The following is a 72,089-nucleotide window of genomic DNA, read 5'->3' as shown; positions in this document are numbered from 1 at the left end:
CTGTCTTGTGGTGTACCGCAGGGCTCGGTTCTGGGGCCTCTGTTATTTTCCCTTTATCTGTTACCTTTGGGACCGATCATAAAAAGCTATAATGTGTCCTATCACTTATATGCAGACGACATCCAACCCCATCTGTCATTCAAACCCAGCGAGGCATTCACATTAACTCGGCTCCTGGACTGTGTCAATGCCATCAGAGACTGGACGGCAGAAAACTGCTTGCAACTCAACGACTCTAAGACGGAGGTCCTAGTTATTGCTCCAGAGGAGTTTGTCCCCATGATCAGGCAGATTATTAGTCCTCTCTCCTCTGCTTCCCATTGCAACCTGCACAATCTTGGGATTTTCTTTGATCGATCCATGTCAAGCAGCTGTCCAGGTCATGTTTCTTCCATCTAAGAAATATCAGTAAACTGAGATCTGTAGTATCAACACCTGAATTAGAAATGATCATACACACATTTATCTCTTCACGCATTGACGACTGCAACTCACTTTTCACATCACTCAGTGTATCTGCTCTTAACCGTCTGCAGGTCATCCAAAATGCTGCCGCCAGATTACTCACCAGGACAAATCGACGGTCTCACATCACCCCCGTACTCCGATCTCTCCACTGGCTTCCTGTAGCATCTAGGATACACTTTAACATTCTCACCATCACTTACAGAGCACTTCACGGTCAGGCTCCGACTTATGTAGCTGATCTACTTCGCCCCTATTCACCCGCCCGCACTCTCAGGTCAAACGCTCTAGGTCTTCTGTCAGTCCCACGCACACGATTTAAGGCCCCTGGTGACCGAGCCTTTGAGGCAGTGGCCCCGAGGCTCTGGAATGCTCTGCCTGCAACTCTGCGCCTCGCAGATACTGTGGATACTTTTAAAAGCCAGCTAAAAACCCACCTTTTTAGGCTGGCGTTTGAGTAAAAACCCATGTCCTAGACCTGCTCTTAAAATATGTTTTACATTTTTATTTAATTTTTTATTATTTTTTATTTTATTTTTTAATTTTCTCTGTGTAGATAATTTATTGACCCTTGGTCAAATAAAATTGGTCAAATAAAATTCAAAATTCATTCATTCATGTGTGTGTGTGTGCGTGTGTGACAGCTGTCTTTTCCTATCCACCTATCTGACATGCTAAACACACACACACACACGCACACACAGCAGAGATAACAGGTGAGATTAGGCCATACCCTCAAAGCACACACACAAAAATAGTCTCCAACCACCCCACTTGTCTTTTCACATAGGTGTAAATATTTCATAGTTGTGTGAGTGTGTGTGTGTATGTGTGTGTGTGAGTGTGTGTGTGTGCACCTGCACGCTGGAGAGGATGTCAATGAACGCAATGAGCTCTCTTGTGCTTTCCTTTTGTTCTTTTGTCCCTGAATTCTTTTAATCGGAAGGTAATTTGCCACTTTGGCTCTTCATTTTTTATTTTATTTTTTATAATCTACGAGCGAGAATTGAAAAGCCAAATTATAATTAGTTTGTCACTAAAAATAAGTGCAAAGGAGGGGTTTTGTGCAGCAAAAATGGCAAGATGTCAGAATATTTCTTCCGAGGAGTTGTTGATATTGCAAAACACCTTTTTTTTGGATCACACATTCCCGAGGAAACAGATGAGGGATTTGGGTTTCGCGTGCTGTCACCAGGGTGTGTTTTTCCTTTGAGTTGAGGGAATGCAAAGTAGACCGTGTCTCTCCAACCGTCACACGGTTCTTATCACGACTTATTGTTCTGAACGTTTTCTAACTTTAGTCGACGATCGCGTCGATGTCCAAAGTCAAGTCCCTCTCCGGGTTCTGTGAACTCCTAATTGTTGGTTTTATTCACGGTACGTTTGAACTCGTTCGCTGTCAAAACAAATAATCCAACAAGTGAAGTGACGACGGCGGTTTCTTTCACGTTAATTGATGCATTTAGATCAGGTTTCTGTCTGCCGTTAATGAAAGAACAAAGAAAGGTATTTAAATTCTATCTATTTATCTTCAGCTTTCTGGTCTGTGCTGATGTTTCTTGTATGGAGCAGTTAGCAACATTGTCCTGTACCTTTACATATTAAAGGTATACAGTCACATTTTCAATTTACTCCAAACTACGACTCCCCTTCGGTTTTTAGGATGTTCTGACTGAAACCTGAACCAAATAACTCGTTTATGTTTTCTGGCTGTTGATGAACCCTTTGAACGATCACATTGATCTGCGTTCACACGAGAGCGTCCTTTTAATCAACCGCTGACGTCGCTCCTCTCTGGTAATGAGCTGACGTGGGACAGATTTACTGCCGCGACTAACGATTATTTTTACTGTTGATTCATTTATCGATTATTTTATGGATTAATCGATTGGTCGTTTGGTCTGTAAAATGCCTTAAAAATGGTAAAACATTTTCCCAAAGCCCAAGATGACGATGACGTCCTCAAATATCTTGTTTTATCCACAACTCAAAGATATTCACTTTACAGTCAGAGACGAGTGAAGAAACCAAGAAATACTCACATTAAAGAAGCTGGAATCTGAGAATTATGACCTTTGCTTCCGAAACAATTTGGCGATAAATCTGTTGATTATTTTCTCGATTGGTCGATTGGTCGTTTGGTCTGTAAAATGCTAGAAAATTGTGAAAATTCGGAGTTTCCCAAAGCCTAAGATGACGTCCACAAATGTCTCGTTGACTTTACTGTCACAGAGGAAATATTCACATTTGAGAAGCTGGAATCAGAGATTTCTTCATTAAAAAGTTACTCAAACGGATTAATCGACGATCAAAACAGCCGGCGATTCATTTCAACAGTTAACAACTAATTGACTAATCGTCACAGCTCTGGACTGATTCTTTTTAGTGGCACGATTTGCGTTACTTTCACCAGAAAATAAATGAATAAAATAAATATTTCGTCTTCCCAAACAGACTTTCTGACTTAGTGCTAAATCTTCAATGGTTTCCGGTCGACACTGACATCCTTAATGCGCTATAATCAACCTTGGGGGGAGGAACACACACTCCAAGTGTCTCTATTGAAGACAGTTAGCGACCTCGGCTCTCCTCTCTGCAGAAAGATCGCCATCTTCTTTAACAAATTCGTATCAGCTGTTAAGAACTCAAAGGTCTTTGTTGAAGTCTTTTTTCTTGCAGAGCGCTGAAAGCCTCCTCTAAGCACGCGGTTGTAAGTTGTTATTTTCCCAGCGAACGTCTTTCATACACACAGTGTGAACATTTGATGAGAAATTGAGCGGCTTTGAGCAAATACATCTTTAGAAACAGTCAACTAGCCTCGGGGCTGCGGTCGGTGAGAGAGTTCCATATCAAAGCTCAGGTGAGAGGGGAGACAAGAGTGGAAGGAAAAAGAGGAGAGAGAATGGGGGAGAAGGAGGGAGGAAGAGGAGGAGGAGGAGGGTGATGAAACAGACTTCCACTCCAAAAGAGTTCTAGCCCTTGTTATTCCGCTGCTTTCCTTTTTTTCTTCTTCGTGCGCCACAGTTTAGTCTGTGTGTGTCAGCGCTGTCTGTCTCAATCTAAACTGTCGGTTAAGAAAACACACAGAGGGAAGGTTGGAGAGACTCAAATACAAACCAACACCGTTCTCTGCTAGAACACCACACCAACGCTTCTCCACAACCTCAGCCTCTCACCGCGCGGGAACGGAAACATCTCTTTGTCTTAACATGTGACCCGTGAGCCTCGGCCAACGTTTGGATCCCTGTTTGACGTGAACACAGAGGAGGAGTCAGGATGACAATCACTGGATTATATCTTCACTTTAGGAATGTCCGGTATTAGTAGCCTACGCACATTTGAGGGAAAGTTGACTGACGTTAAGGGCACTTTATTGAATATTTGGAGTTCTGATTTCTGCTGGTGAAAGACAAACCCTGACCAATAGAAGCGTCGATGTAGTTAATGACGTTGGGTCTGGAGTCACGCTGTTCAAACTTACAGGTTGCGCCCGAATTCCACACTAACGTGCAATTTAGTTCTACAACAGCATGTGAGATTTTTTAGTTTTTCCGTTCAGTCATAGTACGCTAATAATATACTGTTTCCAGTGACAAAAATTAAAAACAAATGTAACAAATATAAAGAGTTGGTTCAGTTAAAATCAGGAGTTTAGGAGGTTTAAACGGAGGTTAAATATGATTTGTAATAAACTGCGGTTATATTTAATTTGAAGTGGTCACAATGCCCTTTTACTCCTGAGTATACATTTAATTTCTTTCTTCTGTCTTATTCATACCATTTACTTTTGTTTTTCATTCACTGTTATTTGAATGTAAATGTCAAAATGTCAACACAATATTTACTTCACTTAAAAGGTAAAAAATGTAAAATGTGGTCATAAAAAAACCCATTTCCAGTTAAAACTCTTACAGAATGCAAACGCCGGAGTCTATGCCGACAGAAATACCCCACAATGCAATGCGGTACCGTTCATAACAGAATGACGGACGGCTCTCCGTATCGTCAACAACGATTCGACGTAAGTATAAGATTCCACTTTGCTCGCCGTGATTCAGTTCAGACTTTATGATTCTCACAAATCCACCGCTTGGTCACACGTCTCCAACCGGCGAGGAGGTAATCACAGTTCAGTGCGTCCGGAAAAGACACAAACTTTATTCACACACACAAGTGCATCGGAGCTTTGAGTGTGAAGTGTGTGAAGTGTTCTTCGCAGTTGGTGAAATGTTCTCATCTATCCTCTGAATGAAGAATTATTACTGAAACGTAATTTTCCCTGGAAATATTTCTCTTCTTCAGCTATAAGTATCAGACCTGACCCCATGGAATTGATGGTGACTCTCTAATTAATGGATGGAGTTTGTCGCTTTGAAACGTGTGTGCGTGTGTGTGTGTCTCTGACGAACATTATCCTTCTTTGTAGAGTTCTGTAATCCAGCCGTGGACTCTGGCTAGAGTGCTAAAGTGCTGCTAACAAGGCCTGTTTAACATTCTCTCCCCGGCTCAACATACAATTATTCCACTTCGCTGCCATTAACATGTACAGTATTGGGGCTTTTAATTGGCCTGATATGACTAATGCCAGATCAACTTGGATTTGCTAATTCGTTTTTTTTGCTTTAAAAGTGCCATCAGGACATGCAATATTCATTGCTGTGAGGTGGAGTGAGGCCGGTGGGCGGTATTAGTGGGATATTAGTGGAGAGGCAGGCTGTTGCGACGTGCCGGTAGAAGAGATTGAACCTACGTTGGCCTGTTGTGGTCGCTTATTCATACTTTGGGTGAGGCGTTCGTTTTTTTCTCGTCATGATTTTAGACACCCACACACATTCATCGCACACACACACACACACACACACACACACCACCTCCATTCTCAGCCTCACAAGGCCACCTCTTCTTCTTCTTTTTCTTCTTCTTTTTCCCCAGCCCCCACTTCCTCCTCCTCCTCTTCTCTCTCCTGCTCTCACCGCCCCCTCCGCCCTCCTCCCCCTTCCCATTATTTCTTCTGTTGTTTTTTGTTCCTTGCCTCCTCATCTCACATCCTTTTTTTTTTACTCCTCACCTTTTCCCATTCCTCGTCCCCTCCCCTCCCGCCTGCTCCATCCCATCTGCACCTCCCTCGCTTTCTCCTCCTCCTCCTCCTCCTCTCCCTGCGTTTCCTCCCTCATCCACTTTCTCCTCCTTCCTTTTTCCCGCCCCCTCGTTAATCTCCCACCTCTCCTCCTCCGCTGTAAGTGGGCCAGGTGCCTCCTGTGGCCTCCCCTACTCCATTTCTCATTTTTACCCTTCCTCTACTCCCTTTCTCATTTTTACCCTCTCCCTGTTCTCTTTCTCATTTTTATCCTCCCCCCCTGACCCTCGCATATTTATACATCCCCTTAATGGGGCAAAGTCAAAGACTTTCATTTAAATAAATGTCTGTCAAGTCACGAAGGAGGCGACGCGACGGTGACCCCGCCTGTGGCCCGCTGATGAAAGCTTCACAGTATTCTTCACAGTATTCTGTATTTAAGCCTCACTGGCTAAAGATGGATTTTCTTCAGTACCTCTTCGCAGGATATCATATGAACTGTTGTACGAGGATACGCTGTCACATGACATGCGGTGCACGTTATAGGGCGCCAAAAACCCGCGGTGTTTAAACGCCTCCTCACAGACACAAACAGTGTGATGGAGCTCCGTCTGAATGATGAAATCGTGACGCTCGTGTATCGACAAAGTGTTGAGTGTTTCCACTCAAGTAGAAATTCTAAATCAACCAGGTGTGAAACTTTAATGTGAATCACACTTTAATGCAACAGAGAGCGACGACAGACAAGTTAGAGCAACTTCTTGCTTCAGGGTTGGAATGTGACGTCTCAAAGGGGAAGTTGGATTATTTTGATTCATGAAGGCTTTTCCGGCACTAAAGCAACACTCCTCCGCGGTGTATTTACTACGTGAACTTTATCAAATCGGTGACGAAAGCGGAGCTCCGTCACTGTTGCCGGACACTTCATGAGCTCTCCGGCGGCGGTTTACTTCCCTTTATGAAGGAGAGCGCTGAAGCCCATCCAAATGTGAACAGAAGAACAGAAGTGGGTAGGTTCACATCCCCTTTTTAGTGGCCAGGGGCAAACTCCCCCAACGGCCCTCTTCCAATGTTGCATTCACACACACACACACACACACACACACACACACACACACACACACACACACACACACACACACACACACACACACACACACACACACACACACACACACACACACACACACACACGGGGCTGTTATTGTTGCTGTGTTTTTGTCCTCTTCTTGCTCTTTGAATGCGATGTGTTTTCCCCCTCATCTCTTCCTCTGTTCACCCGGCTGTCATTGTGTCTGCCTTTCTCTCTGCTTGGCTCGCTCGCTCTCTTTCTCACCCCCGCACCCCTCCCTCCCTCCCTCCCTGCCTCCCTCCCTCCCTCCTGTCTCTTTATCCCTCCCCCCCAAACCACCCTGCCGGTGTTTTTGGTGTGTGCGCTGGTGTGTCACGAAAGGGGGGTGGCGGCTGATTGGAGGTGGTTGGGTGGTTTGGATGGACACCTGATACTGCCGCTGCCTCACAATGTGGGAATGTGTGACTTCTTCAAAAAAAATAATGTTTCCAAGGCGGGTGTTGTCCTCGGTGAGCGAGCTCATGGGGGTTTACACAGTGGGACCTATTGTCTCTCTCTCTCTCCTTCTTTGTGTCTCTTACTGTACGTCTGGCTGTGGCACTTCTTCTCGACGTGAATTTGACATTCTTTACGTCAGGGCGGGGAAAAAAAGAAAAGAGAAGAAGAAGCAATCGTCCCAAAAGCCCGCGAGCCATCGCAGCTGTTCATGTGAGTCAACAGGTGACAGTCAAACGTCAAACCGCATCGGGGTAAACACGCTCCGAGTGAAAAGACAAGACCGATAGGGAGGACGACAGAAGAGGAGGGGACAGGAGACGAGTGAGGAATCCAGGTGAAGCATGTTTGTCTGGTCGCTCTTCGTCAATCACAGCGGACGTGGTGGGCCCTCGAGCCAGAGGCCAGGAAAAAGAAGTCGCTTGTTTTAAGCAATTACACTTCAAACTTCACTTGAAATCTGCTGTTTGTTGTTGTGTTTTGTGGTTTTTTTTACTCTCAGTGGCTTTGCTTCCTCCCTTGAACAGCCAATCACGGCACAGCACCCGAAAACAAGGAAGACAGAGAACTTCAGTGATTTTTGCGTCTGTGCTGATCACCGTTAGAGTTTACTGGGGTTGAAGCCGTCGAGAGGATTCGCTGACCCTCCGTATCGACGCCGCGCATTGATGAACGTCCGTTGGCGGCGGATTGAACTCTCGAGTCCGGCTGGACGAAATGAAGTGTCCCTCCGTGTCCACTTCTCCAGAGGTCCACTAAGCAACGCTGCAGTAGATGAGAAGCCCACCGAGGCCCATCGATCTCCAGCCTGTTCTGTCTTCTCGTGCCGCCTCAACACCACTTTTCTTCCATTGCTTTATTTGTCCCCCACATCTCTTCACTTCTCCTCCTTGCATCCCCCTCCCTCCCTCCCTCCCTCCCTCCCTCCCTCCCTCCCTCCCTCCCTCTTTCTTACCCTTCATTGTCTCTTTTCTGACTCCAAAAAACACGAGTCTCTATATTTAGATGCTCCTCTCCTCTCCCCTTGATTTATCTCCCTTTATCTCACCTCCTCTTTTTCCTACTGTTGAAGGACGGATTCGCAAAAGCGCCCCGAGATTCCCCGTGTTGTGTGGTTGCTGCTTTTGTTTTGATCAGCTTGATGAGTGACAACGCCGCCTGGGGCTATTATACACAAATGTCTTTTTTTCATGAACACTTCTCTATCTACATGTAAATGGTGCTCGGTCGTACAGCGCGTGGAACGGTGTTATAAGTGAACCTTGCACATCGAGTTATTACAGTTAAATGACGTGTTTTTCCTTGTTTGTGCGCGCTCTGGAGTGTTTGTGAATTAGATTAGCTGGCAGTGAAGTCTCTCTTAATATTTGCTTTGGGGGGTGGGGGGGTGTAGGGTGTGCCTGTTGTCCTTGCGAGTACACACTTAAGCCGCGGCTTTTTTCCCCTCTTTGCATGAGCTCGTTGAAAGCCGCGGCCCAGTGCGGATTTGAGAGAGAAGCCTCTGTTTGCCGTCTGACAGAGCGACAGTCACGCCGAGTTACTCGCACACACACACACACACACACACACACACTTTCTCTGGACACCCGCCTCGGCACCAGATAGCAACTGGCCACCAGCAGCAGTGAGTCACCATCATTCAGTCATTCACTTGCACATTCAGAAACCACACATTTTAACAAACAACAATTAGCTTTTTAGTCCGCAGACATTTCAGACACGGATCCCTGCAGGTTTTATTGTGTGCCACATGTTCACTTTTTTTACATTTTCTTCGTCACGGCAACCCCTTTGTTTCACCCCCCCCCCCCACACACACACACCCACACACCCCCACGCACACACTGTTCACTCTTTCGATGGGTGTGTTTTGGTCTGAGGCCTGTGTAGCCGGTGGCTGCAGTGACTGTTGGCAGGCTGTCTGAGAGCTTCATGCACAGTCGTGTCTAGCTGAGTCGTGACAGGTTGCTTTTGATTCTTTTGTCGTTGCTCGTCCAGGTTTTGTGTTAAACGGTGCAGTGTGAAGGGTTTGACGGCGTCTAGCGGCCTAATCGTAGACTGAATATAAGAAGTGGACGTGGTCATCGCGACGTCACTCATTGGTTTGTGGACTGACGTTTTGAAACCTCGAGTTCTGCGATTTCGCCGTCGCCATCTTGGATCACGGCAGCCACCATGTGGTCTATTTTTGCAACCGACGAACAGAAGTGACCACATTTGGACCGTGGAGGAGCGACGTAGAGACAACGTATGCGTCTCGGGTAGAGACCCGTATAAAGGGCTCGCTCTGTGTCGATATCAACGGCTCATTCTCAAGCAACAAGCGCGATGGCCGCCCCCTCTTAGACGTCGAGTCGTCTTTATCGACCAAGATTTCTTCCGTCCATTAGTTGTTTATTTATGTTATCGACCAAGTATTTCTTTAGTCGAGGCCAACCCGAACGAAAAACACAATTCCAAACACTATTTTTAGGTGATTATACACAAAAGAAAACATACTTTTATCATAATTGCGCTGAAAAATAACAGATGCCAAAAGTATGTGGACAGCCCCGTCTAAATTCAGCCGTCTGTGGTTTGTATTCGTGAGGTAGCTTAATCTTCAGCCTACTTTGACATTTCAGACAATACCAAGGCTTCCAATTTTGCAGCAACTACTTTCAGAAGGGCCCATTCCTGTTTCAACACGACGAAGACATGTTTTTATTCTTCTTCTTACCGACACCGGCCCCCACACTCAGGCCTCCATCCAACACCTTCGGGATGAACTGGAACACCGACTGCGAGCCGACGTCCCTGCAGCCGAGTTCGAACATTTTGTGGACAATCCTTCCCAGAAGGGTCAGAAGGGCTGATGCAGCAGCGTATTAATGACGCTCGTGGTTTTGAGGCGAGACGTTCAACAACGTCCTGGTGTCCACAAAGCTTTTCTTTAGAAAAACTCGTTTTTCTTTGCAGCCCGCGTGTTTGTGTGATCGCTCATGTTTATTACCTAATAGGACTCTGCATCAAATACAATCTTCTGTATCTAATATTCAGCCTATGGATTTTAGAATTTTAGCCCAAAATGTGTTTTCCAGCGTTGAGTAAAAGTGGACATTTGTACCAAAAATGTAATTGTGCTATGATGCATCCGTGACCAGAAAAAAACCACCCAACACACAAAATTCCCAGAAGTCATGCAGTAATCTCGCTATTAGACAATGTCACACCTTAGAAACTCCACCTCCCAAGAATTCCCTCGTGATATCAGCAGATGAGTCTCCAGACTGCTACAGTGTTGAAACCTGGAGATTGTCACATGCGATCCACCGCCACCACCATCACCACCACCGCCAATCTCCTCCCACCTGCAAAGCCAAATACAGACACTTCCTGTCGGTGATTTCACTTCCCCCCCCCCCCCCCCCCCACACACACACAGATACGTTTCTACAAAGAAGAGGACCCCTTTCCTGTCTTCACATGTTTTATTTACACCGTAGTAATTTATGGGACAGTACAGTCGTGCAATCTTTGCTCAGCTGGTTTGATGAATGATAGAAGGTGTGAAGATAAAAAAGTAAAACTCTGTAACTAATAATCCTCTTGGGGCATAATAACATTATCAATCAACACACACACACACACACACACACACACACACACACACTCAGCACATATTCCTTTTGCACGTATACCTGTACATTACTTGTGATTGCACAGCAGCTGTTTTCACACTGAACTTGAGTCTGGAGTGGATGAGCTGGAGACAGTTTGACATTTGAATGACACCTCCTAACTCATCGGTGCTCCGCCCCTGTTTGCATAGGAGGCCCATCCTGCTACCCTCCATGTTAACGGCAACACAAATCAAACAAAAGACTCACTGTCTGGCTATCTGTTCCCGTGACCCCCCCCTCCCCCATCCTTTCTCCCTCCCTTTTCTCCCATCCTTTCCTCCTCTTGTTCCACTCCTTTATTTCCGCCTGTCACTCTCGTCCCTCCCTCCCTCCTGTATCGCACCTCTTTCTCCTGCCGCTTCCTTTTTTTTCTTCCAGTCCTCCTCGTCTGCTCCCCCCCCCCCCCCCCCCTCTTTTCATCTTGGGTTCTCCGACAGTGGTAATGAGATGTTTCATTATTTGCATTTCACAGCTTTTAATAGAGAGAGAATTTAGGCTAAGCCCCGGGTCGTCAGTCAGGGAGTTACCACGGGAGACATAGCGGGCTTAGGGGCCTAGAGAGAACGATAGCCCAGAAACCACACACACATACAGGCCCGCATGCACAAAGTGAAGGAGGAAGACACGGGGACAAAAAGACAAACAGAGACAGGGAGATGTGGTGATATGACACTCTTTTTGAAGCTCTTGATACGTCAAATACTTTTACTGAACAGTGGCAAAAAAACACAAAGAGCAACAGTGCCGTTTTCTATCATGTAGGGCGGCCTGTATGGCCCTGCATCTCGTTTTCTCCATTTCAGGACACCCATTAGGGCACTGCATCTAGTTTACTCCCCCAGAAGGATACCCTGTAGGGCAATTCATCATGTTTTCTCCACTGGAAGTACATCCGAGAGGGCATTTATCATATTTTCTCTTCTGTAAAGGCATCTAAAAGGGTACTTTATCATGTTTTCTCCACTGGATGTGCAGCCAAGAGGGCATTTGTCATGTTTTCTCCGCTGGAAAGGCACCTTCAAGGGCAATTCATCATGTTTTCTCTTCTGTGTGGGTCATTGGAGGAACTTGAGGCGAAGTGGACGCTCCTGCCATTAGTGGTCAGGCTAAAAGGACATCAACGTCTTAGAGTCACACCTCTTTTCTTATCACTCAGGGATGATCCCTGGCTGGTGCACTGAATGTGAGCAGCAGGGAGGTCTTCAGCTGTGCACTGTGGACGCGGAGGGTTCAGGTATTGTTTTCGGGCGGTGCGTGAAAGACGGGACCGAGGGGGCAGCGAGCAAGGGATGAAGGGAGTAGCGCTAAGTCTCCCTAAGCTTTCTGGATCCTCTCCGGTCCCACTCCACATGACACGGCTATACTTCTTTGAGTCAATCTCTTCCTCCACCTTGACTCCGTGGATGGCGGCCAAAGAAACAGAGAGTGGACGGAGAAAGGGAGCGCGAGGTAGAGGCGGTAGAGGTAGAGAGGTAGAGAGGTAGAGATGCCGTGATCGGAGCCGGTGGGCAAGAAGGAGGAGATAAAGGTGGACAGATGGAGGTTGTGGGATAAACGGAATACTGAAGACAGGAACACGTGCAGTGAGGCGTCAAGAAGAGAAAATGACAAACGAACAGTTTACTTCCAAAATAAAATAAAAGCGGCGCAGAGCCAGACATTCACAGGTAATAGCTTTGATGTGTTACTTTTTCGAATTGCAGCCTGCATGCCTGCCTGTGTCTGGCTTCGTGTGCCACGTGCACGTGTGTGAGTGTGTGTGTGTGTGTGTGTGTGTGTGTTGTTTTTGTCCGTGCCTGCCTTGTTGATGGGCTGCCACCCCGGCTTGTCCCAGAAGGCTGCCAGCTCCGTCGGATTGGGGATTAACTCCGGGATAATGGCCTCGATGCCCAGTTGAGTGGAAGCAAAGCTGTTTAAAAAATATTGGCTGCCCGAGTCACTCTCCCCTCTCTTCCTGTCTCCCCCTTTTTATATCTTTCCAGCCTTGCCATCTCCCTATCTCTCTCTTCAATCTGTTTTCCACCTCCGTATGTTTCATTTCCCCCTTTCTTCCTCTTCCACTTTGCTCCAGCTGATCCCGTGTTCGCAGCGACCTTTCATGGGCCTTATCGTCGCATGTTTTGTTTTACACCCGTAACATTTATCACACATTCAGGATTAAAGAAAATAAAAGCAGGAAACTTTCCAAGTCGAATACAACTTTCTTCTTTTCTTTAAGTAGTAGAACGAGAAGATCTTACGCTGGGAAGTACAGTAATGTCTGTGCTCCATGCTGTCATGTTTTCAAGGAACAGTGCCTCCATTGTCCAGCCAAGTATCATTTTAATTCTACTTATGCATGCTGTCATCTTCCCCCAGTATTTTTCTCTCATTATATGGGAAAATGTCTTGCAAGCAAACTAATTCTATCTCCCCGTACCTTTTTCATTTTTCATAGATATTAGCATTTAACGTCGGAGATTCTCTTCATCTTTTTCTTGAGGCTAACATCGTTTATTTCACTATGTTTCGAAAGCTTTACATAATACATAATTCATTTAGTGCAGACCTGCCAACCTGTTTGCCTTTGCCACAGCAACTGCCTGCTGTGATGTGGTGTTATGGTACAAGTCACCAGAAACACGTTGCTCCTTCAGTTGAACTGATGAAATGTTGTAGCAGAAGCATGAGGCCGGGTGCTTGACAACATAAATGCCAACTCTTGGCTGCCGAATCCTGACTTGATATCCCCCCCCCCCCCCCCCCCCCATTCCATTGCTTTATGTGTCCCCCACATCTCTTCACTTCTCCTTCTTACATCTGGCTCTTTATCAGTTCACTGCTCTGCTATGTTCACTGGACAGTCACTCACTTTGTCACCATGATGTCACACATTGGTTTGTGGACTGCCTATTTGAAGCATCCATGAGTGAATAAGTGGAGCTAAGTACAACCAAACGCTGAATTACAATTATCTTTCATGAAGTGAAAACACAGTGAAAGGGTTAAAGTTGTGAGACGAAAACACGGACAACTCATACACGGGACAACGCCGTGGTAGAGACCTGTCAATCACCGTGTAGCCCCGCCCTAAAGCATCCCCTGCTTTATGGTCTGTGTGACTCTAAATGGACCATAATGTACTAAATGAACATCATGCTGTATTGAAGAAGACTTGAAACTAGAGATTGAGACATAAACTCATGTTTACAATGTTTACTGAGGGAATAAATCAAGAGAGAAGTAGAGTCATTTTCTATAGACTTCTATACAACCAGAGGAGTCGCCCCCTGGTGGACATTAGAGAGAATGCAGCTTTAACACGTGAAGCTTTTGCTTTTCTTTTCAGAACCGGAGGTTTCTGCCTGGTATGCTGAAATAAGCATAAACATCAGTAGATCTGAGACAGACTGCAGGTGATACGTATCTGTTGTCTCTTACTAGAGCTACCACTTTCACAATACTCATATATAGGCACTTATAATATAAAGATGGATTAGTGCAGAACTGCAAAGACAAAATAATAAATACATTTACAAACAAATACACATACGCTTTGGTTGTTTTTGTAGCAGAACCAAATTCAGTCTGCAAGTCAAACGTTTCTTTTTAGATGTTGTCAGTTGTTTCATTCTCTTTATTTATTAATGGGATTTATTTAATTATTTCACCTCCAGCACAAGGGGCTCTGTGAGCTCCAGTTCGACATGCTCGTCCAACCAAAGTCGTTTTATCAAATAATGAGCAGAACTGTAACATCCGTTGAGCAGAGGGCCACAATTTGAATGTGGAGTGATTAGCTTAGGGTGGCAATTTTGCAAGCGGCACGCCGGCCACTAAATTATAATTTGTCCTGACCAACTGGAAATCCCTTAATTTAAAATAAATATAACCGAGTGTGTGCGTGTTGCTAACACCCATGAAGGACCCGGCAGCCAGTTTAAACCTTGTGCCTGCAAGAATGTTAATGAGGAGCGAATCAGCAGACACGTTCTTAACCAACGAGAAAGCGTGCTTCAAGTGATGTTGTGTCAGCATATATTCCGCCCCGTGTGAAGAGATGTCTCACGTGTTGTGGCGTCCTCGTCTGATGCACCAATATCTCATGAAATGCATGAGGCTAACCCCCCCCCCCCCCCCCCACAAACAAAGTCAGGTCCCGCCTCTGATCCAGAAGGACCTTGCGCCCCGTCTCCCTTACGGTCCTGCGCGGTCAAGGGAAGGCGGAGAGGTGGCTCGGGGGGACAAGCCGCATTAACAGAAACACATCAAGGAGGAGGAAGCCCCATTCTCTCACTCCATCACACGTCTCATCCCTTTACTCGTCTGGCTGGGGCCTAAAGTGACTTCTGCTTTGATGCGACCGGGACAAACCGGGTGCGACGGCGTGACGGCTCTGCTAAGCGTGTGAACGTGTGTGTGTGTGTGTGTGTTTTTAGGGTCCTGCATGTGCTTGTGAATTGGGGGGTGTGTGTGTTACGAGGGGAACGGGGCTCTTAATCATGTGTGTGTGTGTGTGTGTTTTAGTTTGAAGGGGGGGGGGGGGGGTTAAGGAGGACCGTCTCTTTTGATTTGGCCTCAGAAGGGTGACAGGGACGTGGAGCTCTGGTGGCATGCTCTACTGAGACAATCATCTCTGACCACAAGTAAGCGCTCACAGACTGTCAGCCTGCCTCCTGGCGGCTTTTTCCTTGCTTTTTGTTTTTCATGGTGAAATCTCATAGCGGGATGAAAAGCTTCTTTTTCTTTCTGCTCCGTGACATCCTGAAAGCACGCTTTAGTTTGTGTAGCCTTGGTGAGACTGCTGCAGAGATGCTTTGGATGAGACACAGACATCTCTCTCTCTCTCTCTCTCTCTCTCTCTCTCTCTCTCTCTCTCTCTCTCTCTCTCTCTCTCTCTCTCTAATTTTTTGTTTGACAAGTTAATTTTATCTTACTTTCCCATCTTGTTTCAAGTGTATATTTGGAGGAAAAAAAAAAAAAAGAAGTGGTGTAAATCAAGGCTGTACTCACATGGTGTCGGGAGACGGTTTTGCTCTCGGGGTAAGATGGAGGAGCTCTCTGAAGAAATGAAAAGCCAGAATCTGAATCATTTATTGACGTGTATGCACACACAAGACATTTGACTCCATGTTTTGCTGTACTTACACAGAAATAGAGAATAGCTGCAGCAGGGATAGCATGTTGGCTTCCAAATGAATTAAAAATGAGGAGAAAGAACAGAAATGTTTTGCAATGTGTTTGTTTCCTTGTTTGATACAGCCTATGTGAAAACATGTAGAAGGATATGTATGTGTATGTATATCTACACATGGGTACGTACTGTATGGAGAGAAGTATTGACGTGCGGAATGATACATTTGAGCAGTAGCTTCGGGCTGAACAACGCCTCTTAGCTGTGATAGAACGACAACATATCCCAGACCGAAGTGAGATATTTCTTTTATAAAAACGACCATCAAGTACGGCAATAGACTCATCGTGGACACATTCGAATTAGAATAGTTTCTTATGAATACATAATAAAACTGCCTGCACATATAGGCTGTTATTTGACTCTTTACTTAGTTACATTGTTTATATGTTTCCGTTCATAGACTGAGAAACTGTCCCGCGTCAGTAGTATGACTTCAGTAACTGCTGTGTACTAGACTTACCTGCATTTGTCCGGTTGCGGGTGTGTTTTCGCTCGTCAATAACGTTAGTTAGCTCCGGAAAGAGGTTTCACACGAGTGGCCATTTACGGGCGGGCGCCGTTCAATCCTCCTGACTGGAGGGAACTGGACATGCTGAAATTAAACAAGCCAATTCGGCAAGCAGCGAGTTGAGAGGTCAAAGCGCACTCCATTAAAGTCGCTCTTCTCTGCCCAACGACGGACTCAGTGTGTCTCTCGGAGTCTGTTGAAGCAATAAATCTGATCAGACCTCTCCCTCTCAGTCCGCCGCTGTCGTTTCAGCCTCCACTGATCATTGTTTTTGTTACATTTGAGGCACCATTTAACTTGTCTTTGGGTTGCAATGGTAGCCGGCATGCTCGCCGAACATTCTCAATACTCCCTTTGCAACATGCAATTTTTTCTCTCTCTACAATGAGTGCACTGTTTTCGGAAAGAGATGCTGCTGTTCTTCAATGAAGTGAGCACCACCAGCTAAATTCCCTTCACTTACCTTGTGTGGGAGTGAATCTTGTTTCAAATGAGTTTTGTATCTGAAATCGACTCTTTATTAAATCCCCTCTCGCTGAGAACAGCGCTGCTGTCGTTAGCATGTTGCTTGTTAGCTCGTCGTTATTGTCCTTTACTGATAGCGGGCCTGGAACAGATGGGGACAGAGGTAGAGAGACCCTGACCCGTGCAACACGCGTGCCAATGGCGGTCTTATTCCAGCTGTAGCTGGCTTTCTTTCCCTGCTTCCTCTGAGCTACAGTAGCAATCTTTTTTTCTTCAAACGGGTGCCGCTGACCCTGGGTTTCACCGTCCATCATTGGCTGGAAAAAAACGAGGAATAGAAAAAAAAAAGGGTATTGAGGTATTTCTCAGGGAGTAAACAACTTCCTCTGTGTTGTGGACGCGGTTATGAGAGGTAGACCTATTTCATAGACCGGGGGCTGTACAACTGGATGTGCCAGTGGCCCTGAGAGAAGAATAGCAAGGAGAGGAGGAGGGGAGCTGGTGAGAGGTTCCTCCATCAGGACAACGCAGAAAGGAAGGAATATCTCAAGGTTGGACCGCCAATAGACGATTTCTAAGAAGTGTGTGAGCTGGAGGATAAAAACACTTGCGTCAAAAGTTCCCTTTTGAGACTCCGAGGGACGCTGTTATTCTGCGTTCTCATACCCTCCTCCTCACAATTCTCTGTTTCTATGACTTAAATACACGCCAGTCAAGGCGGTTTGCGAGCGAGCCGCACATTCCTGTGGATTCTTCCAGCGGTTGTCACCGTCACTCCGTCCACCGCCGTTCATAGGTGGTGTGTTTGTCCAAAGCAGACGTGGGGGGGGGGGGGACGACACCTGTTGGATTTATCTGATCTTACAAGCCATCAGGTTGAGCAGAGCTTCGCTAAACATGACCTGAAGTGTGCCGGCCCCCGAGCAAACACCGCTGTCAACTTGGCCAACCCGAGCTGTCATCTCCCGGAGCGGCCCACGAGAGCTGACAGCTGTGGCGTTCCCAAAACAAATCACTGCTGCGTTTGGTAACACTCCGCGTCCCCGCGATTTAGCCCTCACCAAGACGAGAGCGGGCGCGGCGGCTGCTAATGCTCTGGCTAATGCACTGCCTGTGTGTGTGTGTTCATCGTCATCCTCTGTCCGTGTGTTTGTGTTTGCAAGGGCTTATGCAGTTTCACCTTGTTTCTCTGCAACTTAGAGCGATGTTCATGTCTCCCTTTGTCTCCTTCTGCTCTCCTGCCTCGGTGGCCTTCACCTGCACGCCTTCTGTTGTGTGTTGAGCTCACAGCGCCTCTTGTATGTCATCTAACACGGACACTGCGAGGAAAACAACAAAAAGACACAGGCTGTTATAAAACCATCCGACATCTTACATCAATATTTCTGAGCCAAAAAGCCTGAAGAATCTTTGAGGGCTAATAGATGTGTGAAAATTCTAAACCTTGAGCTTTTCTGTTTTTGTTGTAAAAGTAGCAATAATGCCGGTTTCACCATTTTGGCCATCGCCATCTTGTTTATTGGGCTTTTGCCATCTTGGTTTATAATGGCGTAGTAAAGGCCCAAATGCAGGGAGACACGGGGAAACAGAGGGTTGAATATAGGGGTTTTTTAATAGTAAAGAAAAATGTTCAACACAACATTTGCGGAACTGGGGAGTCAAAAAATGAGTCACGAAATTGTCCAATAAAACAAAACTTCAAAAACAGGGAACACGGTAGGGAAGAGCAGAGATGAATCAGGGAACATACCAGCGTTGATTAGCAGAACAAGTAACACCACGGACCAGGATACACCACAGACGAACCGACAATGAGACAAGAGACACTCAGGGTTTAATACACTGGGAAGGTGCAGGTGATGAGACACAGCAGGGTCCAATGAAGGGCGGGGCAGACAATCACAAAGGTGGGAAATAGACAAGGACAGGAAGTGAAGTGAACACAGGACACAAGAGGCAGGGAAAGTAAAAATAAAACGGAGAAACAACTAAACAAAAACCCAAAACCGTGACATTAACCGTCGCCATCTTGATTATTGGCCTTCACCGCCTTGGTTTTTCTGGCCATCGCCATCTTGGTTTCTGGCCATCGCCATCTTGGTTTCTGGTCGTCGCCATCTTGGTTTTTGGCCTTCACCGTCTTGGTTTTTTGCCGTCTCCATCTTGGTTTTTCGCCATCGAGCCATCTTGGTATTTGACTATCGCCATCTCTGTTTTTGGCCGTTGCCATCTTGGTTTTTGGAAGTCTCCTTCTTAGTTTATTGCAACCAGAAGTCCCATGAGAGGGTGGAGCTTAGTACAACTTAACGCAAACATTTTTAGGGGACCAAAACTGTGAAAGGATTTAAGTTGGAAGACGAAAAACACAGACAACTCCCAGAGCGTTCAACGCCGTGGTAGCAGCCTGTCAATCACAAGTCAAGTGAGAATTAGGGTCATTTTCTAATTGACTTCTATACAACTAGACTTCTTTTTGCAACCGGAGGAGTCGCCCCCTGATGGTCAGCAGAGAGAATGCGGGTTGAAGTCACTTCAGCATTGGCTTCACTTTTCAGAACAGTAGTTTGTCGCCTGATGTATACTGATGAGTTGGATCTTCATTCGCTGACAGTTGAGCAGCTTCACAAATTGCCATTAAGGATCTTTTCTCTGTAGTTTTCAGAAGAAAAAAACATGTTCACAACCCAGACTGAACCGTGCAAGATCAAAAACGCAGAGGTGAAGGTTCAAAAGTGACTTTTTCGTCTTAACTGGACAGTTGGTTGAATGTTCACAGTCGTAGGAGAGATGAAGAAAAAGAATAACAAGGAACTGAGGCTGTTTATTGATACATTTTTAATGGTAAAGTGGTTTGTGCTAAATGAGGTGTTTTTCTCGCTCTCAACTGTTTTCTGAAAGTGTCACGCTTTTTAACTGACATTTTTAATGAGCTTACACACTCTCTCTCTCTCTCTCGTACACACACACACACACACACACACACACACACACACACACACACACACACAAATGAACCTGTCAGACACGGTTTGAACACAGAGATTTTTGACTATTTGTTTCTGGGCTGTTTTTAGACATCAAACTACAGCAGTTGAGATGTGGTTTCTATTGATGTCATTGTTTTTATGTCACAGTCATTGTTGAGATACTGGCTCGTCTTTAAAGGAGTGGTGCGGCTAAATTTGCTCATCCCCCCCCCCCCCCCCCCCCCCCCTGGTCCCCTTTACGTGAAAATGAATCCGACGTTTTAAGCTACATCCATCAACTGCATACAGTGTGTGGACTTAGAAGAGAAATATGCCGGATGTGTTGCAAAGACAAAAATGTTTTTCAGATTTCTTTACTGTATCGTTGCCTTTACTGTATCAAATTCCCGTACGTTTAACGGTACAATACCTTTTGATATTAATTGGTTGTCTGCTTTTGTCTCCCAGCAGACGTTTGGAGGAGAGGCTTTTGTTCAGCTACACAGATGAACAACAGGAAGGAGGACATGGAGATCTCCTCTCACTACCGCCAGCTCCTCCGAGAGCTCAACGAGCAGAGGCAGCACGGCATCCTCTGCGACGCCTGTGTCATCGTGGACGGAAAGATCTTCAAGGCCCATAAGAATGTCCTCCTGGGCTCCTCGCGCTACTTCAAGACTCTTTACTGCCAGGTAAGGCACTGCTAGCCTTGGGGGGGGGTGCATGAGTCGAGGGAGCGTGTTGTTCTTCTCTCACATCAAGTAGTTTTGCTGCACGAGACAATAAGAGCTGCTGTGAATAATCTCTCTCACCCTCCAGGTTAAAAAAGGGGCAGAGCCTTACCACCAGACCACCGTCACTCACCTGGACATCGTCACAGCGACGGGCTTCAAAGCCATACTGGACTTCATGTACTCGGCGCACCTCGCCCTCACCAGCAAGAATGTGATCGAGGTCATGTCGGCCGCCAGCTACCTGCAGATGACGGACATTGTCCAGGCCTGCCACAGCTTCATCAAGGCGGCGCTGGACATCAGCATCCGCTCCGAGATGGCCGAGGAGCTGGCCGACTTTGAGATGGGAGCGGTCGGTGCCGCGGGCGTAAGCGGAGGTGGTGGAGGAGGAGGGGGTATGGCAGGAGCAGGGGGCGGAGCGGGTTTAGGGGGAGGAGCTGGAGGAGGAGGAGGAGGAGGAGGAGGAGGTGGGATCGTGGGCATGGCTTCTGAAGCCCTGGCCTCCATCATGTCTGGTCGCAGCACCTCGCCTTGGCTGGCGCGCCGCACCAGCCCGGCCAACTCTTCTGGGGACTCGGCCATCGCCAGCTGCCACGAGGGAGGCAGCACGTACGGCAAGGAGGACCAAGAACCCCCCAAGAGCCACGAGAGCCAAGAGGACGCCTGCCACGACTCCCAGCCCGCCTGGCCACACGACTACAGGCCTGTCACCGTCAAAGAGGAGCAGGTGTCCCCCGCCTCCTCCTCACATCCGCGGGACACTCCCAGAGGGGCGGCCCAGAGCCAGGGGGAGCAAGGTGCTGGAGGTGCTGCTGGAGGAGGCGGAGAAGGGCCCTGGCAACCGCTGTCGGGGTCAGGGCGGAGGAAGAACAGGAAGAACAAGGACACCGTCAGGCATATTACCCAGCAGTCTGAGAGGAACTGGGACAGGGAGCGGGACAGGGAGCGAGACCGGGACAGTAGGCCTGGATCTCCTCTGCCCTCCATGCTGGCTGTGGCTGGATGGAACTACAACGGGCAGGAAATCCCAGGTAAGGCCGACAAAAAGCCGCTGCTAAGCGTCTCCTGTCTTTGGAAAGTGCTGCTGCATGTTTTATGTGAGACGGACGAAACAGACGGTGAAAGAGAGCAGAGCTTTCTCATGTCCAACTACTGTTTTTAAAGTGGATTTGTTAGTTAGATTATTAGTGTAGTGTCACAAAAACAGGTGGAATCATCTTTGACTGGCTTTTAAAATAGGAGGGATGGACGCAGGCCAAAAGAAAGCACTTCTTTCTCAGAGAAGACTTTGTACTTCTGATTTGATGACTTGGAGGCTTAAGAGTTTCCCAGAGTTGCTGCAGTTTCGGACCCCTAGTTATGCAGTCTTGTAATTAGTGAATGACTGGTGAGATAATAAGGTTAGAATAGATAATTAAGTGAGAGTGTTGTCTCACTACTCAACCAGGATCTCCTCTGGGCTTCTCTTTCAAAAGACACGGTCTACTCTTCAGTCAGCAGTCGTGATCAAACTGCCGTGTTGACTTCAGTTGAACTCCAGTTCAAACAGCGTGCGCGCGAACCTTTACAGCACACATGCACTGAATGCTTTGATTCCTGCGTGGATTGTCTCAACGCATCTCAGCCATCCACACAAGCGTCCCTGGGAAAAAACGACCTCTTTTCATCCTCCGGGTTTGAGATTAGCGAGCTTCCACGCTGACGTGTTGGGCCTGAGGTGATTATCTCAAATCTTGAGAGGTTTGAGGGGAAGCCCGGGTAAATGCAGATGGTTAATACGATCCCGTTCTTACTGCAGTTTATGTAGCACACACTCCCACATAAACAAGCACACGTTAGCACAAACACACGCCTTTATTTTTGAGAAAAGTGTCTCTTGATCCTCAGCCTTGCAGAATTGTTTTGTGAACTCCATTACACTAAAAACTAATACATGAAAAACACTTAGCTGTGTGTGTGTGTGTGTGTGTGTGTGTGTGTGCACCGGGGGGCCCAAGGCGTCGATAGGTAGATCATTAAAAGTAAGAGAAGCTAATCCTGGGCGCATTAAGGGAGTTGGCTGTGAAATGGGCACACGCGTCGCGCAGCGAAAGAAAACAGGATAATTGAATTGACCTGGGTCACTGCACGGATTACCACCGCGTCCTCGCCATCGCTGGCTCCTCCCCCTCCTCCCCCCTTTCTCTCTCTCGCTCTCTCTCTGGGGTTTAGGGAAGGACCTTCTGGAAAGGGCAAGACGAGGGAAAAGGGAGAGAGAGATAGTGGGGGGGGGGGCATCCGTACAGGCTTACGAGGATTTGTCTAAGTGTTCTTCGTCCCAGATTTTGTGATCTGCACTCAGACATTATTACGGTCACCAGGTACGTCTTGTCTTGAGCTTCAGAGCAAAACACACGCACACACACACACACACACACACACACACACACACACGCACACAAAGTAAATGGCACTATTTAGCCCGTTGGCCGGTTTGCTGGTTCTGTGGTAGAAGGTAAAGTTTTCGTCCGGCTGTGGTGAAGCAGCCATTACGGAGAGAGAGAGGTGTTTTCTCACCTAAAGGTCAGAGGAAGTCTCGTGTGGTCCACTGGTGTGGACTCACCCGGTGTTAGCCAACAAAACCTGGGTTTCGGGACCGGGCTCACAACGGAGGAGTCTTTTGTATCGTGAGGTTTATCAACCATTCGGGGTGTCCTTCAAAGGGGCAGATCTTGCCATTTAGCGGTGAAATATCATGCTCAGTGGGCTTTGGAGTGGTAGTGGATGACAGTCAGGGTAGTTTTCAATGGTGTGTGTCGAGTCAGTTTGCAGGAGGCGGTTTCTGTGTGTTTGGCTAAAGGTCTGGGGAATTGCTGAACAGGTTCAGTGAGGCCACTGTTGGATCGGCGTTGGTGTGTTTGGGTTTGTGGGAGTGCTTCTTCTATCGCTGTGATGCCTTCAGGTTGTTGTTTTTCTTTTGACCCTGTCAGGGTGAAAAAAACACACAGGATTCCTGCGGGCTTATGAGAGTTTGTCTACTTAAGTCTTAAGTCTCCTTAAATCCGGATTTTGTCACCTACAGGAGATCCGTATCAGACTACGGGCATATGGGAGAGCCAAGGATTTAGAAAGTGGCGTACAGTTCGATTTAAAGTTTCTACAACAATGACAGCATTGCAAGGGGGGAGAGGTAGACAGCAAAGAGCCGTCAGGTTGTCTGGATGACACAGTTCGCCTGAAGACGTCTGACACACTGGTTAACATGTAAAATAATATCAACTTGACAACGAACAAAGACGTGTACAGAACACGACATTATCACTGTGATTGATGGATTGTTCCTCCAAATACTACTCTGCATCATTTTAACGACGTAAACCACACATTCATTCATTACTTCTGCAGGTGTGTGTGTGGGACAAGTGCATCCAAGCAAACAAAAAGAAATGAAAAAGAAAAGCAAAGTGTGGGTTACATCAAGCCTTGAGTTTGCTTTCTTGGTTTTTTGGCCGCCGCCATCTTGGTTTTATTTTTCAAGCCAGAAGCGACACGACATGACAAGACCAAGATAGGCGACCAAAGATATTATAATTAACTTGAGACATAAACTCATGTTTACAATGTTTACTGAGGTAATAAATCAAGAGAGAAGTAGAGTCATCTTCTCATAGACTTCTATACAATCAGAGGAGTCGCCCCCTGGTGGACACTAGAGAGAATGCAGCTTTAACACATGAAGCTTTGGCTTCAATTTTCAGACCTGGAGGTTGCTGCCTGGTTGTGAGAAAGTTCTATTCTAGATCCATTTCCTTTTTATTTTGCAGTAGGTCAACATTTAAGGATCAGTCCTAATTTTAAAATGAGGCTCAATGTTATTACAGAACTTCTTTTTTTATCCCTCACAAACACAAAAGAACAAAGTTGTGTGGAAGTCCAGTTCTTGGTTTCCATGAAGGGATATGGTAGGTGGAGAAAGGAGAAAGGGCACCTTCAGTCTGAGATTAGCTTAATTGCTTCATTCTTTATTGATGAGAAGTGCCCAGACTCTCTCCCTCTCATTGGTCTGTGATCGGTGTCCATGCTTCACGATCAGAAAGCGCTCACACCGCACACAACACACAACACGAGGGCTCTGCACCGTAATATCAGGGTAATATAGATGGCCGTGTGTTCGAGGCTCGGTGTGTCGGCGTGCAGCCGTTCCAAAGCGTTTGTGTGAACATGTCGTGTGCCCGTGTTGACACAAACAGCTGCAGGAATTAGGATTTGTTTTCTTTAGATCCCCTTCACTTGCAAACGTCTGCTGTGTTCATTTGATGTCATTACTGAGGCTACTAAGCACTTCCCCTCTCTCGCTCTCTCTCTCTCTCTGTCTCTCTCTCTCTGTCTCTCTCTGTCTGTCTCTCTCTCTTTCTCTCTCTCTTGATCTCTCTCTCTTTCTTGATCTCTCTCTCTCTTTCTCTCTCTCTCTCTCGCGCTATCTCTCTCTCTCTCTGTCTCTCTCTCTTGATCTCTCTCTCTCTGTCTCTCTCTGTCTCTCTCTCTCTTTCTCTCTCTCTCTCTCTCTCTCTCTCTCTCTATCTCTCTCTATCTCTCTCTATCTATCTCTCTCTCTCTTTCTCTCTCTCTTTCTCTGTCTCTCTCTCTCTCTCTCTCTCTCTCTCTTGATCTCTCTCTCTCTGGTGCTCATCTTGTCTGCTGGCCCAAATATTTGGAATCGTACATGTGAATTAGAAAAGAGAAAAGCCCTGCAAATCTGTGACAGTGTGTGTATATTTTTCTGCACAATAATATATAAGACGTGACATTTTTTTCTTTATCTCCACTTCCCCTGCCTGCTCATGTCGTAAACCTTTAAATAATTACCTGAAATTATTTTTAGTTTGGCCGCCCGCTGCGTCTTCCAGACTTGGATTAAAAAGCATCCGCAAATCAAAGACGGGAGTGTTTTGAATAATCAAGCCTGAAGCTTTTATTCAAAAAATATATTTTTGCTTTGATGCCTCACATCAGCCTCTCTTCTTGTAATGCACACAGTGCTGAAACCACGAGTGGACTAATCAATTAGCTGACCGACAGGAAATTAGTCTATCCATTGATCATTTATCGAGCAAAAGTGTTTTGCTGGTTGCAGCTCCTGACATGTGAGGATGTGTGGCTGTTCTAGTTTTTTTATTGTAAATTCAATATTCTTTATTTTCACGCCATTTTGGCTTTTAGCAACCAGAAGTGACACTAGAGGGCGGAGCTAAGTGTACAGAAACGCTGAAGAAGACATTTTTTTAGGCGACCAAAAATGTTCCAATTAACTTCTATGGAGTGAAAACACAGTGTGAAAGGATTTAAGTTGTTAGACGAAAACACGGACAACGCCAAGACCGGACACCATTGTGGTCTCTAAATGGACCATAATGTACGAAATGAACATCATGCTGTATTGAAGAAGACTTGAATCTAGAGATTGAGACATAAACTCATGTTTACAATGTTTACTGAGGTAATAAATCAAGAGAGAAGTAGAGTCATTTTCTCATAGACTTCTATACAACCAGAGGAGTCGCCCCCTGGTGGACACTAGAGAGAACGCAGGTTAAAGACACGTTTTTCAGACCCGGAGGTTGTCGCCTGGTTGTAGCCTTTATTAAACTACAGTTACCGCACTTAAAGATTTTGTATGAATATTACCGTATGTCTGCAAACATGTTCATCTACTGATATTTCAGTCTTTACACTCATTCATTTCCTATTCAGTCCAGGCCTTTTCTAAGGAGGGCATCTTTCAGTCCGTAAATGTGTCACTTTGTCCACAAAGACCTTACTTTCTGCTGTTTAACACCTTCAGTACTTCCTCAACATTCGATGCTATTATTCTGTTCTGTTAAAGCAGGTTTAAAGCAGGTTTCGCCTCTTCTTCTTTTCTGGCACCTTCACTCTCAGACTCAGAAGACCAGCCGAGGTGAAAACATCAGTCAACGATTGATTCATTTCCTACTTCCTTCATATTCGGGGCAAACACCAACTTGATCTTCATCCCACAGAATAACAGCACTGGAAATACTTTTTTTCAGGGTTTTTCGCCGGTATTAAAAAGGAAAGACGCTCTCACACACACACACACACACACACACACACACACACACACACACACACACGGTGACCTTTTAGTGGCAGCTTGGGGGATTTTGGCAATCCGGTACATGGCCGGTGTGATGTACACACACACACACACACACACACAGCTTAGAGCATCTGATTATGTAGACGTGAACAGTTCAATCACACGTGGGCTGTTCTTTCCATTTCCCTCTAGCTGTTTGCACATTGATTACATCGAGAATCTTTTTTGAAATCCAACATTTTTATCTGACTCTCCTCTCTGTGGCCTCAGAGTTCCCCTCCTCAACCACCAACACACACACTGACGCACAACTGACACACACACACACACACACGCGCTCACAGAGAAATCGTTTTTCCGTAGAACCTTCTCTCCTGTGTTTTCCATGCGTCGCATGTTTTGGCGTGTTGGAGCTTCTGGATCCTCCCGGACTCACCTGACCCCCCCCCCCCCCCCCCCCAGCGCTAAAAACTGCCCTCTAGGTTGCACTTCCACTTAAAACTTTCTCTCTCTTATATATTTCTTTCATTCTCGTCCTCTCCTTGCCTGCGCTCGTCTCCCCAAGTCTCTGCAGTCTGAAGGTGAACACTTGAAATAATGAATCGGATCCCCCTTTCGCCCCCTTCCTCTCTGTATTCCAGTTAAGACTCTCCCCATAGTATTTGCACTTCATTAAACTTGAAATAGGTTTAATATTTAAAACACCATGAACAGATTCCACCCCCCCCCCCCCTCACCCCCTTGCACACCTCTCCACTTTTTCCTCCTCGCTCTCAGGTTTAATAATCTCCTCGCATAGTTCCTCCCTAATTCACTCCTCCTTCATTAAAAAACCAAAATAGATTTAATATTTTAGACTGTGTGGACTTAATTCTTAACCCTTATTCTTCTTGGCTTGGTGCTTGACGCGCGGTGGGTTAGATAACTGCATCGTGTAGAGGCCTCTCCCACCCAATGTATTTTCTCCCTCTATCCATGTCTTTATCTCGCTCCTTCTTTTTGTGGCTCCTGGTTCATCTTCTCACTTTTTCCAGAGTCAGTCTATTATCAGTTCTGTCTTTGTACTCCAGTTGCTCTCTCTCTCTCTCTCTCTCTCTCTCTCTCTCTCTCTCTCTCTCTCTCTCTCTCTCCCCCACACGCCCTATTTGCTCTGCCTCTTTGTCCTCTGACTGCACAGATGATTTCAGCCCTTTCCTCCCACCCTATTGACTTTTGTGACCAGCTCACTCCACCTCCCTCAGTTTCCCCTTCTCCCTCCATCCTCTCCTTCCCCTTTTTGTGCCTAGCTACCACACACACACACACACACACACACACACACACACACACACACACACACACACACACACACACACACACACACGCTCATACCCCCCCCCCCCTCATATGTTAGAGGGGTTGAATGCATTTGTTCTAGTGGGAGTTGTGACGGAGGACTAAAATACTGTTCTTCACCCCTTTTCCGTGTCAGCCTTTCTCTTCGATCCTCACTATATAGATATATAAATATATATATATATATATATATATATATATATATATATTTATATATATCTATATATATATATATATATAAAAGTTCCATTATCACCGTGGTAACCAATCATTTCTCACCACCCACCAGCCATCTTTGTCAAATGACCTCACATCCTGCTGGACATTGTGGGCAGTCCACCAGCTAAAAAGCCCCTTCTCCTCCTCCACCACGCCATCATCACACCACACACACATTCACACTATTTTTTCACACTCTCGCTGTCTGTCTTTTCCTCTCGCAGCGCTTGTCTCTCTCTCTCTCTCTCTCTCGCTGTGTTCTCAACACTGACACCTGCTCTATTTATAATTCGCTGGCTTTAAAAGAGCCGTTTTGGACAGGAAGCTGCCCCCTCCCCACTCCGGACCGTGGCTGTTTTCCAAAACGTCAGTGCCCCCCCACCTCTCCACCTCCTGCCCCTGGAACAGGCCCGCAGAAGGATTGCAGGGTGGAGAAGAGGAGTTGCAGTGTGTGTATGTGTGTGTGTGTGTGTGTGTGTGTCTGGGGTTTAAAGATTAGCCATCCCACCCAGAGTGCACCTGGGTTGGGCCCATGTGTGTGCTTTCGTCAGCCCACACACACTCACTCCCCCACTGACATCAACGCAAGTATGTAAACACCTGCATTCACCTGCGAGTGTGCTATGAAGTACATTTAACTCTGCACACGCACACATGTCTTGGCGTTGATCGCACAGGTCTAAGAATCAAGCTACCCAGAATGCATCCTGACAGGATGTCCTGTTGGCACAGCACAAGGGGAGGAGAGGTGGGTTTCTGTGGTTAAACATTCACAGCATTACCCCCCTTCAGCTAAAACCCCACACATCACATACCCCAAATGTCGATATTAATGGTTGTGGTTAACACACACTTATAGATTCAGACGTGAGAACACACTGCAACATCCTCTATAACTCACTTATTTATTTTAAGGCTTTTAAAATGAGGTGATACCTGAGGTTTCATACCAAAGTGTGAATACTGTGTGGTACCAGTTTAACTTTAAATCGATTACAAGTCCAGGTAAAAAAAAGACACGGTTCGTGTAACACGTGAGTGTATAATCAGGACGCAGGGCATCCGTGTGTTTACCCCAGGGTCTGAAAGGTGAAGCCAGAATCAAGTTGTTTTTTTCATCTGTAAAAAATGTGTAAAAAGCAGAGGCCTCCCCCTCCTCTTCCTCCTCTTCCTCCTCTTCCTCCTCTTCCTCCTCTTCCTCTTCGATGAGAGATCTGTGACACGGCTCCTGTTTTGGAGATATGACATGTGACGTGATGCGAGCTGGGTTGCCTCTCTCCTCTCTCCTCTCCTCTCTCCTCTCTCCTCTCCTCTCCTCTCTCCTCTCCTCTCTCCTCTCTCTTCTCCTCTCTCTCCTCTCCTCTCTCCTCTCCTCTCTCCTCTCTCCTCTCCTCTCTCCTCTCTCCTCTCCTCTCTCCTCTCTCCTCTCTCCTCTCCTCTCTCCTCTCTCCTCTCCTCTCCTCTCTCCTCTCTCCTCTCTCCTCTCTCCTCTCCTCTCTCCTCTCTCCTCTCCTCTCCTCTCTCCTCTCTCCTCTCTCCTCCGGTGATCTGATAGCCAGTAATGGGCCCTGCAGCCGTGAGCCTGCAGCACCGCTCACTGTGGCTTATGTGTCACACTGTACCCAACATTCACCCAGAGAGTGTGTGTGTGTGTGTGTGTGTGTGTGTGTGTGTGTGTGTGTGTGTGTGTGTGTGTGTGTGTGTGTGTGTGTGTGTGTGTGTGTGTGTGTGTGTGTGTGTGTGTGTGTGTGTGTGTGAGAGTAAGAGTGGTACACATGTACGCTGGCAGACTGACTGACAGGAAGAAGCAGAAACTGTAACTTTCGCGAAGAGTTTAACCTTAAAAAAGTGCTTTTACAGTAAGCCCATGCTGTCGCTCTCTCTCGTTTCCCCTCAAGCTGAAGTTCCTCTTTGCCCGCTCTGTTTATTTTAGAAAGGTGGCTTTGTTCTGTTTACCGTTCCCACTCCCTCCACTCCCTCCACTACCCCCGTCAGACCAGTTAGAACAGGGGAGCGAGGACGGGGAGGAGGAGGGGTGCCTGTGCATGATGTTTGGACAAACGGACAACCCGAACAGGATACAGAGGTCTGCAGCCTGTGGGTGTGTCGGTTTGGCCGAGGCGCAGCTCGCACACAAACACACGTGCGCACACACACACACACACACACACACACACACACACACACACACACACACACACACACACACACACAACCGTGGGAGTGTTCCCGCTGGAGGGCAAAGTCTCCCTTCCTCTTACACATTCATTCTCTCCTTTCCCCTCCTTCCCTTCATTCCCCTTTTCCGCCGTCACACCCCTCCACACCTCCTTCCTTTAGACCTCTCTTTCTCCTTCATCCCTCATTCTTTCTCTTGTGACACCCCCCCCCCCCCCACCATCCACCCTGTCTTCTTTTGAAAAGAGGACAAAAAAAGAAAGTGTTAAAGATGTCGAAGAGACGGCCAACAGCAATGAGAAACTAGCAGGAAGAGGCCAAAATCACCACAGGGGGCAAGTATGGCTTTGGTTGTGTACATACAAGTGTGTGTGTGTGTGTGTGTGTGTGTGTGTGTGTGTGTGTGTGTGTGTGTGTGTGTGTGTTTGAAGACAGTCCTGGAAGCCACTCCATCCTTCCCGAGTATTTGTCCCCTCCTTCCTTTCCTCTGTCCCTTCTTTCCTCCGTCCTTTTGGATCTTCCATCCCATCACTTCACACTGTCACTTCTGTTTTCATCATCTCAAACACTGGAGCTACGGCCGCTGCTTGTATACAGTGCACGAGTGTGTGTGTGTGTGTGTGTGTGTGTGTGTGTGTGTGTCAAATAAAGGCAGGGGTGTGGGTTCAACTTCCTCTTAAGTATAATCTGAGCTTCTTGTTTTTTTTGCTCATGTAAAAACAGTTTATTTTTGTTTTGTCTTCTTTCCTTTTTTACATCAGTTAAATGTGATTATTTGATACATATTTATAAATACATATTTGATGTCTTGTTTTGTTTGTTTTCTTTCTTTGATGCTCTGTTTTATATCTGTATAAAATGGGACGTCAGCGATGCGCTCAGCTGTGTCATCACTCGTGGCCCCCGCCAGCCGGGGGCCCGGTTGAGAGTCGTGAGTGGCGAGTGAGCCGGCAGTCAATGGCGGCCGAACACAAGCAGTAAAAGGTGTTTTGAGAGCATGTGAGTCACCTCAACCACAAGAGGTCCTTGGGCATGCAGTCATAACTTACCACCCGAAACATGATGCAGTTTGCTGCAGCAGAATGAGAGATCAGCCGTGGACGGACACAGAGGTGCACACACACACACACACACACACACACACACACTCACTCACGCAGTCGCCAGGTCACCAGGGACACGACTTCAAATTAACGTTGCTCCATCGCGGCTGGATGTGTAAATAAATACGAACCAGTTCGGCCAAATCAACGAATAAGCTGTCGCAGGCTGAATGTGAGTGATAATGGAGAAACGTTTATGGTGACATTCTGGGAAAACACATCATGGGGAGCTGCAGTCTTTTTGAATGGTGGTGTTTTAAGTTCCTTAAAATCACAATGGGTTCAAATCTGTATGGCAGCAGCTGTGGTCGACACTGATTTCACCCCTTAACCCCAGGAGCTCTCTCTGCCCGCTGTCATTCCACACAATGCTAGTTTTACAACGACAGAAAGAGGTCAAACTCAACTTTGCTCCCCTCCCCCAACTTTGTTTTTCCCGAGATCACCTGCCGGCCCAAACTCCTCACTGTCTCGTCTCCACCTTCCTCCACCTCTTTCTTTGCAACCCCTTCCCTACCATCACACACCACCACCACCAGCATGCAAAGAACAACTTCATCTCATTTGATCTCCTTTCCACTCCCACCAACTCCCTCATAAGTCACTGCTCTGGATCTGAACTGGGTCGTGGGCTTGTTTCCCCCGGCAGACGTATACAGTTTGTTTTAATGTGTTGTATTTACACCAACTCCCCCGTTGAGCCCACATCTGACCTGAGTGAACGAGAGAACACTTCAGTTGGAAGGTGACGGCTGTTAAGAAAAGTAAAAGAGGTTTTTAGAGTGTGTGTGTGTGTGTGTGTGTGTGTGTGTGTGTGGTTTCCCATTGAGTGTTGTGGGTTTAACTTCCTCCTCTTTTGTAGGATCTGTGAGCTTTTGTGTCTTGTTGTTTTGCTCATATTTATCTGCTCATTTCTTTGCCTGTTTTTTTTTCGTTTCCTTTTTTACCTCAGTTATAGTTTATTATATATATATATATATACATAAATATATACATACATATATACACATATATATGTTAAGTCTTGTGTTGTTTGTGACTTTCTTACAGGTCTTTCTTTGATCTTTATTTGTCTGGAAACCTGCAATAAAGTTTTGGGGTAAAATCCAGAACCCTTTATGATCACATAAGCATTTACATTAAATAACAAAATATGCGGGGGGGGGGGGCATGTGAAGTAGATAGAGAGGTAAAGCTTGCTGCATGTGTCCATAGTGTGACCCTGGGGCAGTTTCCTTTTATTTTTCTCTCCTGTGGTTGGACTGTTTGGCCTTCCCATAGTTCCTCTGGCCTCACAGACATTCAGCTTCAAGGTTTAGTGTGTGTGTGTGTGTGTGTGCCTGTGTGTGTGTGTGTAGGTGTGTGCGTGTGCGTGTGTGTGTAGGTGTGTGTGTTGTACAGGAGACGAGAAAGGGAGCGATGGAGGTTAGAGGTGGATTTGATAGCGCAGGACACTCAGACCCCCTTCTCTCCCTCCTCCACCTCCATACCCCCTCTGTTCAGGCCTTGATAAGTGGAGCCGGAGTCTGTGGGGGTTATGGATTCCTGTCTGGCATAAACACACACACACACACACACACACACACACACACACACACACACACACACACACACACACACACACACACACACACTGGGTTCCGCCCGCTCTGCATTCCTGTGCCCGACTAAGGAAGCAGCCTAGCCGTCTTCCCCTCCACTCCCAAATTATCCCCTTCTCCTAAAGTCACTGCATACTTATCGCAGGCCTCTCTACCTCGCTGCTCCGCTCTGACTCACACATACCTCCTCTATCTACCGTGCCTCTCCCTCCCTCCCTCCCTCCCTCCCTCCCTCTCTCCCTCTCAGACAGCTCGCCTAATCATCTGGTAGCGAGTTGGTAAAGTGTTTCTCAGTCGAGACAAGTGAAAAAAAGGGATCAGCCAAGTGCAGTGACATACACGTCAACGTCATCCTCGCTGCGGTGCAAATACTTCAAAAACATGCATCGTTCTGATGATGATGGTTGTCGCTCCCGACTACAAAAACAGGAGAAAATCCATTCTATGGAGATTAAAAAACACAATTTCAGATTTTTCATTATTTGCTCTTTGCTCGAACTATTCCCCTTTTACCCTCTTATCATCCCCTCTTTCTCTACCTCCCCTTTTGCTATCTGACTCTGTTTTATGTCTTTTTTTACTTCCCTATTTCTATCCCTCCCTCCCTCCCTCCCTCCCTCCCTTTAATGGCTGTGTAACAGGGGTTATGACGGGGTCATGTGGTGCTGCACTGCCCTTCTCTCTAATGGCTTCTTAATGAGGGAGCCAGAGAGAGAGAGTGAGAGGCAGTTTTTGAGGAAAGAGGGGTGAGATATCACTCGTCTCTGCTCTCGGTCCATCTGAGGCCGTGTCTGCTGTAAGTGTGCGCTCTATCCGACCGACCCCTTTCTTCCACTTCTGGCCCTTTGTGAGCTCCCGTGTTCTTCTCACGGGGGAAAGAGGAAATGACAAGTTTTGTAGCCTGGAAGAAGCGCCGGGCTCGTCACTGTAGCCGCGTCCGCCGGGTTTGGCTCGGCGGAGGTGAGGGGAGGAAGGGGGTGCGGGTGGTGGTGCTCGCTCTTTCGTTTGCACTGCTTCTGCTGATTTGATCATCAGCAATTCATCTCAATGGCTCAGCTCGGCTGCAGTTAGGGGAGAGAGGATGAACGCAGTCCTTCATTTGCATCCGTCCCTCGCTCTGGTTTCCCCCTCCGTCCACACGCAGCAGGATCTCTGCTGTTATTGCCTCTCTTACTCGTATCGTTGTCAGAGGGACGAGCGCGCTGTCGCTCTGGTTCAAGATGATTTCCCCCTGCAGAACCGTGGGATGTCCCCGGCAACTTAATTGCATTAGAAATCTCCATCTTCTCTATCCAGCGGTGTGCTTGACAAGATTTTAACCGCAGACTGTATACAAGAAGTGGACGCAGTCACCGTGACGTCATGCTTTGGTTTGTGGACTGACCTTTTGAAGCCTCTTGGTTTCATGCAGCCAGAAGTGACACTAGGTCGATTTCTATACTCTGAAGTCATACTTCTTCTTCTACTTCTTCTACTTCTACTATTATAGGAATGAATGGGGAGCCGCCTCCTTTGCTGCATCCAGATCTCTTGATACATCCATGGTGGCGCTAAATACAACTGAACTCTGAATAACACATTATTAGGTGACCAAAATTTTCCAATTAACTTATATGAAGTGAAAACACACTGTGAAAGGGTGAACAATAAATACCCAGACAACAGACGGGACAATGCCGTGGACCTGTCAATCACAGTAAGCCCCGCCCTAAAGCATCCCCTGCTTTATGGTCTGTGTGACTCTAAATGGACCATAATGTACTAAATGAACATCACGCTGTATTGAAGAAGACTTGAAACTAGAGATTGAGACATAAACTCATGTTTACAATGTTTACTGAGGGAATAAATCAAGAGAGAAGTAGAGTCATTTTCTCATAGACTTCTATACGACCAGAGGAGTCGCCCCCTGGTGGACACTAGAGAGAATGCAGGTTAAAGACACGTTTTTCAGACCCGGAGGTTGTCGCCTGGTTGTAGCCTTTATTAAACTACAGTTACCGCACTTAAAGATTGTGTATGAATATTACCGTATGTCTGCAAACATGTTCATCTACTGATATTTCAGTCTTTACACTCATTCATTTCCTATTCAGTCCAGGCCTTTTCTAAGGAGGGCATCTTTCAGTCCGTAAATGTGTCACTTTGTCCACAAAGACCTTACTTTCTGCTGTTTAACACCTTCAGTACTTCCTCAACATTCAATGCTATTATTCTGTTCTGTTAAAGCAGGTTTAAAGCAGGTGTCGCTGAAAACATCAGTCAACGATTGATTCATTTCCTACTTCCTTCATATTCGGGGCAAACACCAACTTGATCTTCATCCCACAGAATAACAGCACTGGAAATACTTTTTTTCTGGGTTTTTCACCGGTATTAAAAAGGAAAGACGCTCTCACACACACACACACACACACACACACACACACACACACACACACACACACACACGGTGACCTTTTAGTGGCAGCTTGGGGGATTTTGGCAATCCGGTACATGGCCGGTGTGATGTACGCACACACACACACACACACACACCTGGTGGACATTAGAGAGAATGCCGCTTTAACACATGAAGCTTTGGCTTCTCTTGCTTTGCCGCCTGGTTTTTAATGAGTCCTGCGGTTGTAAAGCATATCAACCACTCACAGGAATTTGTAATTTTTATACCAAGTGATACCATGAAACTGAAACAAACGGACGCTGCTCATACTCGACCCTGCGTTTGGCTGCAGCAGTAGAAGTCTTTGAATGGATCTGGAGCCGCATCAAACAAGTCCGGCTTCTATTTCGGTGGCGTCTTCACAGGCTGTACTCGCGAGAACTTTAAGGTCGAGACCCCTTCCAACTTTTATCAGCTCAAGATCTCCACTGATCCACCAACACTAAGTGAGCTGCTTGCACATGTTTCACTCCCTTATCGGCTCTTCATCCAGCTCGATTCCTCCCTCTGTTTTTAACCCTTCGCTCACGTTTTCCCTCATTGTGACACTGCGACTCCTTCCTCCTCCGCTCTCTCTCTTTTCTTGCCCGGCCTCTCTTGCCAGTTTTCCATCCCCCCCCCCCTCTTCATGGCACTGTACTCCTCCCATGCTGAGGCCAGAGCTCTCTCCATTGTTGGAGGCAGGTTGCCAAGGATACAAGCCCACAGAGAGCACAGTCTTAATGTTATACGGAGGGAGAGATGAGCACTGAGAGGGCTCTCTGGTCACTGGGCAGCCCGACCACACTGATGCTCGTACAGGGAACATGTAACGTGGATCACGGTGACATTGACTGTTTATGGAGGAATGGGGGCTCTTGAGTGGCACGGCAAAAAAAAAATATATATATATATATATATATATTTATATATATATTCGTGATTTGAAGGTGTTGTTTTCTTTAAACAGGGTGAAAGAATCTGCCAGTGCAGCAGAATAAAGTAAAGTCCCAACTTTATTCAATGCAAGTCAATCTGTTTCCTTTAAACAAGTTGTTCTTAATGGTGCACTGATCCGACGTTTAAGTTTGGGAAGATGCTTTGGAGAAGATCATGACTCGATGCTAACAGGTTTAGCACCTTGAATCACCTGGTAAATGGACTTTTATTTGTGTAGCACCTTTCTATAGTCGACCACTCAAAGCGCTTTACACATGTAATTGACCTACTCGCATTCATACAGTGATGTATACATATATATTAATTATATATGTATTTATGTGAGGAATATGAAGAGTACGGTTTAGCACGCTAAGGTCCAACACAGCCCGATTCTTGAAGCAAGTTGCTTCGTCTTTTAGAACGGGCTGAAATAATGAAACTAAACTGGATTTCAGATGTTATTTATGTTCTGCACGTCTTTGATAGCAGACAGTATAGTTCAGGAAAAAGCTGGAATCAAAAATAGACACACAGCGCTTCTGCGGTATAAGCCTTAACCGTTTGGCTATCAGGAAACCCCGGACTGACTTTGAAGATGAAAAAGGCGGGAATTGGCTGTGAAAGAAGCGTACGTTAGATGCACACGTCGGTGTGTTCATCCTCCATCGACGGTCCTCTCCACGATGTCCAGCTGGAAACATGTTGATTTCACCGAACTTTGTGTCGGTTGGTTCGCCTCTCCGTCTTAAATTCATTACCAGGGAGCAGTAAAGAAGTAATTACGGCGGTGTTTAGTTGCCTGGAGAGCACTGAGCGTTGGTCAGTGTGAGACGGGGAGTGTGTTAACCCACACACACACACACACACACACACACACACACACAACCCACAGGCGCTGTGCTGCATCCTCCACCCAAAGTGTTTTTCCTCCTCCACTTTCCATTATCTCTCCTCTCTCCCACCTCTCCCTTCACAAAACGACCCTGGACCGGGTCGGGCTGAGCCGGACCGGACGGGGCTTTTGGGCTTCCTCCCCTTTCTGCATGAAGCGAAAGACATAACCCCCCCCTCTCTCTTGCTCTCTCTCTCTCTCTCGCTCTCTCTCTCTCTCTCTCTCTCTCTCTCTCTCTCTCTCTCTCTCTCAATCTCTCCATCTCTTTGCTTTTAGCACAAAGCCCTTCGTGTCTGCCTTCCTTCCCCACCCAGCATTCTTTCCCCATGCACACTTCTCCCCCGCTCTCTCTCTCTCTCTCTCTGTCGACTTCCCTCCTACCCGCCAACTCGCTCAGCCTCACCCTACCTTTCATTAGCCCACTCTTTATCTCACTCGGCTCGCTCTCTCCCCCTCTCCACTCTCCTATCTCTCCTAGCTTCTACACTCCCTGTGCTCTCTCGTTCTCTCTCGTTCTGTTGCTTCAGTTGCGATACGTCTTCATTTATTCCTCTTCTCTCCCTCTCTTTCCCTGCTGACCCTATTATTTTTATATCCTGTCTCTCTCCCCCTCTGCCATCTCTCTCTCTCTCTCTTTCTACCTCCCTCCCACTCCTCTCAGTCCCTCTAAGCTGCATTAACTCCCCAGATTACCTTGAGCCCTGCAATCCTCCATCCCCCACGCACTCACCCGCTCCCTATCTCCCTCCCTATCTCCCTCCCTTCCCTCGCTCATTCACTCGCTCACTCAGACTACGTCCACGCAGAGGCGGCTAATTTTGAAAAGGCAACATGCGACTGCCGTGTTCACATCTCTTATGCAGAGACTTGTGCTGTGTTTCAATGCTCTACGTATGTTTCTGTTGTTAGACAACGGAATGAGCATGAAATAGCATTTTGATTGGAGGCTTAACGAGAGCGCCATCAAGGGTCGGGGCAGATGCGGCAAGTTCACTCGCAGCACGTGTGCAACAACTTTGGTGAAGTACAAATACAGACGTTCCCCGGCGGCGACGGGCTCGACAGGCCGCTGCGAGAACTCAATTAGAACAGACGCTCAATCATATCCACGCGAATAACTGACACGCACATGCAAATATTTTGCATCTGCACTTTTTCACACCAGCAGTGATGCAAATCCACGACAGTTGCAGCACTTTTTTTTCAGTCAAAGATTTGAATAGAGTCACGCAGACAACCACGTGTGTGTGTGTGTGTGTGTGTGTGTGTGTGTGTGTGTGTGTGTGTGTGTGTGTGTGTAGCTAGCAGGATCCTGTTGACCCAGAGCAGCGTGTGACAGTGTGTCTGCGGTGAACTGTTGTCTCGTCTAAGATGCTGTGAGACACGTCATTGAGCTTCCTCTGGTAAACAGACACACAGGCCTTCTGAGTGGATCTGGTCTGTGTCGACCTCGTGTCATGTGACGAAGTTGTCGCTTTCTTTTTGTCGCGTCACATTGTGTGAAAGTGCTGCAGACAAAAACAACACTTTAAGAAAATTAACTTTTTAAAAAAACCGTGTGTAGGTCGTAAAAACGAACATGCATTTTTTTTATTTAGCCGGCGTACTGTAGTCGTACTCTCTCTCACACTCGCTCGCTCGCTCCCTCACCCCCACCCTCACTCACCACCCTCCCTCTGTAACCTCCCCCTCGCCTCTCCTCGCTCCCCCCCACTTCACTCACCCACCCACCCACACTCCATCACCCCACCGTCCACCTCTCACCCCGCCACTCTTCGCAATCGCATGTGCTCCTCTCCTCCCCTCCACCCACACTCTCTCTTTTTCACTCCGAGCCCCCAGCAGTACCACCAGCACCATCATCTCTCTTTCTCTCTCTCCCTTTTCTCTCTCCCCTGTCTTTTACCACTCTCCTCCCTCTGTCCCTCCCTCCTCTAAAGCCTTCAGGCTCTGCTTGATTTATGCTTGCCCTCCCTATCCACCACCACCACCACCACCCACCCTTCCCTATCTCTCCTGGAGGTTGTGGCCCGGCTAGTCCCTAAAAACAACAGAGAGAGAGAGAGAGAGAGAGAGAGAGAGAGAATAACAACCTCTTTTACTTTCCATCCTCCCTCCTTTTTAACCCAGCATTTTTTTCATTCCCCTCACTCCCACACTGCTTTTTAAATTGCCTCTGAATTCTTGAGCTGTTTTAGTGCCTCACTCCCCGTTCTCGGCCGAAATTACTTTTTTTTACCCTCTCAAACTCTGGCAATGCTGAGGAAGCAACTTCCACCTTCTCCTCCCGTCTTTGTCCACACGAGGACAAACAAACTACTGATCGCATGTCCAGCGGTTTTTTTTGGGGGGGGGGGGGGGGGCATGTTTGCGAAGGAGAAGGGAGAAAAAAACAACTAAAACTTGTTGATGTGGAAGCATGTCGCTGTGACGTCGAACAGACAATGGCAGCAAAGTCTTGTGACAACACGGCTCTTGTAATGCTCTCGTCCCTTTTCAACCTCGGGGGGAGGGGGGGGGGGCGGCTGTGCCATTAGCCAGTCCGACTTATGGCAAAGCTTCTTTCTCTTTCACGTGCTTGTCTACACACACCTACACACACACCTACACACACACACACACACACACACACACACACACACACACACACACACACACACACACACACACACACACACACAGTGTCTTTCCTCTTTTGTTTGCACTCAAACATGAACACAGGCTCTACTTTCTTCTCTGACAGCTCTCTTGTGGTGGAAAAGCCTCAGTAACTCGTTGCTTAACCACCCTGGAGTGTTTTCTCTCCATTGTGTTTTGGCTACTGTTGATTTGAAGGCGTGGTGTGTGTGTGTGTGTGTGTGTGTGTGTGTGTGTGTAGGTGTTAAAGGAGTGTGTCCATCAACAGCCAGGTCACGTGTGTAGCGCTTTGTGTATCAATTTACATTTCTTTCATCCATTTATTTATCAAAAACACGTGTTTTAAAAAAATAAAAAAACTCCCTCACAGAACAGTGTTTGGCTTCATTAAGAGAGGAAGGAGGTATTTGTTGAGACACACAACACACACACACACACACACACACACACACACTCCTTAAACGCAATCAGAACAGAAGATCAGGGGTCAAACTGGGTCAGCTGACCCTTCCCTCCCATTTCAGGCCTTCTCTTTCCTCCTCTTTACTGCGTCAAAGCGTGCTCTCTAATAACACACACACCCACACACCCACACACACACACACACACACACCCACACTTAACTCAGATACACAGTGCAGCCTCCAACCGCAGCGCCATAAAACAATATCTTCTATCCATTAGCCGTAACTCTCTCAATGGATGATACATGCAGCATCCCTCACCACACATTTGAAGTACAGCTCAACACGCACATACACACACGCACGCACGCACGCACACACACACACACACACACACACACACATCTTTTATTCCAAGGCAAGTCTTATTCCGCCTTTGCTTTTTTTTCCCACTCAAGCCCCCACATAGCTCGCAGCATCACACACACACACACACACACACACACACACACACACACGCAAACACACACGCAAACACACACGCGAACAAAGAGAACCACCGTTTCCACATATTGTCTCTGCTTTTAAAGGTTTTTTTTATTTAGCATAAATGTTGAAGCCAAGGGTGCCCGGCTACCATGGCAACCAAATTAAACGGAGGATCTCTTCAGAAAGCAGAAATCTAAATTATTCGGACTCTTTTATGAAGGGGAAAATGAAAATTCCCTTCACTGTACAGAGACCGTAAAGGCGAGAGAGTTGGGGATAAAAACGAGATGAGTAAAGATTCTGTTGTTTTTCTTTTGTTGTCTTTGTGTATCTGGACCGAGCAGTTCAAAGCCGTCGCGTGACAAGCCGTGTACGTGAACGCACAAAGGAGTGATGTAACCGCGGTGGCTCTAAAACGCCACACAAACCTTTTTTCCTTATTTTTATTTATTTATTTAGGTTTTTTTGAAAGGCGCCACAATATGTGTGGCTGCAAATCCGTATGATGAAACCCATAAACTGCGTGCACGGGATTAGGCGCCACTGTTTCTGGTGCGGGGTAAACGCTTTGTGATCCTTGGGAAACAGGATTGAGGTTTAAGTGACACACCGTCGACATATGTTCCCGCGATGAAGCTTACACAAGTGACGGGCGGATCAACGGGGTGGATTCCCATTATTTGGTGCTGTTTTGGATGCTAATTTAGAATATCTCACGCTTAGTCTACAAAGCCTCCGAGAGCAGCGCGCTGTGTGTTGCGCGGTCGAGTGCGTGCGCAACTTTTCACGCACGTTTTTTCGACTAAACCCACAGAATCAAGGAGGCAACAGCCTGTTCCGTAACTCTGCTGCCACTGAAGGCGCTGTTACTGTACGACAGAGGAGGGCGGACATGTTCCATCTGTGGACGCACGTGTCCAAGGGGATGCTGGGAAAAGGTGGTCAGTGGGGTTGGGGGGGTGGGGGGGGGTCATTCGGTCATCCAATGAACAGTTGAGAGGCGGGAGATGGGGGTCAAAGGTGACACTCTTTTCTCTCTCTCTCTCTCCCTCTCTTGTGTCCTCTCCCTCCCATTTGTCTGCTTTCTCCACATACGTGTGTTTGTGTGTGTGTGTGTGTGTGTGTGTGTGTGTGTTGTTGGCCCACAGCAGATCTATGTTATTGATTGACTCTTGTGGCTGCTGGGCGGCCCACTGAAGGAGGGGGCAGAGCTCTAATGAATTCCTGCACCTCATGCCCCCTTGCGCCAACCCCTACACCCCCTCCTTAATTAACTTTGTGTGCGCGCGGGGGTGCGCATGCGTGGATGCATGCATGCATGTGTGTGTGTGTCTTCCTCCACAGCTTTCCGACACCCCCGCTTGTTACACTCCCCTGCGTTTTTTCTCTCTTTCTCTTCATACCTCCTACTTTATCTCCTCTTTTTTAATGTATCTCCCTCCTCTGCGAGTTGTTTCGCCGGTTACCTCGTGTGTACGTCACTCTCATCTGTCTCCTCCCACTGTCCTCGGCATCTCCCTCAAATCTCCACACCTTTCAGATCTATGCGCGTGCAACCGCGTGGGTGCAGAGTGTGTGTTTGCATCTGATCCGCCATCATTTATCTGTATGCTGAGCATGAAAAGTGACTGACATGGTGTGTGTGTGTGTGCGTGTGAGTGTGTTAGAGAGAGACAGAGTGGTCAACATTGACCCAGCAGGCTGTGAAGAGACTGTATGCCCATCGGTATTCCAGACGTGGAAGCAAACTACCGTCTCTGTCACCTTGACTCGCCCAGCAGCAGATGAGCTCCGGGCTGCACAGGAAGCACTTCCAGCACTACACCTGGCTGGCTGTGTCGTTAAAATGGATGATGGGGCTATTCAGTTCTCTCGCTTCTCCCCCTTTCTCGCCCCTCTGCTCGTCCTCACTTTGTTTCTTCCCCTTTCCGTCACTGCCGTCTGTGGAACGGCAGGAGGTCAGAAGTCAGGAGGGCTTCTGTCCAGAAAAAAGCACAGCGCGACATAAACCACGCAACTCCCAAGTCTCGTGGTTGTGTTTCTTTTCGGTTTGGACAAGTTCTACTTTTCAAAGTCTCGCAGCCTGTGATGTGTCTTTGTGTCTTTGTTTGCGAGAGCAACCTGTCGTCATGTTAAACGTCATTAGGAGGCAGTGAAAGCGTGTTTCGCGCTCTGAGCTGTCGTCGGCGGTGTGGTCTGACAGTCTTGTATCCGCAGTGGAACCACCGGCAACATGTCTGCCGCTGACAGCTCATCCACACACTCGTGCTTTCAAGGACGCTGACGGCTAAACACACACACACACAAACACACCACTTCAGCGTCTCTCGCTGTCTCTTTGTGATCTCCCTGAGTTTTCTGTGTTGACCGGTGATGATGAGGTGTGTTAGGGAGTCGAGGAGAGATGATTCAGAGCGGTGACGCGTTCGGTAGGCGCGACCGAAAACACTGGGTGTAAACGATGACTCGGCTGAGAGGTTTGAAAGAATTGGTTTAATCTGGTGTGTGTGTGTGTGTGTGTGTGTGTGTGTGTGTGTGTGTGTGTGTATTTTTCCCTCACAAACTGTTATTGCTGTCGGGTGAAACCCTTTAAATTGAAAAAAAGTGACAACTATTCATGTGTCTTCATCCCCTTTTGAAAAGGGTTTCACAAATCCAAGAGTGGCAGGATGTTCAGCCTGTAAAGAACCGTGTAATCCCTCGAATTAAGTTAAAACAATGCTGTGTGAAATGTTTGGAGGCGTCGTCCCTCTCCACCAACTTGAATGCTTTAGTTTGTATTTCCTTAAACGCCGGCTGCAGGAGAACAGAAGAGCCTCACCGATCTCCGCTCATCTCGTTCTCTTTTGTTTTTTAAGGGGCAGACGTGACCGAACCCAACAGCTCAGACAGCCGTGGCGAGCGACTCGACTTCTTCCTCAAACAGGAGGAAGCCCTCGCCGCCGAGCCCAGCTACCTGGGCCCCGGCGAATCGGACGAAGCCGGGAGAGGAGTCGGGCGCGGGACGATCTCGTCCGTGGCCAATCTGAAGGCGGCGCTGATGAGCAAGAACAGCCTGCTGTCTCTGCGGGCCGAGATGATGGGAGACGAGAACCCTTTGCTGTTCGAGTACCTGCCTAAAGGGGCTCACTCCCTGTCCCGTAAGTCCCTGTTTACACTGTAACACTCGCAGGTCCTCTCTCACACACACACACACACACACACACACATCATTATAACTGGTGGGTACCTGCTCATGTGCACCTGTGAGACATAAACACACACACAGGCTTTTTGACGTGAATGTCCTCTTCCTCTGCAGAGTATTTTCCGACTGTCGTTGGATAATTTGTGAGTTTGTGTGTCAGTGATGACTCGTCAGCGGTGACTCAGCGAGAGAGAGAGAGAGAGAGAGAGAGAGAGAGAGAGAGAGAGAGAGAGAGAGAGAGAGAGAGAGAGAGAGAGAGAGAGAGAGAGAGAGAGAGAGAGAGAGAGAGAACATTTTGCTGGTATCGTGTTTGGTTTTTTAATGTGACTGTTTTGTCTTTGTCTCAGTGGGTACGCAGCTGTGTTTCACAGCAGCAGAGTAACTCAGCAGAACTGCTCGCATGTCTACGATGTTTCAGCACCAACAAAAAACAAACGATGAATCGAATCGCTTTACAAACATTTACATCCTGCTAGAAGCACCTGCAACATAAGGGGCGCTTTCTTGAGATTGCATTAAAACTAAGAGGTGAAACAAAAAAACAAGTGAGATGAAACAGATCACAACAACCATGAAATTCAACTTCTGTTGTTGGGATTTTCTGTGTTCGCACTATAATGTGAATAGCTTGTGTGTGTGTGTGTTAAGCCTTCAACAACCTTCCTCTCTCCTTTGAATGTCCATGTACATCAGCTAAGATCTTCCTCTCAAAGACTTCCTTTAGAATAAACCATTTTCTAAACCGCATTGACGTTCGATTAATAAACGTCCTTATTTGTGGTCATTTGTCCACGTTCAGAGACATTCTTTTTCCATCCTTTCCTCCAGTGAGGGTGTTATACATTGTGTGGGTGTGTGTGAGTGTGGGTGTGAGCGTATATTTGCTTGAGTCCGCGTGGGCACATTTGTGTGTGTGTGTGTGTGTGTGTGTGTGTGTGTGTGTGTGTGTGTGTCTCTCTTTGCTTTTACTGGCTGGTAATTGGATCTTTTGTCCCGAGTTCTGTCCGTCTTTGTGAGCAGAAGAAAAAGCAAAGGACGGGTACAACTCCAAGCCGACTCACGCCGTTTGAGTTGAGCCCCACTCACCTATAAAATAAATAGATATTAAATAAAATAATAAAATTACCCCCCCCCCCCCCCCGAGACTGACACACCCGCTCGCATCACATGGCATCGCCCCCAGATCGACGGCCTCCACAGAACAGAAGAGGCTTCTTTTTAAATCACACTTTTAAGATATGAATCGGAGATTTGGAGAATTCGGAGAATGTTCATAATTTTGTCAGTAAAAAAAAACACACGTCGAATGAGTTTTATAGCCGTGTTTTAGTTGTCACCAAAGAAACCTCAGGGAGGTTTTCTCGGTTAGCCGAGCCCTATTTTGAATTCACTGCACAATAGGGAGTTGGGGAAGATGGCCAGCGACCTCCCCCCTCCCTCCCTCCCCGGGTCTAAATGAGGACAGAAAATAAACAAACACTGTACCTCAGATTACTGGGCGGAGGACGAGTCTGCCTGGTTTGACAGATCGCCGCTCCCTCCCTCCTCCCCCCTCCTCCTCCCGTTCTCCTTCACCCCTGCTTAACATCCTTCCTGTCCTTTTTTCCCCTCCTCCTCCCCCCTCCTGTACTCCCCCTCGCGCCATCCCTCCCTCCATCCATTTCTCCTTCACCCCTCCTTAACACTCATCCCTCACACTCTCCCTCCCCTCATCTCCTGCAGTTCCTCCTTACTCCTCTCCCTCCCGTCTCCCCCCCCCCCCTTACTTCGGCCGTGGAGCATCAAAGTGTGTTGGTTTTAAAAAATCCTGGGAAAGTATTGATCTAGGCAGAGAAGAGGTCGAGCAAGGTCACCTGGCCCAATTCAAGAGAGACCAGTGGATATCAGCAGAAGGCCTTCGCCACAGAGCTTCTGTCTCCTCTTCCTCTTCTTCTTTCCTCTCCTCTCCTCTCCTCTCGTCGCCGTCCTCTGCACGGGTCACGTCTACGTTTCCTCCCTTCGCGTGAGGAATGCCAACAGATAGTGGGACCATTCTGCATGTCAATCAGCCTCCTGAATCCAATTAGGCTCATTGGGATTTGGCCCCGATACCCCTTCAGTGCGTCAGACAATCAATGGCAGACGATGGATTGTGCCGGACCCTCCCCCTGCGCACCTGTCCACTCCGCCACCGCGTACCGCGCCGCACAGAACATCCAATTAACCACAGGGATCATACCGGCGTTATTGAACTTCTCCCTCTCGGCCCGCCTGCTCTCTGTCACTTCATCTACTTTGGGAAATTGACTCCGTACAGTAGCTCCCGGCTCCATTGCGGCTCTCTGGACGTCCTTTTAGGATTATTTTATTCATGATTCATGAACTTTCAGATTTAAAATTTGGATCCTACTTAGCAAAACCATTCCCTTACTCTTTCTTTTCTTCTTTTTTGTAAAAGCAAGAGGAAAGGAAGAACATCTACGTAACGTAGACATCTATGCAAGAGTAATATCTTTCAATCTGTCTGTGTTCCAACACCCACACGATACAAAGTAAAGACACGCACAGCGTATACAGTGCACAGGGGGCCAGAAATACCAGGATGTCCGACTGCATGCGGTGAGATTTTGCTGTAGCCAGCAAGCTTTTCTGGCTATTCTGACCCACAATCCTTTGCACAGCGGATAAGCAAGGGGGGGTCAAAGGTGAAGGTGCAATGATGAAGTGGTATGTCCAGTTGAATGCAATCTGCATGCATTAGTGCGTACTACTGCCGGGGCAGCTGCAGCAGTGGATTGGTGAATCCAAATGAAAACGATAAAAGGAGAGTGAAGCTGTCCAGAGGTTATTGCCAACGGTGCGTCATTAAGCGTTAAACTTCTCTTAACGGACTTAGCGAGTTTCAGTTGATCAGCTATTGGAAAGCGATCAGTCAGCTTTAGGGTTGGGTCCGGTGCCGGTATGGTACCGGTTCCTATACGACCGGTATCTACCGGACCGAAATGCAACGCAGATTTCGATGCTTCCTTTCGGTGCCTGAGCCGATTGAAATACTTTTTTTACACTTCTCTGATGACTCCGTCCTGGGTTAGCTCGTCCTAGGACCGATGCTAACGATAGCATCGGTCCTCCGCTCCTCACTCATCGTATTATTACAACCGGACGAGCCGTGCGCGCTTAGAAACAAACCGCTCCATCATTCTGACGAAGCTTCGGCCATGATTTATTGAAAAAAACAAAGAACGAGATCTGTCATACGGCTGGCAGGCTACTGACTTCCTCCATCGACATCCGGGTACTTAGCGCTGCCGCTCATCAGCACAACAACACGGGCACGCAACACTTTCTTCTTCTTCTTCTTCTTCGAGGTGTAGTGGCGGTTTGCAAATGACGAATTGGCGCATTAGCGCCACCAAGTGGTTAAATAAAATACAATAAGTCAGGAGAGGTCTTATTTTGCAAGAGAAGGCAAATATGATCATATTTCTGCAAAATAATTGCTGAAGTTTGAAGCTGCAGTGTGTGTACAGAGTGTGTGTGTGTTTTATATTTATTTAATAAATGCAATTTGCATACCAGCCTCGTGTGGGAGAGGACGACGCCATCATCTACCTGCTGCAGCGAGCTCAGTCGCACCTGGATGAACCGGTGGCTCTGTGAGAATCACTTCCTTTGATTTCTCCAGTGCATTCAACAGCATCCAACCAGTGCTGCTGAGTGAGACGCTGCGGGTGGTGGGGGTGAACGCGTCCAGCGTCTCCTGGATCACTGACTACCTCACAGCAGACCACAGTTTGTCCCACTGGGCCGTGTGCTGTCTGATGCGGTGGTCAGTGATACTGGAGCCCCACAGGGAACTGTTCTGTCTCCCTTCCTGTTCACCTTGTACACCACTGACTTCCAGTACAACTCTTGGTCATGCATCTGCAGAAGTTCTCTGATGACTCTGCAGCGGTCGGTGTATAAGGGACGGACGGGAGGAGGAGTACAGGGCAGTAGTGGAGGACTTTGTGGAGTGGGCCGGTAGAAATCACCTGCGTCTGAACGTGGCCAAGACCAGAGAGATGGTGGTCGACTTCAGGAGGAAGACGACGGCTCCACAACCGCTGAGCGTTCTGGGAGAGGACGTGGACATGGTGGAGGAGGACAAGTACCTGGTGTCTCCATCGACAGCAGACTGAACTGGAAGAACAACATCAACGCTGTGTACAAGAAGGGGAGGAGTCGACTCTTCTTCTTGAGGAAACTTGGATCCTTCAACGTGTGCAGCAGGATGCTGGAGATGTTCTACAGTCTGTTGTGGCCAGTGCACTGGACTCCTGTAGTCTGCTGGGGGAGCAGCATTGGAGCCGGAGACACCAACAGACTGAACAAACTGGTGAAGAAGGCCGGCTCCATCATTGGCTGCAAACAAGACTATCTGGAAGAGGTGGTGGAGAGGAGGACACTGAAGAAACTATGATCCATACTGGATAACCCGGACCACCCTCTCCACCACCTCCTGCAGGGACAGCGGAGCACTTTCTCCAACAGACTGATGCAGCTCCGCTGTCACAAGGACAGATTCAGGAGAACATTCCTGCCCTCTGCCATCAGACTTTATAATGAAACACCTCGGGCCAGATCGTCGTCCTTCACATGAACACCGCTACACGCTGTTGCTTGTTGTTGGTGATCCTGGCTCTACTGTCCAGGTTGTTTAGTTTAGTTTACTAGTTGCTAATTGTATTAATACCACTATATTCATGGTATATACTGTGCATTTCTATTTTCTATTCTATTCTAGCTTATTTTTTATTTTTTATTAATCTATTCCTTCAATTCAATATCTGCTCTGTTATTTTATTGTACTGTAGATATTGTGCATTCCATACGTTATATTTTACAGTTACGGTTCAGGCACCGGTATCGTTTTAAAAGTATCGCTTTAGCACCGGTATCGGAAAAAACCCAAACGATACCCGACCCTACCAGCTTACAGTAACTGCCTCCCTAAAGCCATTTGGAACCATCCTAATGGCCGACCCCGCTCTGATTGGGACGCAGGCTGTTTTTTAGTTTGTCGCTCCGTGTTTCAGTAATCCAGTTCCTCCACATTGTGATTTTCACCTCGCTATCTCTTTTACTCGTGTTGCTGTGCAGTGAGTCAACCTGCTGTTATTTGTATTTCTCAGCAGCATGCCAGACACTACTGCAATATTAAACTCATGAGACGAGGTTGCATAAAAAATAACGTCGTCGTTGTTCCTTTTTCTTAAGAAGTTGTTAATGAGCTGTTCCTTCTCACCTGCAGCTCATCTCGTTACTCTGCCTCCCTCTTAATGTTGTCTCTCCCGTCGCTGCCCGGAGGGGGGTGAGGGAGGAAGGGAGAGGGAGGTGGAGATGGGGAGTCAAGCACTTGTGTGTGTTCTCAGTAAGTGGGAGTGGGGAGTGTCGGGCGCGGTAGTTTAACATTCCAGGAATCCGTCCACGGTCGAGCCTCATGGCTGTGTGATTCTGTCCGGTGTGCAGAGGAGGGCGATGAATGGCCAAAACCCACCGCATAACTCTGGAGACATTCCCCCCCCCACTCACCCCACTCACCCCACTCACCCCCCTCCCTCCCCAAAAACTAAACTCGCACATACTCGCATACACAACCCAGAATAACTACATTTCATATGTGCGATAACAAAAAGAGATGCACTCTCAGTGCTATTAATGCAGCAGAACACACAAGAAGAAACGGCTTCTGTGTGGATAGGATGAGGAGCTACAGGCTCTGTAAGACAATTTGAAATTCCTCATCCAGCGAGCCTCAACCGGTTGCCGGTGAACATCTTACACGGTCGATACGGTCGTCCTTTACCCTGCCTGTGCGCAAAATCTTCACTTGAGCTGCAAGATGGCTCCTCTCCAAAACAATCTCCCTCCACGCTACAGAAGATCCTCAAGCCCTCTCTCCTTATATTATGCATTTTACACATGCACACGCCCTCACAAAACACGCACACATGCTGCCATCCTCAGCACACGCATGTGGGTGGAAGGAGAAGGAGAGCAGAGGAGCGAACGAGCGAAAGCTGAGAGAGAAGAGAAGCCCTAACCCTTTCCCCTCGGCTGGTGGAAAGTGAAACTTCAGAGTTTTTTCATTTTTTCTTCTTCCTCCCCCTCTCCGTAGTGTTTGATAGCGCAGCCTCTGTGTGCCCCCCACCCCCACCCCCCACTGCCTACTCTCTCCCGTTGTGTTCTGGTGGCCAGCTGCTAGCAGAGTTGCAGTTGTACGTGAGTGGGTGGGTGAGACTCGTTTCCTCTGCTCCTCAGGGCTCCGCTTCAACAACTGCTGCAGCACGCTCCGGCCAGGGGCCACGGGGGCCACGGGGGCCACGGGGGCCACTATTCATAACAAACAGGGGGCTGGTTCCTCTCCTCCTCCTCCTCTTCTTCTTCCTCTTCTTCCTCCTCAACTTCCACAATCACCACCACCACCATCATCATCATCAGCACACTACCCGCCCACTCCGCCCACGCCGCTGCACCCCTCTGAGCCTCGGCCCCCCGAGGCCCCCGGTCTGCGGGCCGGGGCGACCCGGCTGCGCTCAGAAGGGTCGGACATGGACGTGGAAGAGGCCCCCGAGGGCCCGGAGGCCTCCACCTTGCCTGAGGTAAGCGCACACAGAGCCTGGCTCAGCTCTCCGGGTGCTGCTCCTCCAGTCAGATCAAAGTCTTGTGAGAGTGAGAGGAGATGGGGGGGGGGGGGGGGGGGGGGTTTGAGGCGACGGAGAGTAAAAAGTGACTGGTGACGTGGGTCTTCTTCAGGAGAAGTTGGGGTTAATGGGGTCACTTTTCACGATTGCAAAGTCTTATTTTGTACACGTCGTCGCTCAAACCCCCCCCCCCCCCTCTCCGTGTGGAATCTGGCACATTTCCTGCTCTGTCTTCCTTTTTGTTCGTCTTTCTTTACTTGCTTTGTTTGCTTTTTCTCTTCCTTTCAGATTTCGAATCCGTCACCCTATTTTCTTTCTTTCATATCATCTTCTCTTTTTTTGTTTTTAATATAGCCAGACCCGAATTCACCTTCAAAAAAAGCCCAAAGAGTCTTTTTGCTCAGCGTTAAGCGCGAACGTAGTTTGTGGCAGCGCTCGCATTAGGGGGACAACACATCTGGTCACAATGGCAGCGTGCGTCTCCGAGATGGCAGATAAACGACGGCAAGGTAGTGAGACGAGAGCAGAGTCGAGTCAATACGAGGAGACAATGAGAGGTTTGCTCTCGCAGCCCAGGAAATTGTTTGTTCTGTGTGTGTTTGTGTGCGTTTGTGGGGGCGTGTGTGTGTGAGCAAGGCAGTATGAGCACGTGTGGATGTGAGTTTTCTGCCAGTCGAGAGTGTGTGTGTGTGCGTGTGTGTGAGCGTTTTAGGAGCAGCATTTGATTTCAGAGGACCTGCCTCCCAACAAGCCTCGCTATCTCTGCGGACAAGCCATCTGTTTGCCCAGCGCATGGTGTTCTGTTCTCTTAGAGAGGACGAGGAGGCGGAGGGAGGGGGGGGGGGGGGGGGTGAAGGAGTAGATGGAGTAGTTGAGATGGGATGTAGATGAGAGGAAAGAGAGCTGCACCTTGCTGCATCAGGCAGATAATATTATTAACACCGTAGATCAACCTAAGCGTCTCGTAGGACGACTCGAGCATCCAGGAAACTGTCAGCATCTTTTTTCTGTGTCTGTGTGCTGATTTCTAACAATTTGCCTTTAAATCATTCTGATCTGTCTGCGAGTTTTTTTCCTTGAACTTTTCTGTTTTCATGTCTCGTGTGTGTGTGTGTGTGTGTGTGTGTGTGTGTGTGTGGGGGGGGTTGTCTTCACAGCTTGTCTCACCTGCCTGCCTCCTGCATGCCCAGACAACAATCCATACACAGCGTATAGATGTGCGTGTGTTCTCATAACAGGATGTTTTGTGCTTGCAGGGTGTGAAAAGCAAAGAAGACGTGAAAGAATACGGCACAGGTACGGCTTTACAACTGAAGCGTCTGGATGTCTTCAAATAAGATCTTTAGTTTGTGGCTTTTTCCATCTATTTCACTCACACTTTTCTTGTCTCTGTCTCAGCTTTGGGAGGCGACGGGTCTCCTGTCGAGACGGATCAGATGGGCAACGGGAGCTTTCGTGGCGGCTCGACGGTGCCTGCGTCAGTGCTCGTGGTTGGCAGAGGGGCCGAAGGGCTGGCGGCGTGGGGCGAAGAGGCCGGGTCGGGGACCAGAGTCCTGCCAGAGCCCGGCGCCTGGCCCTCGCGTGGGTTCGCCTGCTCCCTGTGCAAGCGGCTGTTCAGCAGCCTGGAGCACCTCGGGGAGCACGAGTACCGCCATACCCTGTCTCTGATGGCCCTGTCGCTGGACTGGCCGAGCGCCCGGGGCCCCCACGGTCAACCCGAGCGGCCCCGTCACCAGCCGCAACTCCTCCACTACCACCAGTCCCTCTACCGCCCCACGGCTGCCGAGGCAGAGCCGCCGCCGCCGCCGCGCTACGTCTGCTCCCAGTGCCCCGCCAGCTTCACCCTCAAGTCCAACGCCGACCGCCACGAGAAGACCATCCACTACAAGAAGAAGCTGATGCAGTGCGCGCACTGTCTGAAGCACTTCAGGGACCACACGGACCTGCACAGGCACCTGTCCTCCGTGCACTCCAGGGAGCGAGGGTACACCTGCCCCGCCTGCGGCAAGGCTTTTAGCACCCAGAAGAACCTGGCGACGCACGTCAAAGTGTGCTGCCAGCTGGGGCCGCTGCCAGTAGCTCTGCTGGGAGGCGGCGCTGGGATGGAGATGCCTCAGGGCGGGGTGATCGATTCGCTGTGGCGGCTATCTCAGTAGATGAAAGATCATGATCTCGGCATCAATGTGGAAAATTGAGACGGGCCTATGGGCACAAAACCCATATCAGTTAGCAGCGTAGCATCACGTGCTGTACGTTCATGCCAAAAAATGACAGAAGATCCGCGGCGTCATTGCACTGAGAAGGGAAGAATTCCAGTGGCGGGCCGTCAGGGCCTGCAAGGCCTTCTCTGCTGGCCTAAACAGAATCACAAAGATATCTGTTTTATAATTTTGTAATTTTTCTGAAATACACTACATGTATTATAATTTATAAAAATATTTTCCCCATTATCTTATTTTCTCATTGCACAGCTCCTGTCTTCCTCAGTTGCTCTGCTTCCAGTGCAGCTTGTTTTAAGTCGAGCTTTTATCCAATCAGATCTCACCTCTGTGTCTCTAGGTAGAACAGAGCCAGAGGCCTGCAGACTCTCACCTGCAGCCAGTGCAGATTAAAGTGAATGGGGACGATATTGTTGATTGTCATAGTGTTCAACCAATCAGATCTTTAGTTTGACATGTTGGGCGTATTCTTTGACGTGTCAGCGCCTGCTGACACGACAAAAAGAAGTTATATGTAAGTTACCCATGAAAACAGGTGAATAACTTTCCGTTGCGGTGCCAAGTGGAGCGACGAGGTGGTGGTGGGGGGGGGGGCGTGTATCTGTCCGCCTCGCCAACCCAAACCACTTGTCTGGCTCTCTGTCGCCAGCCACCAGTCTCACTACACTCTTCTCTCCTTTTTAGGCAGAGAGATCTTTGTCTTTGTGACCGCCCCACAAAGACACTCAGGCTCCACTGAGACTCACAGCCCACACAACCACACCACCTGCAGGCCCTTTGTAGAACTGCAGCAAGAGAGCAGAATAAAATCACCCGATTATTTCTGTCACAGTGGTAGTTCACCTCAACAGAGATTTTTTAAAAAATAGTACAACACAATGAAATATATATATATATATATAATTTATATATCTGACATGATTTCAGAGTTACTTTGTTTTATGTTACAGTTTAAAGAATAAAATAATATTTACAATCATAAATAAATTAAAAGTAAATTAATGAACAAATACATTTAATTCATGATTTAATGACAATAAAAAATAATAGATATATAATTTATTATTTTTGTTATAATAACTGTGGTTACTTCAACTGAAACTCAAAGAATACATTAAATGAATGTAAATTAAAAAATAAAAGCAAATAATATGTATAATTCATTAGTGCTGTTTAAATAACTGTCTAAATTGAAACTCAAAGAATACATTATATATAAAATTATAACTCTATAACTAAAATAAATGAAAAAATATATACATTTGGAAATAAAATAAATTACATTATATGTATTATATATATTTAAAGTATTTCTTTATACTGAATCTCAAAGCAAAACAAAGTAACTCACTATCACCCTCAGTCAGTGCTGTCAGATCAGTGCAGATGGAGGGGATGTGCCGAACGAGACAAAGCCATCTAAAACAATAGACCAGAGGCAGCTCAGATTGGGGGTTGGGTGGTGTCATTTTTCTCTCTCTCTGTCCATCTCCTCCGTCACAGATCTGCGAGCCTTCAAGTGGCTGGAGCTGGACAGTAATTGGTCCTTCACGGCTCCGGCCCTTCTTAACCCGCTGACCTCTTCATCTGAAGAGGAGGTGGGGACCGAGGGGGCAGATGCCCCTAAAACCAGATGAGCTTTGCGACGTCACCGCTGCAGATAGATAATGGTGTGGTTGTGAGACAAGTGGGGGGGGGGAACGAGGGAGATGGTGGAGACAGTTAGGTGGAGGTGATAGTGCAGTCAGCGGGAACGCTGGCGTCGAAATCGTCGCTAAATGTAGAAATTCACACCAAGTTCTGCCAAAATGTGGAGTTCACAGCAGACCTGCAACTATAAACCAATATATGTTCCTGATACAGCCCAGTTAAACAGGTTTACCGTGCATACACCCATACTGTGAGTATTATACCCATAAGGGAAGAATCCCTTTAACGTTCCACGGTCGCTACGGCACAAAGAACTGTAATTTCTATGTGCTCGTGTAAAAGCAGAACCGGGTGTCTATTGGGAGTGTACTCCTTCTGCATATACGTACACGAAGGGGAACTTCCAAATGCCAAAATCCCATCTCTCAGGTAATCCACTCTGTGCAAGCCATGCAGCTGAAACAGGTTCAGAGACGTCCGCAGAAGACGGCGCTGAAAATACAGTACGGCTCTTATGTGGCGTTTCTTCTTTTGTTTTGTTGGAATTTGTGTTTATTTAAGTCGAGATTATTTTATTTTATCCTCGTAAAAAAACAAAAACCCATGTACTGTGTACAGATATGTACTTTTCTATACTTGCTTGTAGTTTTTATGCTGTAATTAAACTGTGATGGAAAAACTTCTCCGTAGTTTTTTTTTTCCATCTTGTATCTGCGTCTTGCACATCATTCACATTATTTCCTTCCTTTGCATTTTAACTTGCCGCTCTCTCTAAAAAAAATAAATAAAATGTGACTCTTAAATGTGCAGTTGATGTGTGTTTGCATGTTTTGTTGTGCTGTCGAGTGTTTAATCAGAGCAGAGGTCGATTTGCAGATGGAGGTAATTATGTTGTATCACTTCAAAGCTTATAACCCCGAGCCGTGTGTTTGACCCCCTCCTCTATCTGCAGCCGTCGTGTTGTGCTTGTGTACTCGTAAATCCAGCCCGGATCTCTCACGGTCATACACTGTAAAGTTCCACACACACACACACACACATCACTGAGCGTGTATTACTGACATTGTGGGGACTTGTCTTTCTTTTGGGGACAAACTGCACGTCCACGTAACGTAAATCATTACACTTTAGGGTAAAGATTCGGTTTAAAGTTAGTATGAGCTTGGGTTTAGGTTAAGGTTAGTCACCAGGAAATGAATGGAAGTCAATGTGATGGCGATGTGACAGTGCGTATAGTCTTGTATTTGCTACATAGTGAGGACCTAAGACACATTTTTAACAACAGAGTGAGGACATTTTGAAAAGTGAGGACATTTTGGCTGGGCCTCACTTCTTCAAAGGCCTGTTTGAGGGTTCAGACCTGGTTTTAAGGTTCAGGTTAGAATAAGGTTTCGGTTAGTGTTGAGGATTCAGATATGATGGTCAAGGTTAGGGTAAAGAGTTAAGATTCCGCGAGAAGCAGCTCGTGGGTAGTGTAAGTCTCCAGGAAATGAATGGAAGTCAATGTTACGTCCAACAGAGTGACGACATTTTGGCTGGTCCTCACATCTTCAATGGTCTGTTTGAGAGTGAAGACTTGGTTTTAAGGTTAGGTGAGGGATTGCATCAATGAGTGTCCTCACAAAGATGGATGTACACACACACACACACACCGTTTACGTGGATGCACTTCACCTGGCTTAACTACCATTTAAGTCTAGAGATAATGGGCTTACGAGACCTTCTACCCGAGATTGGGACGTGATATTAACATTAGTTTTCATTTTTAATGTCTTTGCTGAAGCCTCCTTTTGTGTTTCTGTGTGCTTTTATTTCCCTCAGCCTTCTTGTCATTGTCTGTGTTTGTCTCTCTGTCTGTGTTTTGCTTTCCACAGCAGAGACCCTCTAGAGCAGGGCAGACTGACTGTTGTGTGTTGTGTTTATAGTGTCTCTTTGCCTTTATTGCTTTAGTATGGAGGAAGAGCTGTTGCCAGGGCAACTGTAGCTTTGACTGGGGATCGGGGTGGCCATGGGAATTGATGGTACATTTTCTAGACCACGCCGCTAATTAAATGTAATAACTGAAAAGTGACGTCTCGGTTTATTCAAAAGAGCTTCATTCAACACGCATTTTTGTTCTTCCTTCTGTCCCTACAGTGAACGACTTCACAGTGATCCGTAAAAAGTTCAAGTGCCCCTACTGCAGCTTCTCCGCTATGCACCAGTGTATCCTGAAGAGGCACATGCGCTCCCACACCGGCGAGAGGCCCTACCCCTGTGAAATCTGTGGCAAGAAGTTCACCAGGAGGGAGCACATGAAGCGGCACACACTGGTGAGTGCAGCCAAAGCTGCTCTACAACAATGGTTTTCAATTGTTATACACACTTCCTGTCTCCAAAGTGGGCGTGGTCATCCCCTCCCCCACATCGTTTGGAAATGTTGTGGGAACGTCGTGCGGATGGACGAAAGCAGATTGGGACACATTTAGCGAATTTGTTAGCTACGGCGTTCGTCAACGTTAGTTGTCAGATATCGCAAAAGTTTGTCTTGCAGAGACAGAGAAAGGTCTCGAATAAAGTACTCTACCGATTATTCGACTGATCAATCGAGTTATCGGATGGGAAATACTTTTGATTTATTATTAAAGAGCAATAGTAAATGTACAAAGAAGAAAATAAGATACGTCTTTTAAAATGCTAAAAACTAATTGGGTTACTTTTTTCGTGTTTTAAGTGCATACAGGGATATTATCTGTCAAAACTAAATCCATTTTGTGCATTCCAGTGATACAATTATTTTAAAATGCAAACAAATACATAAAGAAACATTGGCTTCTCCTGTCAAAGTACTATAACTTTCACTCTCTTTGCAAAAAAGAGATGGCAGAAGGCCAAAATCCAAGATGGCGACAGCCAAAATGCAGAATTCAAGTCTTCGAAACTGGCAGTCCACAAACCAATGGGTGACATCACCACTTCTTATATCGTCTATGGCTCACGTTCACGTCTCTCGTTGGAGTCAATAGACTCTGCCACTCGTCTCTTAAAGGGGCGGAGCAAAGGTGAAACCAATGTGACACTGATACAGGAAACGGAACAGCTATGCGATCACCAGTAGGGGGCAGTAAATCACATGAAGTGTAAAAAAAAGGAAAATTCAAATGATGTGTTTCCGTCCAACAGGTCCACAGCAAAGACAAGAAGTACGTGTGTAAAGTGTGCAGCCGGGTCTTCATGTCAGCGGCCAGCGTCGGAATCAAACACGGCTCGCGGCGTCACGGCGTCTGCGCCGACTGCTCCGGCCGCGGCATGGCGGCGCTGCTGGACCAGAACGGAGAGGTGGGCGGGGACATCTCCCCAGAGGAGGAGCTGTACCCGGGCGACCGCTTCCACGACGACCAGGCGGAGTGCGACGGCGACGGCGAGGAGGAGATGATGGTGGAGGCGGACGGCGAGATGATGGGAGAAGGGGAGGAGGAAGGGGGGAAGTGGAAGGACTCGGGGATGGCCGCCGAGGCGCAGGACAATGAGAAGGAGGAGAGCGACTCCTCGGCGCAGGAGGGGGAGCAGCAGAACGGGAGCGAGAGGGACTTCGCCTGGATCTCCTAGAATCTGCCCTGCTCCTCCGTCAGCGGCTCGTCGAACCAAATCTTGGAAGATCTCTTGCGATCTCTCGGGGCGGATCCCTCGGCTCTCTTTACCCATTCGTCCCACCGCGGGCCGGCCTTTCCTTTGAATGGAAAACGCTGTAGGGTGATTGCGCGACAATGATCTCAAACACGCACACACACAAACACACACACACACTTCGGTTATTCTCAACCTTGACCGCCACGGTAGAAGAAGTAGAAGAAGAGTGGTCACGAGATGGCCGGAGTGCGAGGCTTTTTTCTGCTTACCTCCTCTCACTTCTGATGCAGCGTTTTTAGTTCTGTGTGTTTTTCTTTTCTTTTTTCTTGAGGGTTCAGGCCAGAGTCCTGTCGTTTTCTACTCTGTCACAACAGGAATCAACGAGGACGCTGCCAAGGACACGGCCAAACGCTAGACTGCAACTTTCTGTGTTTGCCATCACAATCACCATGGAAACCAAGGATCACTGACAGTGTAGGGGAAAAAGCCAGGAGGGGGGAGGGAAGAGGGGGGGGGGTGTCTTGGTTCCACCTCGGCTGTAAAGTGTCTCTCTCTCGCTCTCTTCGAGTGACGAAGGGGGGAGTCTGAATCTATTGCAAAGCGCCGCGTGTCGGAGGAGCGGGCAGCCCGATGGCACCTTGTCGACGCAGAGTCCTACTGCCACAGACTTGCACTTTAATGACAACTGACTCCTATCAAAGCCCTGAACCCGAGGTTTACATTTTTTGATCCGATCTCTTTACGTACCTAAAAACAACTCGGTGACCGCACCTACCTTTAAGGATGTACTCCTATGTCCTCTTGACTGTTATCACGATATATAGAAATCACTGAATCTTTGTGCAGATTTGCTGTTTATAGAGCCGATGCCTTTTTTCTTGTCTTGTTATTTTTTTCGGTGGGGTCGTTCATCTTTTCTTCACTTAAGTCCCCCCCCCCCCCCCCCCTCCCCATGCGGTTTCTATCAATCCATTCCAAAATGAATACCGGAGATTTTGACGGATGTACATACGATTTTTAGTATTTTAAAAAAGAGGGGGGGGGGGGGGAGTGCGTGGGAGACAGAGAGAGTGTATGTCGGAGACTTTAGTTTCTAGCTTCCTTGTTTGGAGAGTCGACAACGGATCCTCGTGACCTACACTTTGAACTCTTTCTGTCTCTCTCGCCGTCTCCGGGTTCAGTTCCTCTCACAGTGGAGGTTGTGACGATCAGACACCGAAGGAGGAGCTGCCTTTGTTTTTTTGTTTGTCATGTAATTCCAGTTTCTCCGTACAGAATATGCAGCCTCTTTTCCATGGTTTGAGCTTTTATCTTTTGGTGGTATAAGTTTTAAAGAAGAGGATCTAAATTGTGCTTGAAATTTCCGAGTTTGATATTCGTAAAGAGTGTGATATTAATTTGTTTTGTTTAACGGCTATTTATTGAAAACCCTCATTTGTGTGGATTTCCTGATTTTATTTTGGAGAAGTCATTCCCTCCTCTCTCTCTCTCTCTCTGAGTGTGTGAGTGTGTGTGTGTGTGTGTGTGTGTGTGTGTGGTTGTTTGTATGCAAGAATGTTTGAGTGTCCAAAAAAAAAGTCGACATTGATTTCTTCTGATTATTTCCATGTTTTCGGCGATGTTATTGACAATTCAAGTGAGGCAGATGACATGTCTTATTATTATGAGAACAATGATTACTGTTGTTGATGTTGACTATTATTAATTATTATTATTATTGAGTGCTGGATGCTAAGCTTTATTGTGTGTTCTTTTTTTGATATTTTGTATCTTGTATGAGAAAAAAAGAGCTTTTATACTTTGCCTTGTTGTGGACAGCAAGCCATAAGGCTTTTATCAACCTTCATCGTGCCAGTTTACGCTTTTTTTGTCGTAATTGCTTTTTTTACCGAAAAAGGGGGGGGGGGGTAAACTTCTCTGTTAGATATTGATTGAAACATATATTCAGCACACGCTTTTTGTATCACTATTGTACACTAATTGATTAATATCGAACCAAAAACAATCTAGTACCTTGTATACATGAAGTGCTTTCGTTTCACAGTCTGTGTGTGCAGGTGCTTTATTTTGAGGGATTTTATTGTCGTGGTTTTGTTGTTGGGTTGTTTTTTATTTGAATTTTTTTAAACCTGTCACTATTTGTCACAGTTTGAAAAAAAAAAAAAAAAAGTGCACATGTTATAGTATATTATTGTGAACATGAAGAAGGGCTGTGTGAAAGGACCGGCTAGCTTTTGAAGATCGCATCTTAAAACTCAAGCTGATTGGATTTTAGTTTCTACTGTCTCGCTCCTCACGCACGACACACAATCACGTAGAAATGCAGCACGTAGACACAAAAACAACCGCTCCTGTCGGACGGCGTTGAGTCTACATTCTGTGTTTCTGTCTGCCGGTGTTTCACTGGCTTGAATCTCGTAAAAATAAAATAAATAAAGGGAAAGTGAGCGCAGTAGTGCAGTCGTTACTCTGGGAAACATTTTGTTGCCATGGACTGCACTTCCCATTAACCTCGACTCAGAATTTGTTTCGTGATGCTTTTCTTCACGCCTGGCAACTGTTCTTTATTTGAGCTGTTTTTATTCATTGTGTTTTCGTTCGACCCATTTATCAAAACAAATTTGGGTAGTAAGAAGGAGAAAAAAGGAGAAATCATTTTTTGATGAATGTCAATGGTGGGTGTGGAAGCAGCCCGTGATCGGTGACACATCTCTGTCCTGTGGTGCTGTTGTGGCCACTGAGAGACGTCTGGATGTATGCGTGACTCCCCCCCTCCCCCGCGGCCCTGCGCTCTTCTTGCGACCCGTACTGTACGTCTTCTTCCTCATACCGGGTTGTACTTCAGGAAAAAAAAATGTCCGCCATCAACCCCTCAAATATGTGCCTCAATGACATTTCACCCCGCGTGCTTGTGTGTGTTTCCTGCACGTTTGTGTCGGACGGATAGAGATTACGAAGACGATCGTTGAAGAGGTGCAACAAAAACAAAAAAATAAGTGTTTTTCGGGGGATAAATCTTTCAGAGACAAATCCTGACGGGCGACTGGATTCTCCTTCCCACTGTGTGTCGATGACCTTTCGTGCCCTGATTCTGTGGTCTTAACTGCATGCCTGTGCTCATTCTGTCATACCAAAGCGAAACGTCTTCGGCATCTGCACACAACCGTCTCATTCCACACGATGCAAAACTGGAACCGTTTGCTCTCTTGCAGATGAATATGGGTATTCTTAGACGTGTACAAATTGCAATCCTCGTTTAGCCTGTATAGCTTGATTCACACGTGCAAATCATGAAGCCATAGATATGGGTATATCAATATACTATATTTCAAAATTTGGCGCTTTTTACTTTAGATTTTGTTCTTCTAAGAGTGATGTGTGTATACCTTCATATATATGAATTTATATTACTATTATATATTATTTATTGTCTCTCAAGTTTCAGAGGGTCTTTGATTTGTAAAAGGTCACAGTTGAAGCTTGAAGTTTGTTTATTTTCATTGGGAATATTGTTCAATATGATACTGACTTTATATTGATTATCATAAACCTGTTTGTAACAAAAATGTGTTCAATAATCAAAACAAAAAGAAGAAAAAAAAATGACTGTCCTGTTTTTACACCAGTTTTGTTTCCGGGCAGATTTTGTGCAGATTTTTTATTTTTTTTTTGTTTGGTTGATAGTACTGATCACAAAACATTTTTACAGCCAACCATGAGCCTCCCGTTTTCGATGTTGGGGCCGTCCAAGCCTCTTTCTAACTTCATGTTTAGTGGAAGAATTAGCTTGACTTTTATTTGCAAAAACCAATCAGTCTCAATAAATTTTGAAATTGCTGCTGTAAAGAAGTGAAACACGTGTGTGCTGTGTCTTTTGTTTTCTCTTCTTCCTTTGGACTGGTGTTTTAATGACTGCTGTCCACTAGGGGGCAGAGTGGACAAGTCAAAGAGAGACTTTGACTTTATTATAAACATCCTGCATTCACCGGTATTTCGCACAAAATAATGAACAGACTCCGACAACAGACTTCTTAAATTCAGGTTTATTTTCTTTCCGTCACATTGATCACATTATCAGCATCACACATGGTCAACCATCTTTTCAAAGGCTTTTGACATTCACACAAATACTCCTCAGAAAGTGCTTCCTCCGTGTGTGTGTGTGTGTGTGTGTGTGCGCTGATGAAGGCCCGAGGCCGAGCCCACACACATGACACAACACACACGGGAGAAATCTTGCCCTCCAGTGAAGACCCGAGACAGACGTCACGTTTCCCCTCAAAAAGACAAAACGTGTGTGTTCATCAGGCTGCAATGAGCTTTTTCTTTTCATATTTAGAGGAAAGACAAGCGTCCGCCTTGGGTCATCAGTTACTGAAAGGAGACATCGAACACAAAACCCTTCAGTGTTGTATCTCTGAACAAAAAAAAAACAATGCTAGACATGCAAAACCTCAAATTCAACCAGACAATCAATCAATGAGAAAACAAGCAGGAGTCTGTTTTCACACCAGCCAGTTTTAGGCTCAGTAAAAACACAACAGGAGAAAAAAAAACAGCGGGTTAGAAGCCGGGACGAACAGTAAAGAGCACAGTAGACGAAGCAGAGAACTGAGTGGAGCTGCCGTTTCAATGCATTACATTTGATTTGGAAGGAGATCTATTGGCTTTGCTGCTGCTGGTTTGCACACGAAATTACAAAACATTCAAGAAAGAAGAACGCAAACTTAAAAACGTGGAAATAAAAATGCTTTTTTTTGTTTTTAATGCACATTTCAAGGGTTTAGTTTAGCTTAATATACTGGGTTAAAGGCTTGGATGGGACCCCAGTAAAGCTGGGTAGGACAGGTAACGAGGGGAAGAGGAGAAGGGAAGGATATGTTGGTTAGGAAACAAGTGGAAGACGCAAAAGTTATTTAAAACAAAAACTGCTGTCGGTTGGAATGTGCAGCGCAGGACAAAGATTCCCACACGGTGAACATTCTCAAAGGTCGAAACGGTATCCTGCCTGACGACAACAACGTAACGTCACAACATCCACCGCACGAGTTTCGGAGATTTTGGCGGGAGAGAGTCAAAAGACGAACAGCGCGAGCGTGTCGCCCAGACGTCACCGTTATGAAGCATCTCATCGCACAAAGTAAAGGTAATGAAGCAATACTGCATGGTTGCGTTATTTGATATGACTTAGCAGTGCGGCGACAGACGTGGGAGGGTTAAAAGATTTGGATAGAAAAACCAGGACGCGCTACAGGCAGTAAAGACGAGCCAGCAAAAAAAACACGTATTTTTGTAGGTTTTTACATTCAACAGGTTGTTTTTCTCCCCTTTGCCTCCAAGCTACAATATACATTGAATATTTTACGTGTTATGTTCACTATAGCTTCTCAATCGACTTTTTAAAAAATAAAGAAAATATTCTGAGCCAATATAGTGTAAAAGGAAAGCTTACTTTTCATATAAGATAACGAGAAAACAATATATGGAAAAACCAGCCTCCCGGTTGTCTTTGCTGCATATTTACAAGAAAGCCCTGAAACCGCCAATTCCACACGCATCGGCACTACGCGTCTCGTGAATCAACTTTCCCTGCAAATCCATTGACAGATAATCTCCATCTCGCCTTTCATGGGGTGAAATTGTATTTCTGCACAAATTCACCAGAATAAAAGTCCACCAGAGCTTCTCTGTACCCACAGTTCTCTCTGGCCATGAGCCAAGCGCCTACCGACACCACTCGAGTCTTTGAACGTCAGTTAAGTGCAACTTCAAAGAGTTTTACGAATCCACCAACCTTCAAAGTCTGTCCAGAACCATAAAACATACGCCGACGCCTTCGAAGTAATTTAAGAAAACTCGGCCGCGCGTGTCCGCGAGTTAGTGCGCATCCGCTCCATCTCGTTCTGCTGCATTATGTATTTTGGGAGACTAGTTATGGCCGCATGCTGAAGGACCTCTCACGACTCACTAAAACAATTATTTTATACTCTTTGGGGCCGCTAATGAAAAACAGCTGAGTACATCGCCCACCGCCCAGCCGGGAAATATTTAGCGATGAGTTTGGCTAACCCATAAGAGCCAACAGAACACACACTAGCGAGTACGCGTCACTGCTACGCGGGCATATGGTATGAAATGTTTTATACGACGAGTTTGAGCCGATTGACTGCTTACGTCACCTTTTGTTTTTGAGAATGAACGAAGCTGGTTTAACTACAGCGTGCGGCCCGTTCGTGTCTAGACAGCGATGGAAGGTAATCGTGGGTCATATTCATTTAATCACACATTACAGCGGGGGTGGTTTCAGACACATCTGGCGGAGATCTGCGCTCTGCTGAGTACCCCTTTTTAGTTCATATGAATTCGCAAGTAACGGCCCAAAATGTGTTCCGTGAGGTTCCTGAGAACAGGACGGACAACAGCGGCCGTCGAAAGGTGGAATAGTGCAACGGTCCTAAAGAAAGCGTCGGCCTCTAACCTGCTGGTGGAATCTAAGCTTCAGCTCAGTAAAACGTCAACGTGAAAGGAAGCACAAAGACGGGCTTCATGGATAAAGAGTATTTAGAGTTAAACAAACACCAGGCAATAGCGCATCAGTTATAGACATTAATGTGTAGCCACTGACAGACTGGTGTTTCCCATCACTGAGACAAGGTCCTCGGCACTCCTCCAAGGAAAGGCAGAGTGACTGACTACATAAGTACCGCACTGTACTTGCCAGTGCCACACTTCTACAACAGTGTGTTCAGCACAATAACTGCCTCAGAGAGCGAGACATTAACAGTCGAGATCACTTCCTTAGTAATGGGGGACCCCCAGAGGTACAGATCCCTCCAATCCCTGACACCCCATGTATTCCATCGGGCAGTGACAACACCCCTCAACCAAGAACAGTCCTTTCACGTCAAAATGTTTGATATAAAATGTCCACGTATAAAAACATGCCTTTGTAGTGCAATTTCATTAGGCGAGTATACCTTTTTTTCCTCCTTAATGTTCTTTTCATTGGCACTTTGTGAAGTTTCTGAACAGACGCTCATCTGGGACGCGCGGGAATAAAACGAATTGTTTAAAACTGTGAAATGAGACATCATTAACGACTAGTAGCCTAACACGTGTGCTCAATATGTCCCGACTTCAAGCCACCAACTAACAGTCACTCTGCGGATATCAAGACGTGACGATCGGTCGTCTTTAACGCGGCATCGCAGGAGCAGGAGCCACCTTTAGAATAAAGGCTGTCACATGTCGTGAGGCTAATTTAGTTTTTGACAAACAAATAAATTGAGTTGAAGCATCTTGAAAAGGTCAGTATCGTCAAATTTACCGAGTCAGAACAAGTTAAAAACGACTGTTTAGTAAAGTTAAGTCATTCATAAATTCACTACCGGTGCGTAGTTATGCGTAACTGTCACCCTTAGACGCTGCAGGAGGAGTTCTATGCTGCCGACCAAAGAACAAGTTGACTTCTTTCACTGTATTTGTAGAAACACACCTTTAATGCAGCAGAGCATCTTTAAAAACAAGCAAAACAAGCTTCTCCATTTGATTTCCTGTCGTCGTTGTACATCTCGGTTCATCCATAGAAACGCAGCAGGTCATAAACTGGGCTTTTAGAATGGAAGTGTGACATTTTATCGATTGGTGAAAGGGAACTCAAAGAAAAATTACAATTTATAACCATCTAAAAATCGATCACCTATATTATATCTAAGGCAGCCGTGACAGCTATTTTTGTTCAGGCCACTTCTAAAAAAGTTTTAAAAACTAATATTTAGCAAAGAAAGAATCAAGATCATTCCAAAGGATTCATCACATCTAACCAAAAAACAGCAAAAAAGTCTTGGCTCCTATGACGTCAGACAAATACGTTGGGTAACGCGTCTATTTTAAAAATAAGACTATTAAAATGCCCGATTCATCATCAGGATGCGATTGTTGGGAAACAACCTGTACGTTATTCACCGCCGTACATCAGTCAGGCTCCAAGTTAAAGATTCAAATGGCAGTTATTCATTCATCGGGGAAACAATCTGAGAAAACCGAAAAGAAAACTCAACAACGACGACGACCACCTCAACACTAGACAAACGTAATCCTGCCGATTGCAACGTGAAACTAGTAGTTGCTTCCGCATTCACTGCTGAAAATAAAACTCTGTAAGAAATAGATATTTATCAGACATCCGCTGTGGCTTCAGTTATACTCGAAAGACGACTTATTTCTTCAAGGTGCGCGTCTATGAGAGATAATTCATATATTGTGTACATCTCTGAAAAAATATTCTAAAAAGTCAAGGGGAAACTTTTTTTTGTACCACATGTGTGTGTGAGCACCTTTACAACAAGATATTAAAAGACGGTTAGCTGGCTGTGCCGAAGCTGCTTAATGAACAGGAAGTAGATATTGAACAATATGTAGATGAAGTGAAAGTCTGAATCCAGGAAGGCTGCAGAAGACGGTGATGCTAGATTTAAGATTACACTAAAACTGTTTGTTGTGAGAGAAACGGTGAAAAAACGGATATGCTACAAAAGTGTTATCTGGTGTCATCTTAAAAGAGAAAAGTCATGATTCACCCCATGAAGAGTAACTACGTGATGCTCCTATAATGAACATATTACACCAAAAAAGCTTATCTGAAGTCCTTAAACATTGCCTTGAGTCGAGACGTTTTCCTTATTCATGCGTTCAAAAAAGGTTTCCCAACCTGCCGGCATTTTTTTACCCCCCGCTCCCCCCCCCCGTCTACCCCGGTGGAACAGTCCACCTTCAGCCGTCGCGTCGAGTGAGGGAGAGCTCATTTCTTGGACTCCGGGTGGGTGGGACTGGATGGATAGTCGGTGAATCTCTGACAGGCTTTTTTCCAGCGACATGCCGTGCACCACATCTCCTTCTTCTCCATGCCGTACACCTTTCGGCACTTCTTCGCCTCTCCACGGGGTTTCCTTGGTAACAGCAGATGTGACAGCATAAGGACACGCAGACAGACATCCAGACGCCCACACGGGCACAGAGTCACACACGCGTGTGTGCGTGCAATGTGCTCCGAGGCACATGAATACATGTAGCTGTAGGGTCAGGTTCTTCCTTTCAACTAGTCAACATACAGACTGCTCTTTGTTGTGTGATCTGATATCTGATGTGCTTCCTGCTTTTCATCAAGCAGCTCAAACTACCGACAAAACAACTTCATCATTTCAACCAATATGTGGAGTTCAAAGGAATGACAGAGAAACATGAGCTCTACATCCCCGGAACCCGGAACCCTGACCGCTACATCCCCGGAACCATGACCGCTACATCCTCGGAACCCTGACCGCTACATCCTCGGAACCATGACCGCTACATCCCCGGAACCCGGAACCATGACCGCTACATCCCCGGAACCCTAAACCATGACCGCTACATCCCCGGAACCCTAAACCATGACCGCTACATCCCCGGAACCCTAAACCATGACCACTACATCCCCGGAACCCTAAACCCTGAACCCTGACCGCTACATCCCCGGAACCCTGACCGCTACATCCCCGGAACCCTGAACCATGACCGCTACATCCCCGGAACCCGGAACCATGACCGCTACATCCCCGGAACCCTAAACCATGACCGCTACATCCCCGGAACCCGGAACCATGACCGCTACATCCCCGGAACCCTGAACGATGACCGCTACATCCCCGGAACCCTGAACGATGACCGCTACATCCCCGGAACCCTAAACCATGACCGCTACATCCCCGGAACCATGACCGCTACATCCCCGGAACCCTGAACCATGACCGCTACATCCCCGGAACCATGACCGCTACATCCCCGGAACCCTGAACGATGACCGCTACATCCCCGGAACCCTAAACCATGACCGCTACATCCCCGGAACCCTAAACCATGACCGCTACATCCCCGGAACCCTAAACCATGACCGCTACATCCCCGGAACCCTAAACCATGACCGCTACATCCCCGGAACCCTAAACCATGACCGCTACATCCCCGGAACCCTAAACCATGACCGCTACATCCCCGGAACCCTAAACCATGACCGCTACATCCCCGGAACCCTGAACCATGACCGCTACATCCCCGGAACCCTAAACCATGACCGCTACATCCCCGGAACCATGACCGCTACATCCCCGGAACCCTGAACGATGACCGCTACATCCCCGGAACCCTAAACCATGACCGCTACATCCCCGGAACCCTAAACCATGACCGCTACATCCCCGGAACCCTAAACCATGACCGCTACATCCCCGGAACCCTAAACCATGACCGCTACATCCCCGGAACCCTAAACCATGACCGCTACATCCCCGGAACCCTAAACCATGACCGCTACATCCCCGGAACCCTGAACCATGACCGCTACATCCCCGGAACCCTAAACCATGACCGCTACATCCCCGGAACCCTAAACCATGACCGCTACATCCCCGGAACCCTAAACCATGGCCGCTACATCCCCGGGAACCTTAAACCATGACCACTACATCCCCGGAACCCTGAACCATGACCGCTACATCTCCGGAACCCTAAACCATGACCGCTACATCCCCGGAACCCTAAACCATGACCGCTACATCCCTGGAACCCTGAACCATGACCGCTACATCCCCGGAACCTTAAACCATGACCGCTACATCCCCGGAACCTTAAACCATGACCGCTACATCCCCGGAACCTTAAACCATGACCGCTACATCCCCGGAACCATGACCGCTACATCCCCGGAACCCTAAAACACAAACATGACCGCTACATACCTGGTTCCTGGTGTAGTTTTAGTCGGCGGCGTCAGTAAAGCGTTGGCGGCGTCGGCCGGCTGTCTCTTTTCTCCGAGGCCCCGGGTGTTCACAGCCCCCTGAAAGAGTGGAAGGGCATCATGAGAGGATCGCTCAATATGAAGCCAATACTATATACACTTTGACAAAGACGTACAGAGACCACTCCGTAATTAACCACTCCGTGATAAACATGGGCTAAACCTGTGTGTCAAACAAACGAGTCATTTCTGACCTGTTTTCAGTTTATTTCTGGAGAATACATAACGCATCACTATCGCCGTTTGCGTTTGTCCACGATACACGACGGAGGAAAATCAACTCGTTCCTTTCATTTACCAATTTGGCGTTCTCGCTTCCAAACTACCCAGCCACGCAATTATTCCCATTCATTAAATTGGCACACTTTAGGATCCTCCTCGCCCCGTGAATAAGCACCGATGTTAATGTCGAACAGACAAATCCAACTTAAAGGTTAACGAACAAATTCTTGGAACGGAGTTTTGGTGAGTTTTAGTGTCGTTTTAGGGTTTGAATGAGGTTTGTTTCACGGCGATTGAACACATCCAGCTGAAACTACTTGAGCACGGCGCCAAACAGACACGCGAGTGGATTCCACGTAAAATACTATTACATCTAAATGTACCTGCAGAATAGAGTCCTAAAAGCAGGCAGTGAGTCAGAAGTTTTGCACTTTCGGTTCCCTCGTCTAGAAGGCAATGCTATTTTTGGTATAATACCCTGAATATATAAATCTCTGAAGCGATAAAATGATATAAAATATGTCATTAGATACCAGTCATGAATTTGAGCTTTTACGAGTCTTGAAAAGGGTGGACTAAAAATCATAAAAGTGGTGTTCGTGACGATTATCTTTCTGAAACAAACAGACTTTGATGATTATTTTCTGACATAATCCAAAATAACTTTACAACAACGATTCATCCCTGCAACTCACTTCGCGAGTCTAAAGAGTGCCGCTGCTCCCACTGATCAGTTCAACATGTTGAGATCAATCTGCTCCGGCCTGATGTAAACCTGTGTGGGCTGCCTTAAAGACCCGCCACAGTTAAAAATAAATCCGTATAAAACTCAGCCGTGCGTGCTTTATCTTTGACGAGGAGCGCTCACATTCGGTAGTTTCCTTTGTGTCCCAGCAGTGGTTCCCCGTCAGTTTTATGATCGATTTTAAGACCCTTTTATTGGTCCGTAAATCTTAAAAGAGTTCTGTGTCTGAGGGACGCCTGATGTGCTGTTAAGATACAATATGTGGCCCCTGGATCCCTCCGGTCCTCCGACTGTCTGCTGGCTGTCCCACGAGCCCGGACTGATTCACGGCGGTGCTGCTGGAGCCGCGGTGGCCCCCGGCCTTTAAAACCGTCTGCTAGAGAGCAGAACATCTAGACGTTAGAGCGCATTCTAAAGTTTTTACCTGCATCGTTCTTTTAATCCTGAACTTTCAGTTATTGTATTCATATCTAAATCACATTCATCTTACATGAAGAGCAACAATATGATACAATGTAATGTTACGGCTGCTTTTACATTTGGGTTTCTGCGTCACTAGAAATGACAGCGTCCCAGGAAAAGTAATTGTACAACCTGAGTGACAAACATCTTGAATCGGACGCATAAATGTGCTTATTTATTGACCGTTGAGCTTCCGAAGCGCCAGAGGGCGGACAAACTAAATATACTGCGAAGAATCAAGACAAGTGGAACTCATGTCTCAGTTTCATGGACTACTTTATCACCTTTACGCAAACCATGTGAGGAAAGTATGACACGCACCACAACGAAACTAAATTAGTTTTGTCTCCAAAATATCGAGTCAAAAGCAGATGTTTACGACCTCCCGTCTAAAACATTTACAACCAAACAGGCCGTCTTTGTAAAATCCTCACACGTTTATGGCGCTTTTGTCGGTGAAACTATTTGTGACGATCACGTCTGAAAGTTGACGAAGAGTCACAACAACACGCCGACGAGCAGAAGCCACGATGTGCCGTTTAAAGACAGACTGATGTCTCGGTATCTTACAGATGATGTGTTAAAAAGCAGGAAGAGTGAAAAACAAAACAAAAAGTGACAAAAAGCTTTCGAGTGGAACCAGGAGAGATGTTAAGATTAAAAAATGAAAAGGCGTGAGATTAACCTCACTCACCGGGACGCCTTTGAAAATGACACGAGGGGGCGTCCACGACGCACTGCGGTCGGTCCCAGTCCCAGTCCCAGGCCCGGTCCCAGTACTTAACCCAGCCAGCTCAGCACCCACTGGGATACTCACTGGAGCAGTGGCCTGGAACATGGACAACAACCACCCCGCCATAGAGAGGGGGGGGAGGGGGGCCGGGGACAGTGCAGATAGAAACAGAGAGGAGCAGAACACAGGAACAAATAAAGATCACGGAATGAGCAGGGAAGGCATTCATTGTCTCACCTCGACATCTGAAACTCTGATCAGGCGTCAAAAAACAACATTTCTACAAATGAACACAACCTGTGGCAGCTTTGAGATCATAAAGATCACGAAGTTAGCAGCATCGGGTGGAAGAGCACAGCTCGATGAGAGTAGTTGTTTCCACAGCGTTTACATACTTTAGAGTGCAGTTTGTGTTGCCAGACAACCGTCAACATATGCGAAAGGACCGAGTCCAATGTTTGGTTAAAATATAAAGCTTCTTAGATGCCAAATGAGTCTCTCCCAGCTGAAACCAGAGCTTTTCTTTTTACCTCCAAGGGCGTGCAAGTGAGGAGAGAAGAAGAAGAACGAGGAGGAAGAGGAGGCGGCATGGATACCCACAGCCTCCACAAAGCAGTGTAAAGCAGGAATTTGAGCATGATTAAATTACTTTAAAACATATTCAGACTTCTTCGTGTGAACTTATGATAATACTTTTGCAAGAAAGTTTATTTTCTTCCCTTTCTCTCCGACATGAACGCCCACACTGGTGGAGGAGTTGAGTCACTCTGACCCTTCTTTCCCACACTGATCTCAAAATCTGAGTCCACGAGATAGAAAATCTGAAA

At 46.9% G+C, this 72,089-nt stretch overlaps 2 protein-coding genes across 3 annotated transcripts in view; one reads left to right on the top strand and one right to left on the bottom strand.

Moving 5' to 3' along the window:
* Positions 1–20,392: 20,392 nt before the first annotated feature.
* zbtb46 (zinc finger and BTB domain containing 46) lies at positions 20,393–58,248 on the top strand (the record flags this gene model as incomplete). The annotated part of the gene is made up of 5 exons (XM_079274020.1): positions 20,393–20,578; positions 20,706–21,651; positions 43,798–44,079; positions 56,797–56,972; positions 57,823–58,248. The coding sequence occupies 5 exons, from the start codon at positions 20,393–20,395 to the stop codon at positions 58,246–58,248; spliced, it is 2,016 nt and encodes a 671-aa protein (XP_079130146.1).
* Positions 58,249–62,305: 4,057 nt separating this feature from the next.
* Positions 62,306–72,089, bottom strand: part of slc2a4rg (SLC2A4 regulator) — a 41,019-nt gene continuing 31,235 nt past the window's right edge. Inside the window, exons 7-9 of one of the 2 annotated variants that reach the window (XM_079274466.1) lie at positions 71,224–71,358; positions 69,042–69,139; positions 62,306–67,217 (exon numbers count right to left, since the gene is read on the bottom strand). In XM_079274466.1, coding sequence (XP_079130592.1) covers positions 67,070–67,217; positions 69,042–69,139; positions 71,224–71,358 — 381 coding nt within the window. In that variant the 3' untranslated portion in view covers positions 62,306–67,069. The remainder of the gene's footprint in view (positions 67,218–69,041; positions 69,140–71,223; positions 71,359–72,089) is intronic. The other variant, XM_079274467.1, reaches the window with a different exon arrangement.

The sequence above is a fragment of the Melanostigma gelatinosum genome (genome assembly GCF_949748355.1).
Source record: "Melanostigma gelatinosum genome assembly, chromosome: 8".
NCBI classification, from domain to species: Eukaryota; Metazoa; Chordata; class Actinopteri; order Perciformes; family Zoarcidae; genus Melanostigma; species Melanostigma gelatinosum.
Note: the sequence above shows the minus strand (reverse complement) of the source record. Positions and strands in the feature narration are given on the sequence as shown.